This window comes from Hippocampus comes, unplaced genomic scaffold (assembly GCF_001891065.2).
Source record: "Hippocampus comes isolate QL1 unplaced genomic scaffold, H_comes_QL1_v1.1 scaffold293, whole genome shotgun sequence".
In the NCBI taxonomy this organism is placed as follows: Eukaryota; Metazoa; Chordata; class Actinopteri; order Syngnathiformes; family Syngnathidae; genus Hippocampus; species Hippocampus comes.
This window is the reverse complement of record NW_017806272.1, coordinates 1-66876: the sequence shown is the minus strand read 5'-3', so window position 1 is coordinate 66876 and position 66876 is coordinate 1. Positions and strand designations below refer to the sequence as shown.

At 41.9% G+C, this 66876-nt stretch overlaps 7 protein-coding genes and 1 long non-coding RNA gene across 25 annotated transcripts in view; 5 read left to right on the top strand and 3 right to left on the bottom strand.

Moving 5' to 3' along the window:
- The window catches only part of wwp1 (WW domain containing E3 ubiquitin protein ligase 1), a 14294-nt gene extending 4196 nt beyond the window's left edge, over positions 1-10098 (top strand). For all 6 annotated transcript variants that reach the window (XM_019857525.1, XM_019857524.1, XM_019857521.1 and 3 more), the window contains 20 exons: positions 76-228; positions 625-697; positions 1222-1403; positions 1813-2194; positions 2370-2465; positions 2753-2927; positions 3085-3139; positions 3388-3472; positions 3645-3773; positions 4080-4152; positions 4240-4311; positions 4441-4529; positions 4648-4807; positions 5568-5701; positions 5816-5956; positions 6060-6180; positions 6352-6456; positions 7159-7255; positions 7353-7425; positions 7955-10098. In XM_019857525.1, coding sequence (XP_019713084.1) covers positions 76-228; positions 625-697; positions 1222-1403; positions 1813-2194; positions 2370-2465; positions 2753-2927; positions 3085-3139; positions 3388-3472; positions 3645-3773; positions 4080-4152; positions 4240-4311; positions 4441-4529; positions 4648-4807; positions 5568-5701; positions 5816-5956; positions 6060-6180; positions 6352-6456; positions 7159-7255; positions 7353-7425; positions 7955-8054 — 2495 coding nt within the window. In that variant the 3' untranslated portion in view covers positions 8055-10098. The remainder of the gene's footprint in view (positions 1-75; positions 229-624; positions 698-1221; positions 1404-1812; positions 2195-2369; positions 2466-2752; positions 2928-3084; positions 3140-3387; positions 3473-3644; positions 3774-4079; positions 4153-4239; positions 4312-4440; positions 4530-4647; positions 4808-5567; positions 5702-5815; positions 5957-6059; positions 6181-6351; positions 6457-7158; positions 7256-7352; positions 7426-7954) is intronic.
- Positions 10099-10236: 138 nt separating this feature from the next.
- rmdn1 (regulator of microtubule dynamics 1) lies at positions 10237-13709 on the bottom strand. The gene is made up of 10 exons (XM_019857529.1): positions 13508-13709; positions 12426-12531; positions 12238-12322; positions 11989-12148; positions 11654-11743; positions 11525-11580; positions 10840-10927; positions 10738-10768; positions 10495-10628; positions 10237-10413 (listed from the first exon to the last, which is right to left on the bottom strand). The coding sequence occupies exons 1-10, from the start codon at positions 13640-13642 to the stop codon at positions 10372-10374; spliced, it is 927 nt and encodes a 308-aa protein (XP_019713088.1). The 5' UTR covers positions 13643-13709; the 3' UTR covers positions 10237-10371.
- A 4570-nt stretch (positions 13710-18279) lies between these two features.
- LOC109507809 (uncharacterized) lies at positions 18280-23676 on the bottom strand. Of its 2 annotated transcripts, XR_002166537.1 has the most exons (3): positions 21552-23676; positions 19825-20762; positions 18280-19558 (listed from the first exon to the last, which is right to left on the bottom strand). It is a non-coding gene; the product is annotated as an uncharacterized LOC109507809 (long non-coding RNA). The 2 variants fall into 2 exon arrangements; XR_002166536.1 differs by lacking the exon at positions 18280-19558 and having other exon boundaries at positions 19673-20762.
- A 572-nt stretch (positions 23677-24248) lies between these two features.
- LOC109507825 (uncharacterized) lies at positions 24249-32912 on the top strand. Of its 4 annotated transcripts, none has more exons than XM_019857508.1 (9): positions 24249-25355; positions 26262-26424; positions 26831-26890; positions 27117-27181; positions 27263-27337; positions 27685-27838; positions 30170-30277; positions 30383-30431; positions 30596-32912. In XM_019857508.1, the coding sequence occupies exons 2-9, from the start codon at positions 26284-26286 to the stop codon at positions 31621-31623; spliced, it is 1680 nt and encodes a 559-aa protein (XP_019713067.1). In that variant the 5' UTR covers positions 24249-25355; positions 26262-26283; the 3' UTR covers positions 31624-32912. The 4 variants fall into 4 exon arrangements, with proteins under 4 accessions (XP_019713067.1, XP_019713065.1, XP_019713063.1 ...); XM_019857506.1 differs by lacking the exon at positions 24249-25355 and adding an exon at positions 25362-25657 and having other exon boundaries at positions 25700-26424; positions 26834-26890; XM_019857504.1 differs by lacking the exon at positions 24249-25355 and adding an exon at positions 25362-25657 and having other exon boundaries at positions 25700-26424.
- Positions 32913-33172: 260 nt separating this feature from the next.
- On the top strand, positions 33173-43685 carry LOC109507811 (uncharacterized). Its single transcript, XM_019857473.1, has 32 exons — positions 33173-33489; positions 33857-34044; positions 34213-34392; positions 34480-34554; positions 34865-34936; positions 35018-35095; positions 35171-35260; positions 35830-35928; positions 36031-36114; positions 36198-36257; positions 36599-36732; positions 36816-36870; positions 37179-37230; positions 37321-37454; positions 37569-37802; positions 38102-38207; positions 38915-38992; positions 39582-39781; positions 39924-40106; positions 40263-40337; positions 40419-40490; positions 40686-40766; positions 40853-40942; positions 41181-41279; positions 41738-41824; positions 41961-42020; positions 42134-42267; positions 42506-42560; positions 42713-42764; positions 42954-43087; positions 43204-43440; positions 43569-43685. The coding sequence occupies exons 2-32, from the start codon at positions 33874-33876 to the stop codon at positions 43677-43679; spliced, it is 3372 nt and encodes a 1123-aa protein (XP_019713032.1). The 5' UTR covers positions 33173-33489; positions 33857-33873; the 3' UTR covers positions 43680-43685.
- Positions 43686-44815: 1130 nt separating this feature from the next.
- cpne3 (copine III) lies at positions 44816-52323 on the top strand. Of its 3 annotated transcripts, XM_019857511.1 has the most exons (17): positions 44816-44957; positions 45408-45560; positions 46135-46314; positions 46639-46713; positions 46796-46867; positions 46947-47027; positions 47163-47252; positions 48017-48115; positions 48522-48608; positions 48704-48763; positions 48851-48984; positions 49129-49183; positions 49248-49299; positions 49391-49524; positions 49879-50115; positions 50386-50498; positions 51475-51587. In XM_019857511.1, exons 2-16 carry the CDS (start codon positions 45429-45431, stop codon positions 50494-50496), a joined length of 1599 nt encoding a protein of 532 aa, XP_019713070.1. In that variant the 5' UTR covers positions 44816-44957; positions 45408-45428; the 3' UTR covers positions 50497-50498; positions 51475-51587. The 3 variants fall into 3 exon arrangements, with proteins under 3 accessions (XP_019713070.1, XP_019713069.1, XP_019713068.1); XM_019857510.1 differs by lacking the exon at positions 50386-50498 and having other exon boundaries at positions 45419-45560; positions 51475-52323; XM_019857509.1 differs by lacking the exon at positions 50386-50498 and having other exon boundaries at positions 51475-52323.
- Positions 52324-52571: 248 nt separating this feature from the next.
- idi1 (isopentenyl-diphosphate delta isomerase 1) lies at positions 52572-55720 on the bottom strand. 4 transcript variants are annotated; one of them, XM_019857517.1, is made up of 7 exons: positions 55615-55719; positions 54724-54930; positions 53946-54118; positions 53780-53872; positions 53580-53710; positions 53396-53500; positions 52572-53259 (listed from the first exon to the last, which is right to left on the bottom strand). In XM_019857517.1, exons 2-7 carry the CDS (start codon positions 54876-54878, stop codon positions 53047-53049), a joined length of 870 nt encoding a protein of 289 aa, XP_019713076.1. In that variant the 5' UTR covers positions 54879-54930; positions 55615-55719; the 3' UTR covers positions 52572-53046. The 4 variants fall into 4 exon arrangements, with proteins under 4 accessions (XP_019713076.1, XP_019713078.1, XP_019713077.1 ...); XM_019857519.1 differs by having other exon boundaries at positions 54724-54891; XM_019857518.1 differs by having other exon boundaries at positions 54724-54956; positions 55615-55718.
- LOC109507827 (WD repeat-containing protein 37-like) lies at positions 55470-66621 on the top strand. 4 transcript variants are annotated; one of them, XM_019857515.1, is made up of 15 exons: positions 55741-56050; positions 56964-57239; positions 58948-59044; positions 59260-59355; positions 59809-59873; positions 60977-61115; positions 61348-61419; positions 61619-61663; positions 61795-61871; positions 62010-62244; positions 62659-62800; positions 64568-64702; positions 65094-65208; positions 65283-65433; positions 65503-66621. In XM_019857515.1, exons 2-14 carry the CDS (start codon positions 57087-57089, stop codon positions 65412-65414), a joined length of 1503 nt encoding a protein of 500 aa, XP_019713074.1. In that variant the 5' UTR covers positions 55741-56050; positions 56964-57086; the 3' UTR covers positions 65415-65433; positions 65503-66621. The 4 variants fall into 4 exon arrangements, with proteins under 4 accessions (XP_019713072.1, XP_019713074.1, XP_019713071.1 ...); XM_019857513.1 differs by lacking the exon at positions 55741-56050 and adding an exon at positions 55470-55555 and having other exon boundaries at positions 65283-66621; XM_019857512.1 differs by having other exon boundaries at positions 65283-66621.
- Positions 66622-66876: the final 255 nt, after the last annotated feature.

Here is a 66876-nt window from a genome sequence, read left to right as displayed (position 1 = left end):
CCTTTCTTTGTACAATACAGAAATCTATTGCATGTTGGTTGGTTCTTAACCCATTCCTTTTTGTTGGCTGCACAGTGGAGAATGTGAAGGAGGTGCTGAAGCTGAGTGTGGAGCACAAGGGCATTTTGGTGCCTGCGGGGGAGCTGACGGTCTACCTGGATGGTCTTACTGTGAGCGATCATGAGGAACTGGCACCATTAACCAATGGGAATACAGCAAATGGCACGAGTAAGATCATCATTTTCTTTTGCCACTTCTGATTTCATGATCCACTTGTGAAATGTAAGCAAAAAAAAAGTACAAAAAAAAGGAAGGGTAATATACTGTAGGCCATGAACATTTTGCCTGTCACATCCATTATAGGTTGATAAAAAGTGAATTCAATTACATTCTGTTGTTGTGACAAGCATCCAGTATTTCTTGGCAGAGTCAGTGAGGAAAGCATCCTTTCCGACAAGATAAGCCCTCGGTGTGCTTACCTTTTAATGTCATTTTTTTCCCCCCACTTCTGATAAATCTAGTCCTGTGTCAGCACCCTCATTAATGTTTTCTGGGAGATCACATGCACACTCCTCCCACGCATTTGCCCTCAAATTGTCAATAACGTCCTCCACACCTCCCCAGAAGTCCAGCAGAATGGCGACGCCTTCCACGAAAATGCAGAATCCTCTTCCTCTTCATCAAGGGCTGCCAACAGGTAAAAGCTTTTCAGTAAACGGTTTCAGATTTCCATCCATAAATCACATGACCACCAAATATTTTTAAAATGACCAGAGATCAAATTTTGTCTTTATTAGGGAAAAAATGCTCAAAGTACAAATTTGTTTACAATCGTCCAGCCAGATATGCAGATGCAAGGTCACTAAACTAACTACATGAAAAATATCGTGTAGCAACAACAAAATAACTGAAGACACTTGTGCAGCTGAGCTTCATCATGTGGATGTGACAAGGCTCTGTCGTCTAATGAATATCATCACCTCCGGCAGTGAGCCTATAGCCAGTGTTGTGCAAAACATGCCGTCTTGTTGTGAGCACATTGCTTGTCGTCTTGCCCTGAACCTTATCCTAACATCCCAATTTCATTCTGTTATTTTTTTTTCCTTCCCACAATTGGTTTTCATTATCTGCATTACAAAAGTCTTAGTTTTTGAAGGGTTAATCAGATATAGTGTTTATAAATGCCCTCACCTGATGAGGTCGATTTGCTTCCACCTGCAGCACAGTGAATGGGACAGACCTGGGCCCGCGCTCAGCTTCCTGTTCAGCCTCGAATGGATTGAATAGTCAGGTGCCTTCCAGTTCCTGTAGCCCGGCCCTCGGTCACATCATCAATGGCGATGTCACTCCCAACTCCACACCGAGCCACCAACCCTCAGATAGTGATACGGAGAGTAGGACTCGTGAGTATAAGCTTTACCTTGCACTTGACAGTATCTGAACAACAGTCCCTACGCCTGTTTAGTGCATCATGGCATCATTTTGTGAATCCACTGGTGTTTCCGGTGTAACTAATGAATGCATATTGTTGTTTTGTATTCAAATGCATGCTTATTTAACGTTTGAGCTTTTTGTTCATACTGCTCGTGCTTTCAGATAATTTTATTATACTGTATCTGTTGCTGTATCATAATTTTCAAGTGACAAAATGTACAATGCTCAACACAAATGAATCCCACTTTTAAAAATATGCACTATGTCCATTTCTCAGTGATGGCTAATCACATTAGAAAATAACGATTATGAAATGAACTTTAAGGGTTTTTTTTTTGTTTGTTTTTTAACAAATCGGGTCATCATTTGATGTGACAGGTGATGCGTTGCCTCAAGCAGAAAACGATGAAGACTGTGCTCCAGATGCTCTTCTCCCAGAGTCCGATACAGCTCCAAATGAGACTGCTCAGCCGCCACCAACACAGGCTCCAACCTTGTCTTCTGCTGCCAAGCCGAATGACGGTGTTGTTGCCGCTGATGCCGCCGCTACTGCTGCCTCTTCCGCGTGCACTTCCTCAGCACACGGTGCTACCGCCATCCCGACGTCCTCATCATCAGTGTCCGCCTCCCCAACACCGGGAGAAACAAATGCGTCAGCTGAGAGTGGGAGCAGTAGCAGCGCTGCAACAGTAACTACCGATGGGGCCAAACCCAGACAACAGGCCCCTGCAGCTGGGGCCCCAGATCCTCTTCCACCGGGGTAAAACAAACAAACAAAACCATTTTTTCATATTCCAAATACCATTATCATGTCATCATTGTACTGACTCTAAGAACTCGTTGTAATTCCCATTTTATTTTATCTTCAGAATCTTTCTGAAAACATTCTTTCAAATAAGGGCCCTTGTCATCAACCACATGATTATGCCTCACAGGTGGGAGCAGAGAAAAGACCCTCATGGAAGAACATATTACGTAGACCACAACACAAGAACTACGACCTGGGAAAGACCACAACCACTTCCACCGGGGTGAGCTTGAATTTCGTTGTTTTCTAGCCTCAGCCCACTTAGGGTAATTGGAAGTGAATTCAGTGGGTCGGGAAAAGAACCTCTGATGCTCCTTTGAAAACCAGACCAAGTGTTCTATGCACCCATGTCTACTTTTGCGGTATGTATGTGGAAATTACATACAAATGTAGTTCACATTGCTCTTATTGATGGATAATGTTTGAAAATAAAAGTATCAATATCAAACCCATCTCTTAAATGGGGGACTGACAGACTGTTTCCCCCTCTCTTTCTCATTTGTCTATTAGATGGGAGCGCCGTGTCGATGACCGAGGCAGGATCTATTACGTGGACCATAACACCCGAACCACCACGTGGCAGCGTCCCACAATGGAGTCAGTACGGAATTTTGAGCAGTGGCAGAGTCAGCGCAGCCAGCTGCAGGGAGCTATGCACCAGTTTAACCAGAGATACCTCTACTCTGTAAGAATATTATCACCCCATTTCATGCATCAGCTTATCTCGTTCCTCCAGCATTAGAATTACACTTGCCTATCCCAAAGACATTTCAAAGTAAAACCTTTGGCTTCACCAAGTTCAATTTTCATAAATGGACGTGCGTCTACATTCCTCATTTTAGGCATCCATGATGTCTGCTGAGAACGATCCACTAGGCCCACTACCTCCTGGTTGGGGTGAGTTCACATTCTGTTTGACTCAAGAGGCTGGATATACTGCATGGGTTGACAGTTTGAAGCTTTTGTATATATTTACAGATGTATTTTAGAATAGCTTTACAGCGCATACTTGTTATCAGTGGGTTGTCATTGCAAACTTCACTCTTGATTCTATTATTCTATTTCTGTTGTTTACAGGCCACGGGAGATGCATTTGTGTCCCTTTTTAAGATTCTATCCGATTTTATTTTCTTAAATGTTTCTAGAGAGGCGTGTGGACTCCAATGACAGAGTATACTTTGTCAACCACAACACCAAGACAACACAGTGGGAGGACCCCCGAACCCAAGGGTGAGCTAAGACGAAATGGGATGTCTAACACATGAAATGTTGCGAAAAGAAGGTCCGAATATCAATTTGCCAACAATTGGGAAAATATTGAAAAATGTTCAGTTAAACTTGAGAGTCACACCAAAATATTGATTCAAACATGAAATCTAAACAATTTTTGTATGCGTTTCAGGCTACAGAATGAGGACCCTCTCCCTGAGGGTTGGGAGATCCGCTACACAAGGGAAGGTGTTCGATACTTTGTCGATCATAACACCAGAACGACGACATTTAGCGACCCCCGCACTGGAAAGTCCTCTGTGTAAGACTAAAAAAAAAAATACTTGCACATTTATTTTAAATGTAGTCTAAAATGTAATCTTTAATGGACAATCTTTATTAGTCAGATCTTATTTGTCAGTTCATCATGCATGTAATTGATTTGCACAATTTATTAGTGACTCTATAGAGAGGAAGACATATGGCTGAATTTCCTGGCAAAAGCCAGGAAACTGTTTGGCACATGTGTCCCATTAATGTCACAACATTGTGATAGAAGCACCTACTCATTCCATGTAAAAGTAAAATCTGCCACTCCACTTAACTTTTTGTCTTTGTGTGTGTTCAGCACCAAAGGTCCACAAATTGCATACGAGCGCAGCTTCCGGTGGAAACTTGCCCATTTTCGCTACCTGTGCCAGGTCTGTGCATGTATGCTTTTCCTTTTTCCAGCTTGCCTTTTGAAAACTATATTATGCATTTTCAATTCATATTTTATTTGTACTCAGTCAAATGCCCTCCCGAGCCATGTGAAGATCACCGTCTCCAGACAGACGTTGTTTGAAGACTCATTCCAGCAGGTAAATGGATTGTTGCTTCAGTGTTGTCATCGGTGTTAAAGCACACACACACAGTCAAAAGATATACAGCCCTTTACCAATGCTACTTGATCAGAGTGTCTTTTTGTTTTTATTTTGTATATTTTTTAGATTATGGCCCTGAAACCTTACGACTTGAGGCGGAGACTTTACGTCATTTTCCGAGGCGAGGAGGGTCTTGATTATGGCGGCTTAGCCCGGTAATACATGAAAATGAATGCTATAAGCTGCATCACTGAAACCCTCTGAAACCTGAAATTTATTCACTTGTTTTTCTTGCCATCTTGTCCTTTTCTTCATCTCCTTCTTTCTCGACAGGGAGTGGTTCTTCTTGTTGTCGCATGAGGTGCTGAACCCCATGTACTGTCTGTTTGAGTACGCCGGCAAGAGCAACTACTGCCTGCAGATCAACCCAGCTTCTGCAATCAACCCGGACCACCTCTCATATTTCTGCTTCATCGGCAGATTTATTGCAATGGTATGCTGGCAAAACCCCTCTCTCACTGCAATATTAATGGCCTACAGTGCACGATTGAAATGTGTTTTGATAGTCTACATCTTAACTTCAACAGATATAATTTGTTAGACTGTGGTGTAGAGCTGCAGTCATTCATCAACAACTAATGGATGATCAGATATTAATAATTATTTTTCAAAAAAACGATTATTGATTTAGAGACCTTCTTTAACTCATTGTCCAAATCCTCAGAATTTCTGCCTTTCAACAGTAAATATTGTCAGAGTTGTGATGTCTTCCATGAAAGCCAACTAAATATATTTGTCCTGAACATGAGGAGGAGCCTTTGAAAGTGTCGAAGGTCTTTCTAGAATTTGGAAACCACGTGCGGTGAAGTCGCGCCGGAAGTGACATAATGTGGCCGAAAATGCGGCCTGTGAATTTGGACACAGCTTGCGTTTCTTCCCAAGCCAGTACAATATGCAGAAAATAGGTTATAAAATTACCATATGCTGCTTTTGAGACTTCTGTTGAGGTGGAAATAGTCTACTTCAAATTGAAAATGTCAATTATACATGCGCAAAGCTGCTCGGAAGGTCTCAAAACAATGAAGAGGAATACGTGATAGGCCCGGTACACTTTGGACTTCTCACCAGCTAGTTGCAGGGCATCTGTAGACAAGCAACCATTCACGCTCTGTCCATAATTAAACTAAGTGGTGGAACCTAATGCAGGTTTAGTTTATTCGATGGAATCAATTTTATTTCTCTCTGCGCCACAGGCACTTTTTCATGGAAAGTTCATCGACACGGGCTTCTCCCTGCCTTTCTACAAACGAATGCTCAATAAGAAGCTCATCCTCAAAGATTTAGAATCCATCGACCCAGAGTTCTATAACTCGCTTATATGGATCAGGTGAATATTTTGCCGTCATCGATATTGTCTGTTTCCAAAGTATCAAAGGTACTGGAAACCGTGCTCTTACTCTGCATTTTTGTTGTCGTTTTTTAATGTAAAACTGTGTCTTAGGGACAACAACATTGAGGAGTGTGGTCTGGAGATGTATTTCTCAGTGGACATGGAGATCTTGGGCAAAATCACATCCCATGACCTCAAACCTGATGGCACCAATGTCCTTGTCACTGAGGAGAACAAGGAGGAGTACATCAGGTTCTGGCACTGGCTTTTTTTTTCTTTTTTTGTTGAGCAGAAATGTGCCCCCTGATATCAATTTGCATACCCGACATATCGAAATGTGCTCTGTGGCTTGCAGTTTAATGGCAGAGTGGAGGTTCTCCCGTGGAGTTGAAGGTCAAACCAAAGCTTTCCTGGATGGGTTTAATGAGGTGGTTCCACTTCAGTGGCTCCAATATTTTGATGAAAAGGAGCTGGAGGTAAGCCGCATTACTATTCACTGTTTTATCGCAACGCTGTACCCGTGGCGAAACAAACAGAAGGATCAGTTATGATTTGGGGGTGCTTTGTCAAATCTTAAACAGTGAAGTACCAACAATTATGTCCATGTGTGTTTTCTGTCATTTCTGTCCTGTGTGTGTGTGATCCAGGTGATGCTATGTGGCATGCAAGAGGTGGACTTACAGGACTGGCAGAGGAACACGGTGTATCGCCACTATACCAGGAACAGTAAACAGATCATCTGGTTCTGGCAGGTACTGTCACATAAACAACACACATGCCATCCAGATGTGGAGAAGCATATTTTTCTCGCACGCAGCTTATGAAGGAGGCATAAAAAGAAAGCTGCAAACACATGACAACACTTGAAGCAAATGTTCTCTTTTCTGTCCAGAAGTATTTTGACACCTCTCCAGACTCTGACGTATCTGTGTTCCCTAAGTAGCTGTTATTGCTTTACTTGCCTTTGTCTCGCGGGTAGCATGTACATAAAATTGGGTGGTTGGAGTTGCACTAGCTAGCCAAGTACTTTTTATTTTCTAATCAAACTATTAGAGTTGTACCAACCGCCGTCAGGTTCTGTGTTAGAGTGGATCAAAATGATTCTCTGATTTCTTGACAGAATTGAACAATTTTTTAGTTTTATAATCGTTACATCTAGTAGAAATTGAAACAGTGCATTATAACTACTGTTTTTGTTTTCAAACTTTAATATGCGCCCAACTTGACGCATAACTTAACAGGAAGCTTAACTGGCTTTGCTGTTGCTTTGTGTAACTGTTAATTCTTTATGGAACAGTCTGTCAAAACTTAGTTGTTGAAATACACAGGCAACAAATAACATAAACAAGAATAAATCACCAAAAACAAAAAAACATGCCAGGGGCCACCAACTTGGAAAATGTATAACAGTACAAATGATGGGTGTGTATTCTCCCTTCTTTCCCTGCATGCAGCTTGTGAAAGAAGTAGACAACGAAGTGCGTCTGCGCCTCATGCAGTTTGTCACTGGAACCTGCAGGCTTCCCCTGGGCGGCTTCGCTGAGCTCATGGGTGAGCTGGGCCACACAAAGACTTCTCACATATTGTTCTGTAATTACTTTTTTTTTTTTTTGCCTCCTTGTATTCTTGACCTTGCTTTTCATTGTAGGAAGTAACGGGCCTCAGAAGTTCTGCATTGAGAAGGTTGGCAAGGAAACATGGCTTCCCAGGAGCCACACATGGTGAGTGGAAGGCTCTGACATTTTTTTGTCATTAAGTCATTTGTTCCTCGGATTTCAGAACAAAACTTGAATAATCCCAACTTGAATAGTTCCCCAAATAGATGTGATTCGCTCTTTGTGAGGTCACCTATTTGTAGATATTTGGGGGTAGCATCTTGGTGCCATGGAGCTTTTTTGAAGTCAGGCAAGTAGTGCTTTATCGCCATCTAGTGACAGGTATAGCCATTTATAAATCTCAGATTTTCACAGTCCCTCACACGACTATCATGTAAATGCAGGGGGTCCGCAGTTTATGATTAAGTTCTGTTCCTGCATTGGTGAAGTAAACCAAATTAGTTTGTAAGATGCACCTTGTACGAATTCAGTTTCATCAAACAAGGACCTCTTGTAAAACTACGTCTAGCAACTAGCAAGTCAACCACCTGTAGCTACGTTTGGCATATTCAGTTTTATTAATTCCACTGGCTCGTGAGTGGATTGAGCATTATTGTTCTTAAACTAATCCTCGGGTGACATCGTGTGTCTACAGCTTCAACCGTCTGGACTTGCCCCCTTACAAAAGCTTCGAGCAGCTCAAAGAGAAACTCCTCTTTGCCATCGAGGAAACAGAAGGATTCGGACAAGAATAGACAAAGCGCACCTCCCACGGTTTCCTCCTCCGCCCTCCTCATCACTGATTGTTTGACCGAAATCAATCAAGTAATTGCACAAGATAACCACCGATGTATATAAGCTATTTTTCAGTTTTAACCAAATCTTAATTTGCAGCATTATTCTTGCCGCAGTCTTGTTTTACCAGACCTTTAATATATGGAACTCCCAACAAGAAATATGCAAGCCACCCTAGCTTTTTGATCTTGTTTAAAAATGCAGAAAACACGGATATTTTCAAGATGAAACCCCCTTAAAGCTTTCAAGAAAAGACTGCGTTTTGGGACATGATTTATTGTGAAGCTCTAGTTCTATAGAGCTTTTAAGTAGTAGTAGTAGTCTGGTGCCTGATATCACTTAAACCAACCATCACTCATAATTCATTAAACTGCAGATTTAACAAAAAATGTAAAACACCTGTAAAATGTTTGTGCTTTAAAAAATGGCCTGTACCATTCAGTGAACAAATTAAAATATAATGTTGGTGGATTCAGTTAAAAGTAATTTGGTTGCACCCTTGAAACTACGGTACATTAACAAACAGAGCAGATTAGCTGATAGTGTTCAGCACAGTGGCCTTGTGGTGGGGTTCTGGGTTTGAATCTCAACTAAGCCCCCCCTCCCATGGGGAGTTCTGTGCTTGTCTGCCATTAATTTTTCATTCAAATTGTACAGGATGTTTTATTTTGATTTGCTAACTAAATATTATTCAGGAGAGTGATGTAAGGTTTTTTGGGGGGGTTTTGGGCACTCTACCTTTGTTCCCCCCTGAATGGCTACCTCCAACTGCTGAGGCGAACTGCCATCACATCACACACACACACTTGGCCTCATGTTGAATACAATAGAAAGTACCCATGAAAAACGCTCACTTTCTGGTGACTTATTGAAAGTGTTGCAGGTCCACGATGACATGTTCCTGCCCGCCTCGGCTGCAGTGAGGCGGGATGACATGCTGAGTCATCACTGGGTTAGAACAGAGGTTTTGAAACTTTTTTTTTTCTCCAAGGTTCCGGCGACAAGGTGCTCTAAATTATTTCATTAACTAAAAAAGATGCAGCACTAAAAAAACATAACATTTCAAGTCCAAACGTGTACACATGGAGCACAGACCTTTTCATACCACAAGCATTAAGTGGGTATTTGTTAAGGTTCTCATGGGGAATCTAATCTACATGCTGTGAGTGTGCTTTTGGGCCAGGCTTCAAGCCGTAAATTCTTTTCCTGGCCTCACTTCGAACCCCTTCCCCATACGTTTTATTTTTATGCGTCATTTAGTACCCCACGATGCAAAGAAAACAGTCCAATTGGCTCAAAAGTGACATATGAACTTTGCAATTTGTCGGCAGCCGTGCCCAAAATCCATTCGCTTCCCAAAATTCCACCGCTTGTCCTCACTTCACTTTGAAAAATACAGGTGCTTTTTTTGTTGGGTGGTCTAAATTAAGACTGAAATTTATGTTGGATCAAGATGCTTTTAGTTTTTTTTTTTTTTTTTTTTTTTTAAAGTTGTTTATCCCAGCTCTAGCTTGCGCTGGAAAGGATGGATAATATTACGGAGGAAACGTATTGTATTGTAGCAAAAGGAGCCGACTTTGAAAACTGTGCTTCCTTTTTCGATCGCAGACTTGTAATCGAAGCGAATCCGAAACTGTGTATGTGAATACTCATTGTACAAAGATAATGACAGATAGCATACTTAGATATTATTATAAATCACAGGGCCGCCATTCCAGTGTTGGGAATTCTGTGATGCCTTTTGTTTCATATCAGAAATAGACCGGGAGCGTTTCAGGCGGCCTTCAAGGCAGGAAGCGCTAAGCGTGCCAGCTGCAGCGTAGGCCGTCTGAAAGGCAACCCGACTGTAACATATCGCGTGTAGATACACACTGTAAACAACTACTACACTGTACAGAATGGCCCTTTACCGGTGTATAGAGGATTCATTTTTAAATCAGCTTTCAGCCATTTGAAATGGAGAGATGGATTTATGAGATACAAATAAATACGTGACTGACTCCCTTCCCCGCCATGATTGTGCTTTTATTTTCAAGTTGTGAGGGTGGAAACAAGTGATTTCTATGTCCAAAGCCAATCATAAACTATGTTAACACAAATGGAGAGATGGATTTATGAGATACAAATAAATACGTGAATGACTCCCTTCCCCGCCATGATTGTGCTTTTATTTTCAAGTTGTGAGGACGGCACCTCGTGGAAACGAGTGATTTCTATGTCCAAGGCCAATCATAAACTATGTTAACAATTAGGGGACATTCTCAAAAGGTGCCAGGTTCATCTGAACTTCTTTAACAGGTCAGCGGCTTCTTTATGGACCTGAACAGAACGAAATAGAAAAGGCGCATCGGTACAAAGCGCTCCTCATGTGTAACACAGTAACTCCAGATCGTTTAGTACCTCTTTGTCTTCGTGTGTGCGAGGGGGGTAATCTTTAGCTTTGTTCAGCCATAGCAGAGCTTTCTGCTCATCCTTCATGGCCATGTAGGTCTTCCCCAGCATGAGGAGGTTTTTACTGTAGAAGTTTGGATCCACTTGGAAAAGACAACAACAATAAGGGGTAGCAGTGACCTATTGAAAGCCCCCACACACCCCCTTCTGTTATTCCCCTCCTTAAAGTTAGAGCAGAAAAGCATGTTTTACCTTGTTCAGCTTTCAGGAAGAACTGCAAAGCCTTGAATGAAAAGACTTTTTTTTTTAAACTAAACTTGAACGCATGTTAAAAAAAATAATACCAAGTCTTACCTCCTCATATGTGGATGTGGGAGGTGACGCAAAAATAACTGCTGCCACCTTGCGTTGATACCACGGCAGCTCAGAAAAGGTAAAACACCTGAAGAGATTTTTTTTTTTTTTTAAAAGGGAAGTGGAAGAAAAAGTGTCCTACATCAGTCTAAATATTCACTTCCAAAAATGATTCTGCCAAGCAAATATCACTGTGCTTGCAAATTGGCTTACATACATTTATTGCAAATATTTATATGTATACATAGGAAAACAGAAAAAAAACACCAAATACAAATGATAGGTTAAAGTGATATTTGAGCCTTTTATGGAAACAATAACTTATTATCGTGGGGGGAAAAAATACCATATTAAATGATTCAGCTCTGGAAAAAATAAAGAGAACATAAAAGCACTTGGCTTTTTTTGGAGGGGGCGGGGGTAATTTTGACATTTTTTTTTTTTATTTTCCGCAAATACAAATAGTCATTCATATAATGTATTTGGGAGTTTTTTTTCCTCAAACATATATGGCAACACATCAGTCTGTCAAGCGTAGATTTTATCGCTAGAACAGTCTCAACTAATCTCATAATTGACCAATATGATGAAGATAGGAATATGTTTAGCAAACCTAAAAGCACTGTTCACAATTAACTCAAGTCTTTATGGTTTACCAGGGCACAAAAAAGATCTTACGACTCACCAGTAGCCCAAAATGTGCAAGGATGTTGCATCTTTGGGATTGAGCTCGAGGGCTCTCTAGGACGAAATCAACATTCACAAAATTACATTTTATGTCGTCACAGTATGACTACAGTGGGCTAACTCTCACCTCTAGATGTTCTCGGATTGCAAAAGAATTTCCAATTTTAACCTTGACTCCCTCATACTCCCCCACATCGCTCAGGCATATTGCATACCACTGTGGGATTAAAAAAAAAAAAAAGTGTAAATTTGAGACATATGTTGAAATTGCAATGATGTGAATTATATGGAAGTAGATGCTTGTCAAAATAATGGACATCATTCACACAATTACAAAGCACAAATATCTTCTCGAGTTATCCATACGCGTCATTATCTGCAAGGTATAGATAGCGGTTGTGTAGTTTTCATAATGAAGCCACAAAAAAAAAAAAATGCATGACAAACATGCCTGTGTCTTACTTTGTGTGCTGCAAAACACTTGTCATCTTTCTCCAAGGATTTTTTTGCATATTCAAAGGCCTCATACACCAGCTGTTTCTTCCGTGCCTCCTTGGTGTCGGGCAGCTCAGAAACATCACGGGACACTCTTGCCAGCCTCCACAAGAACTCTGCATTATCGCTGGACACACACACACAAAGCGTACTGAGGGGGACAGTGATGGGTACACAAGCTGGTAAGCAGGTCAGATGTGAAATGTGGCTCCTCACCTGTCTTTGTACTCCAGTAGGAGCTGGTAGAGTTTGTGTGTCTCCGCGCAGCTGTAAAGGTAGTCGGCCTGCTCAAGAACCTCCTCTTCTCAGAACACAAAAATACATCAAACCCCAGTTCGGTATCGTCTTTCTTTATGCTGATTCAGATTCCACAATTATTCATTTCATACTGAATTGTGAACTACCTTTTTCCAAAGCGAGGACCACAACTGAATCATGTACCCTGCGATAAGCTCCATATGTCAGACACGAGAGCGTTGGGAGTCCCAGCAGGAATGCAGCCCTTCCACCCTTCACACGATGAAGACAAGGTACATTGACATGAAGACGTTTTGTTCGATGTCCCAAGGCAGTTCCCGAAATGTGCAACATGTGTGGCCGCACGCTGGTCAATATCACAATAGCCTAAAGTACGTTTGGGGCCCGGATTAGAATCACTCATGAACATTTTGCGGAATAAGGAATTTTGAGGTCTCTTAAATGGCCAGACATTTCCATATACACCAATACAATGATAAATCTCTCATTTCCTTCATTTTACACTTTTTTTCCCATTTGATGTTCATGTTGGCATGTAGTGTGCATGGACTTTGTTTTTAGGAAAGCCGTTTTGATCTTTCAAGCGATGTTCATCTTACGGTCCATGTACTATTATGGTGTTTGTCCTCACCATTGGGACAACTACGACTACATACGAGTAGTCCTTACATAGTTTACTTACATACATAGTTAAGAATACCTTGTCACGTGGCGTGTTACTACTGCACGTTTTTTTTTTTATTGTTTTAAATGTATGGCTTTGAACTTTATTAATGAATTAGCATAGGTTTGTTGGACAGAGGTTGAGCTTGATGAATATTATGATTGTTTATTTTGAAAACAAAACATTTTAAACAGGCTTTTTTGTTTGTTTGTTTGTTTGTTTGTTTTTCTGCCTAAATTGTCATACAATTCTGGGATGACTCCTTTTCTACATATACACTCCACGGACACTTCATTAGGACATTTTTTCATTAGGACCTTGCAACTTCAACTACACACTAACACACACACATTCATATGCGCTGTTTGTGCACGCGCGCGCGCGCGCGCGTGTGTGTGTGTGTAAACAAACAAACAAACATATACACTGACAGTTGAATGTTGTTGACTAAGACTAAACTCTGCCATTAGATTATGCAGGTCTCCCTATTTGAGCCGGTGAGCAACAACATAGTAACACACAGCATCAAAGAAAAATATAAAATGCAACCGGCACGGTATTTACTGTGAGAACATTGACGACCCTTCTTGTGGAGGACCAATAAAGCCGATTCGCCGTTCTGATTCGGATGCCTTTTGCCCACGTTGCATATGTGAAGGTCCTGTTGACACACCGCGTCCAAAAGAAGCCAGGCATCATCACATCAGACGTCCAAACCGGGAGTGAGAAAGTTGCTCACCTGTCAGATATTTATTTACCAACGGTCTCTCCCTAAATGAGTGACATTCAAGAACTCTCGGTGGAAACTTTTCAGAACTCAGCATCATTTATATGTTAGCTTTGAGCTATCGGGCCACTCTTAATAAGGAAACGTTTTCCTTTTTTTATTTTTTTAATTTAGTCGTGATTAATTCGCTGTTATTGAGCAAATGATACTCATTACTTATACTGCAGAGGTTCTTTAATTGTAGTGATATATTGTCCAAGTGTATGTAGTTCGTGTGCGTTGACGAAATTAAAATAGATTTTTTTTGTTTATTGTTGTCCTTTTAAATAGAATGTCACAGAAGGCAAGTTGTTGTACAAAGCAAAAGTATTTTTTTAATGGCTCGAATACCGCACACTTTTTCAGATACATTTTGGCGTTCTTGAATGCATCCCGTAAAACGATGTCCATCAATTTAAAGTAGTCGATAAGAAACTTGAGAAAGGCTTTCAATCCGGACCAACCTTTCGTACTTTCTTAACCAACAAGAGACAAACAGTACTGTACTGTATATTATGTGCGTTTATGATGATAAACTACTTCTAATCAACTTTAAATGTCGGTTACATGTCGTGAGTTTTGGTTTACGACGCAATTCTATCGCTATAGCGGCGACGTAACGAATTCGTTCGTAACTACGCCGTACGTCGGAACATCCCTTTGTCTATCAAAACGACGCTCACGCAGTCGTAAAGTTCACGCGGACACGCTGGCTTGTGTTCGTTGCTATGTGAAAGGACAAGCAGGTTCAGCCAAAACAAACAGGTTCGGCATCTGTAATAATAAAGAAAAAGAGATGTGGCAATAAGTGAGAAATAAACTATGGTACCTGCCAAAGAAAACGGAGTGACTCACTGCGGCGACCTGACTGGGCAAACTGAAAATTGCAACAATTTACAGTAAAGAAACCTTGCCATCATGACCAAGTGTTCCCATAAGATGGTACATAGTGTATTGCTGCCGTTATTTTCTCATATATATATATATATATATATATATATACATACACACATTAGCATACACTTTCTTCAGTAACATATACTAACAGACTTTCCACTTGACATCTCATCATAAACAAACACATCCAATAAGCAACGATAGATTTCCATTAAATAACTTGTGTATATTTCCCAAATATTTTTACCATTCTTATCAACACACTTATGTGAAATTTCCCTATCGGCATAAAAAAAAAAAAAAAGACCACCAATATTGTACATTTCTGTATCTTTTGAAAAATGTCCTCCTCTACATTTTCCCAGAATAACAGTCAAGGGACAATCAATTACACACCATGTTTCATGCCAGTTTATCTTTTGAGAGTTCCAGAAGCATTTTCTACAGTAATATGACTGTTGGCACAAACTTTGCTCTTTAGATGTACACCATTTTTATCCATCCATCCATTTTCTAAGCCGCATCGCCTCACAAGGGTTGCGGGCATGCCGGAACCTATCCCAGCTGTCTTCGGGTAGCAGGCGGGGTACACCCTGAACTGGGTGCCAGCCAATCGCAGAAAACCTTTTTTTTTTTTTAAAGTTGCATGTGGAACCATATTTATTTAAGCACAATCTTTGCTCTTAAGATCTATTCCATTTATACGAAAAGTTGTATTTGGACCTCTGTAGCTTTCCATCACTTGTAATATAACAGCGACTAAAAGATGGAGTAGAGCTTGGAGGGCTTATCAGGAAACCCAGCTTAGCCAAGGACGAAGACAAAGGAATGCTCTGGCGCCCTCCTGGCGTGACGGCATCTCTACTGATTGGGAGCCAATCAAAAAATCTAGTCAGTATGTTTTTCTTTTTTTAAATACTATGTTTCAGGTGCTTGGTACTATTGGTACTATTGATAATTGAGTTGGATGACTCAAATTGTATGGTTTATTGCCCATTTTTTCTTGAAAAACTGTATACAGGCACACACACACACACACACTCTTAGAGGTAAGATCGGGCCGCCCGAGCCCAACCCGAACCCGAAGCAATGATTGACATTTTTAGGCCCGATCTTACCTATAGTGTACACACACACACACACACATATATATATGTATATATATATATGTGTATATATATATATATATATATATATATATACACATTACATAACTACGAAAATCGACTGAATTGGCCCTCCGTAGTACGGTACGTACGTTCCCACCTTTCAAATAGCATGACTTCTTTGAACACAGCTGCATGATTAAATAAACGCACAACTTTTGAATGCTTCAGATTTTATTGACACGACAGATGGGCAAGGTGCCTTTTTGTTTTGTGCAGTCCTTGTATGGCTTACATTTTGTTGCAGCCACTGTTTGGTGTGTATTCTAACCCCTCTCACTCGAACCATTTCAAAAACATCCATCAGATTTCACATGTCACTACGAGTGCAAATCTCGAGAAGGAAACACTGGTAAGTCTTACAATATTTAACCTTGACAAACAAATTTGAAATGCACATGACTGGCTGACCTCGACATACAGCTGGGGAAGTGGGTTCAATGCTCAAGACTTACCTTCTTTCCCCGTGCTATTCACATTTGAAAATGTTTGTGCTCAATTTCAGAAGACTTTTCTTTCCCATTCCTGCTCTATCGTGATAACTGCATTCATCTCTGCAGTTTTGAAATCTGGCCACCATTTTTCACAACTCTGTTGAGTCATTCTATATTTTGTTATCCGGGGTCAGTTTTGTTGTACTGGATTCTAAATGTTTCATCCAAACAAATATAATAATTATTACACAAAATTAACTACGCATCAGGTGAATAGGGTTCAAATTCCACACAACAATCTTATGGACATGGACTGCAAATCCAGTTCTTATGATGGCATTTACTTGGTCAATTAAGACCACACTCATTCAGGATTCTCTTTAATTAAAGAGCATTTTTTAATCACCTCAAATCATCATCTTCATCAAACCTGGCAAATGACATCAGAAATGATAAAAAAAAAATATTTGTGACATGGGGAAGAGTACGTACTGTACGTTCCGACATATTAAAGAAAGTCTTGACCGTCCTTTCATGTCTTTGTTTTTTTTTTAAGTCATGGATGGGGAAGGTAAGTGCCCTTTGCGCAGTCCTTGTTTGGCTGACATTGTGTTATCTGACACCTTCAGTCTGACCACTCGAAAACCAGCAGAACTTGTGGAGTTTTATTTGGGCAAGTACCAATACTAAGGGTGTTTAGAAAATCTTTACATATGAAAATCTTTCCATCCTTGAATCGTATATCTCACCCGCCGTATCAGGAATCATCTTTCATCAATTATAAAGAGGTCTGATGTTGCTGATGATTTGGTGTTATATTTGAATTGAATTAACTTGAGAAGAGCTTTTACCTGTCGTTGTTTATTGCAAAATTTGACACAAGCTACCGCTGTACAATATTGATTGGTACTCCCATCAATCAAAAAAATAAATCACCCCCTAACTAGTACCACAATAAAGAGAAATAATGCAAATTTTCACAAACATTCTGTAATCTGCGTACAACTAGAAAAGAAGCATTAGGCGGCGGCATCGCACAATGGGTATGAAAATCTACGGGTTTTTGAGATACAAAAACGTGATTGATGATAAATCCACCTTTTCCATTATATGACAACTACATAGATTAAGAAAAAAAAATCCTAAATCTTGTTGAAATTCACAAATATACATCAAATTGCAAGACCAAAACAGGACAAATGCACTTCATTAGGTACACCAAAATGCAGTGGTTGGAAACCAGTTTCTCATTTTAGAAGGCCATTTTAGTTTTAAGAAAAATATAACCTATATATTTGCCTAATTTATGAGGCAAATTGCATGGTGGACTGACTAATGCTCTGCCAGGTCACTAATGACCCGTAGACCTTGAGGAAACAAAAAAAACATGAACACGTTTTGCAGTTGTGTTTGATTCAATGTCCCGAAAAGGAAATGACCTGGATGGCTGAAATATTCACAGGCGTAGTTTAACAATGCAAAATAGTTTTTATGGATAATCCCTGCTTGCTTCTGACTCAAACGTACTGTATGCATACGTAGTATCAGGACAGACCTCCATCCGTATGTGTTATACCAAGGTTAAAATCGTTTTAGATTTTTATTTGGTTTTTTTTTGTTTGTTTGTTTTGACTTGTTTTTTTTTAATTACCCGGTAAGTTATAGTTTTAGAGCATTGTGGGGTTTTTTTTGTGTTTTTTTTTAAGAAAATGATTAGTTTGTTTTTCAATTTATTTTAGTTAGCTTGTATATAAAGTATCGGTTAGATAATAATGGCGGCACGACAGTCGACAGGTTAGGACACCGGCCTCGCAGTGCAGAGGGCCAAGGTTCGATTCTGATTCCGGCCTTCCTGAGTGGAGTTTGGATATTCTCCCCGTGCCTGCGTGGGTTTTCTCGCACATTCCAAAAACATGCATGGTAGGTTGATTGATCCTAATTGTCCCTAGATGTGATTGTGAGCGCGAATGGTTATTCGTCTGTGTCCCCTGCGATTGGCTGGCAATCAATTCAGGGTGTACCCCGCCTGCTATATGATGAGAGCTGGGATAGGCTCCAGCACCCCCGCGACCGTTGTATGAGCGGAATAGAAAATGGATGGATTGATGGATGGAGAGATGAAAATAAATCAGTGACATGTAATGAAGCAAAGTAAACTACAGTTCCCAAACGATTGTTTGACCTTCATTCTGTGTAGTGCAGAAATAGATGTATTTAAAATAAGCCCCTATTTGCTCATGTTGTGTTAGAATATTGGAACACACCTCAAAATGTATTGCCACATTTAAAGGGTAAGTTTAAAAAAAAAAGTCTTTTCTAAGCACCCCCACTAATCTAAACATGGTATTCGTTAATATTGTGTATGTGGAATATGAATTAAGTATTCTTCTGTTGGAATTGTTATGCGGTTGGCAACGTACTCCAACAATTCATTACTGCCACCAACTCATGTATTTCACTTTCCTAAGAGCAAAAAAATAAGCCAATCAGCAGTCAGCTTCTCCTACCCTCTTGATCGAATTCCCTCCATGACCACCTCCACATTTAGAATATCTTTGATTGACTTTGCACATCGCAACAACCACTCCCTTCATCTGAGCTAATTTACTCCAAACCTGGTTTACTTTTCTTGGCCCCGATTAGAGGGTCTAAATCCCCTTCCCCGCTTTTCGCCTTTGCCTTTCCTATCCCATGCGGCAGTTGTGCAATCGCCACATTTGACGCCATCTTCCTGATCTACCTCTGAGCAGTCATCAGAATAGGTTTCTCTCTGTCAGCGTCTTGGGGCCAACCCCCAAAGAGGAGGCTGTGTATTAAGCAGCAAAATCTACCTGTTTTGATCCATCTCAGGGTACAGCCAGTTTGTACTGTCACTTGCTGTCGGCTGAAAATAACATCAGTGCCTAAATGCTCATCTTGCAAACAGCACATGACCATTTTCAGAAAGGTGAGCCGTCGACGGTCATTACCCGATCTTTTAGGCACTGTGATGTCATTTTCTGTCAATGAGAAAAAATGGCCACCCCGCGATAGGTGGATTTTTCTGCTGAGCTCACTTTCCACAAATTAGAATGCCCTCTTTAGACTATAGTGGGGGTGCGTAGAACACATTGTAAAGAACATTTCCGATTTGACTTCCCCTTTTGACAAGACACGCAATGTCCTGCAGGAGCTGCATGCTTGATGTCCTTGATGAGGGGCATCTTCTATTTGTCACAGATCAACTTGGGTTTGGCCTGGAGCCTTTTCCAGCTGACTTTAATGAGGCAGTGTCATCCACCCAAATCTCACGGGAACTCACCCTCGAACACCAGTTGGCACGCCTCTTCTGGAGATCCTGCGAACCCAAGGTCTTGACAATGATCACGCCGCAAGTAAATGCGCATTAGCAAAAGCGTGAGATCACCACAGCTCTTCGGTTCTGTTGCCGAAGCGTTTCGGTCACTGAACTCGACCAGTTTTAACGATCAGTGATGCCTTCACCAATGGATGTACAAACATGAGAAACTTTTCACGGAAGTGGTGACGACGGAGTCAGGCGAGCCCTTTTCTCAAGCCATCCCAACAAGGAAATACCTGTGAAACATTACAGTGAAATCGAGAAGTTCTTGGCCATACCACTTGTCTATTTGGAAGTCACTTCTGTGCGAATCATTGGCCCTTCCTCGGAGGAGTGAATTTATTCTTCCATGAAAATACAAGAGGAGCAAGTTTTTCACGCTTGCACTTCCCGAAACTCTTGGCTTGCGACTCAAGTCCTCAAGTGAAAGCAATTCATGTTGACCATGGCACCGGAACAGCGGATGAAGAGCGCCAAACCGCATTCCCGTGTGGGATGGAGCCTGAAAAGCTGGAATATCGGGGTATTACCTGCAAGATCAACTCTCCACATGCAAGGTATGCTCTTTGAACATTTGACCCGTATCCTGCATGTACATTTAGCTCGAGCAACACAAAATCAGTTGCTTTTCCTCTTTCTCCTGTGTGTGAATGCACATACAGTGTAATGCAATCGGGGGTGATGAATTAGCTGCATACACATCCGATTCAAATGGTCAACATCGTTATCAGGCTTCTTTCTGCAAAGCTTGCTGATGAGCCGATCATTTGAATCGGGTGTGCTGGAGGAGGGGGACATCAAAATCTGGGGGGTTAGGGGGTCTCTCGTATCTGACTGGGGCACCCCTGAGTTACATGTTAAAAAGGGAGTAAGTAGTAGTACGATATCACTTAACACAATATATTAACACTTTCATTTTCTATCTGGGCGTAACAAAATCACATACCATATAACAATATGCAATACTGTCATATTATAATTAACCCAATAATAACTTGCTTCTGCTTTGTCCTTGTATCAATGACCTATTATGACACAGTCGGACACAATTTGACAACATACCTCAAGCTATAGATTTTTCTTGTGACAATGGCCCAATCATAAAGCAAATATAAATAACACATCATCATACCGAACAATAATCTAGTCATACATACTGTCATGTTACATCTACATTAACCAGGTGGTCCCTCCTCTATGTTGCATCGCTTCTACACTGAAAAACAAAAGTTGGAGTTGCATTACAAAAAGACATAGGTTGATACATCCAAATCATGTGTGTGTGTGTGTGTGTGTGTGTGTGTGTGTGTGTGTGTGTGTGTGTGTGTGTGTGTGTAACTTTTTTTACACGGGGACAGTTTGGCATTTACAAACTGCATTTTGTATTTCCTTGGGTAGTCTCTGTGTGATATTAAAATTGGTTTGATGAACAGAAGTCTTTCTATGAAAGAACACAGAAATCAGGATGGAGGCAAGTATTTCATCTTGGGCACGGGCACGCGCGCGCGCACACACACACACACACACACGAACGAGCGTGCACGCACACTCCTGTTACTCTGTCCATCCTCCCTTTGAAGTATAATTTAATGTCAAACAAAATTTTTTTCAATAAAGGAGTATTCCTATTTTGACACATTCTAACCATGCAATTATCCCCATGACCTTAAAATGTAAGTTCTATGTAACAAAACAAATCTACATCATCTCCACTACATTTTTATTTTACCTTTTCTTACAAACGACTTCGGACCCATCTATTTCATAAATGAACTGTCTTTAAAGAGTTGATGTTATGCCGTTCATACCTGCAGCTCTTGAATCTCATGAAAGATGTGGTTAAGTGGAGCATGTCATTTTCTACTTGTGAATGATGGTCACTGTATTGACAAATATGTAGTTCCTGTTTATCATATTCAACAATCTTTCGTGTTAATATTTGACTAAGTCAGATTTTTGTCGTCATGCACAAGTAAATTGTATTCGTTGTTTTGTTGTACCATACCTGTTTGTGGTTTAGTTGCCATTTAGTGCTAGGGAAAGGTTAATCAGTGAGATTTTTTTTTTGTTTTGCTTTATTTTTTTTTTTTTAACCAAAAGACAAAAATACACGTGTAATTTCCCGTAACACCAGCCCTCGTAGCGGTCTTCATTAGCCACACGCAACAACAAACAACTTTGCATCGATCTGCTTACGTCGTAAGAGAGAGAACGACGCAGCTAACGACATCCTACGTAGAAACAAGCTATAGGATTTCGCATCTAACTGCTTACGCAAAATGTCAATTGAAATGTTGACGTACATGGAGCGCTTGAGACAGCAATTGTCGTCAACTGCGTTTATTTTATTATGAGGATGGGTCGGTGGGCATGGACACGACTTATACTATTATGATGGGAAATTAAATTGGAACGACGTATCCTGATTTATTTTATATAATAATGAATATTTTGACCTTTGAAGTCGCTTTTTACTGGAAAAATGAACTCGTTTGGTCTGTCGTAAACAAACTAATCAACTTTGACACATTTAAATTATTCTGGCCAAAAGACACCAACCTAAATGTAATCATTAAAGCGCTACATTAAAACCATATTAAATAAACACAAGAAAGCTTTTCAAACTATTGCTTAATGCTCTTTTTTTGTTCAAAATCTCCCTGGCTGCGCTTTCTTCTTGTCAACTGTTGGTGGGAAAGTGAAAATCCTAATTATGGCCAGCAGGTGGCAGTGTCAAGGCACGATCTGAGGCGCGCATGCTCAGCAAGTCGATCTTTGATCGGTAGCGATGGAAACAAGACTAAATCAGAATATCTAGGTTATACCTACTATGAAAAATGAAGCATTTGCACCGGTTGGATGGATGGAAGGATGGAGAGATGGCCTACTGTGGTTATTTTTGAAAGCCTGTCATCTTCAGTCTCATTATTTGAGGCCAGCTCAGTCCGTCAGTCACTCAATCCATTATTATTTTATAATGCACTGTCATTAAATTACATTTCATCACCACTATTTTAGGGCGGTCAGTAAAATGCTTCGAAACAGTGTGGACCATATAACACAAAAATATAAATACTATTTCCCCTTCTCGTCTCCACACTCAGCTGAAACCACAAATACTAATTCGCACTGTTTTCTACTCGCACAAGACTCATCAATCCCTGTCCACCTATCTTATCCATAGCTTTGGGTGTCTATCCTCCTTTCCACTGGAAGCAGAAGAAAGTATTGCATATATCTTTCAGATACTCTATGACCATCTTACATGACACAACAAATTGATGGATGAGTACTTTTGAAATCAGAAGCCAAGTACACTGTTGAACCATTTATTCAATTTAAAAGCGGGGAATTGGTGACAAAAAAAATCTTGCTAGATCTCATATCTCAAGTGTTGTTTAATGTGAAGACAATTTGCATGAGCCATGAAGTTGACACAAATGATTTGCCTTCACGGTCCAAATAAAAATGATGGGTCGGATGTGGCTCCGGGGCAACACCTGTCTTCTCCGTATTTTGTCTTTGTCTTGTTTCCATGGATAGCTGATCAAAGATGGCCGACCTGCTGCATATGCACCCACAGATAATGCAGAGGACTCAAGATCGTGCCTTGACAGGCAGCATTGGGTCGCTTTTGCCTGAGATCACCATCTATTAAAGGATTGTGGAGGCTCATGAATTTGGCGAATCTTTCCAAATTCGACCGGTACAAGCAACTTGTGATTGAACAAAGTGTCACATTAACTCTATTGGTGTCACAAATGAGGGAGATGACAGTTTATTAAGTGATGACGTACCACATGCTCACACACACTACTAAATATTACTACTAAATAGAATGCAAATATTTAGCAGCTTGTAAAAACTTCATCTAGCAACTTTATCAAAAGAATTTTTTTTTGTTGGTGGTGGTTTTATAGAAGAGAACTGTTCAGAGGTTTGAGGAGTCACTAAAGCAAAAAACAAAATAGTTGTTTACATAGGCATTAAGGAAAGGATAAATCAGAATGCTTCAAATTTCTCTAGCAGTAATAGCTTCTCTTCTTGTAAAAATGGCAGGCATTCAAAGAGTTACATTCAACAGCTGATGACAGTGACCTGAGAATGCCGGTGCCAATTGCAACTTTGCAGCAAACATTATTCTGTGGTAGCATGTGTGAAAATGATTAGCTTGTTTGCATCAAGGCTGCTCCATTTCAGCGTCTGGATTCTCCTTCGCGTGCTCAAACTATACAAATTGCAGAGGTTGTCATCAGCCAAGTGTTCAAGAAGAAGAAAATCATTATTTGTCTCACAATGGAGAAAATCACAATTTACAGCAGCAAAATTTTGAGTTGAATACCTAATATGGAACAACAAATATATTTTGTACAAAAACAAATCCCGGTATGAAAATAAATCCCTTTGTTTCCTTAGAAAAATAGGCGCTTGTAGTAAGGCATTTATTTGACAGCAACGGAATACATCTTACTCAGAATTCTTTCATGCTTAGAAATTTCCAATTGCGCCAATACAATATGACATTCTATTTGATGCAATAACTGCAGAAATTAAAATACTCTAAAAAATAAGTTCATGCGTTTACCCTATCCTGTTTCCCTCCCATGTATTTTAGAGATGGAGATTGGTAATGTTTGACTCAACATCAAATTTGGAACAAGGTCTGTGCTGTTTCAGAAAAATGCTCTCTCCTTTCATTCCATATTTTGTGTCACTTTTTTAGATTTTTTTTTTAAATCAAAGTATGTTAATGAAGATGCCGTTTTCATAACTACTTAACACCCAGGGCTATATATTTTTTAGTCGAGAATGGCAATCAGAAACCTACCTGTACATACTTTCACATTGATACGGTCTCCTTTTATGAGACTTGTGACTAACAAAAAGTCCTTTTTTGCTGTCCCGTTTGTTCCCTAGACATATTTTATATATGTCATGTTTCTATTATGTTAATTTCATGTGTTTTTTGTTTTTTTTTTTGGCTACAATAAATATTAATTGCTTAGTTTACGCTTTGTTCTACTGCGGCCGCCGAGCTTCTGGTTTGAAATGTGGACCGGACGACCGATGCCGATGGTATGGATTCGCACGCATGCGCACAAGGTACGTAGAAGTCGACATCGCGGCGTACGTGATCACCTTTCCGGCGGTACGTGCCGATACCAAGCGATAGCCGCTGAACGTGACCGACGTCGGGTTAGTGCATAGAGGCCTGTAAAACGTCGCCGACGACAACCAGCACCATAAACATGCTGAAAGCTTGCTTACGTCCAACATAGCAGCGACGTAATTGACGGCTTGCTGCGCGACAGTTACGTAACGACGTAATCAGTTTCGTAACTGACGGGTGCATTCTTTATCCACTGCGAAAAACGATTAATTGAAAGGTGAAAAACCTATGCAATCCCTGTTATAAGTCATAATGCACATATGTAGATGATAAAATGAAGTTTATTGCACGTTGCTCTTGAGAAATCTGAGGTTGTTCTTGTTTGTAAAAAGATAGTTCATTCAATATAAATATGTTCTCAATGTACTTGCATTGCCTTTCATTGATACAGTGCAACATAGATTTCACATTTACACTTGACATCCAAATTAGGCTGTATGATGCCCCTGAATTATTTTGAATTTTGACATCCATGCTCTAAATTGACCATACTGTGGGTGTGAATGTAAGTGTGAATGGTCAGCCGGCATCGGCGCCAGCTCACCAGCAACCTCTGAAGACAAGCTATGCAGAAAATTGTGGATGGGTAATAAATGGGTTTTGCATGACAAAATGGGGCGAGTGATCAGGTTTGAAGAGGTGAGTCTTTGTTTGGATTGAAATGTGTAAGTAGTGGCTTTCTGATGTCCTCTGGGAGGGGGTTTCATTGGGTTTGTGCAGGACATGGGTTTTGAGGAGGGATGGCGGAGCAGGCGAGGTTATCGTACTGCTTTTTAGGTGATGAGCAGGAGTGGATAACGCTGTGTATGTTTGATATTTTGGTCAAACGTTCGAGGGAGATGGGGGACGGCAGCACATAGGTGGTGCGGGAGATGTCCCGGGTCGAGGAGAGGACTTTGGATTTATTGCAGTTTGGTTTGTGGAAGTGTGTGATCATCCAGGTTTTAATGCAGTTTGGTTGGTGGAAGTGTGTGATCATCCAGGTTTTAACATGAAAAGGCAATTTTAGACGATAGTTTGGAGGAGTAGTGCCGAGTGAGATGCCTGGTTTGGTGGGGATGGAATATTGAGGCGGCACGGTGGTAGATGATATGTCCAAGATGCAAGGTGTACAGAATGAACAGGTTACCGGTTTAGCACGGGTTTTTAAAATAATTGATATGAACGATTGTGGTTTCCTGCGGGTAAAAGTTCAATGGCATGGCAATTGGAACAGTCTTTGGAGGCTTTGACAGATGTAATTGCTCTAAGTTGTTTGCGGTGTCCTTGAAATGTCACTACTACATCATGCTGACAAGGATTCATCACTACTGTCAGACATGATGTTACATAATCCATATCCATCCATCTTCGATACAAGCTGTGGAACGAATGGCTAACGGCTCCATAAAATTATGCAAAATACAGAAAAACAAAAATGATCCTTTTTTGCAGAATTAAATCTTGCATGACCGCCACAGTCTTTTTTCTAATTGATAAATGACAAGCGCTTCGGATCAAGATCTGTATTTCTCACTGAAACTGGATCAAAATGCACCCGATCAGGCCAGAATGCCATCCGAGGCCGATGCTGCCCACTTTCCCCGTGGGGCCTCGTTTTTCCCAGCCAGCTACAATGATGACGGGCCCGAACATGTACAATGTACCGCAGCAGATCAGACCGCCGGTGCACCTTAATAGTCATGCCGGTTTCCATAATCACAGTCAGGTAAGTCGTACAACGTCTTCCCAAATATCATCTAGGGGACGAGCATTATTACCTCATAAGTAATGGTTTTCTCGGAAAAAAACATTTTTGGATTGAAAGCGACTTGTTACCAGAAGACAAATACATGTGGCATTGAGAATAGTCTAGATGAAAGATTTCCCCCTTTTTCAATTCTACTTTGTTTTTATCGTGGCTTTTATTTTTGTGAACGTTTAGGCTGCAATAGTTCCAGCTTCGGTTTCCTTGTGCACAAACTGATCGGTCGTCTCCGCATGCATGGGCAGGTTTCTCTTCTCGCAAGAAACAACCTCGGTTACATTTCAGATCTAAGATTGCTGAGATTCGTGTGTATAGCCACCGAGATCGAACAGGGAATGTGTAATAATTTTACTTTACTTTTGAACAGCAGCAACTGCCGCATCAATGGCCTGTTCAAAACGTCCTCGGTCCGCATCCTCAACAAATGGTATGAGACCAACTTTGTATTTCTGATTGAGTGACTTGATGGAGAATTTGTTAGGTCATGGTGAAAGCGTATAATTTCCTGTCCATTTTTGGACAGGAAGTGCATAGTGTTTCAGTATGTTATAATCACCCGAATCTTCATTTTTCATCTCTTTATTATTTTTTTTTGCACTGCGTGCTTGAAAACAGTTGAGTGAATCAGTTAAATTCAAAATCTCCCGTTTCAGATAAGGGCGCCATCAGGCATGATGATGACGCCCGGGGCCCCGCAGATGGTACCTGTTGGTTTTATGTGAGTGAAACCCTTACAAAGGACTACTGAAATTAAAACCTGATTCACGTCATCACAGTCTTTCTATTCCCGTCGACGCAGGAATGGAGAAATTTTGTTTGAGCAGGTGCATCCTTTAATGTCTGCAGCTCCTCCGCAAAACCTCTTCACAACTATGTAAGCTTTGTTTGCACAAACATTTCCATACTGGCTCATGAACTGTCGATGTGTTTTTATTTGTGTGTGTGGGTGTGTGTGTGTGTGTTTAGTGGATATAAAAATGGCTACTCACCCCTAAATGCCACATTTTTGTGCCATCAAAATTGAGACCAATTTAAATGATTTCAAAATGTTTCCCCACAATGAATGTAACATCTAGCACTAAAAAGAATAAAAAGAAACCGCAACTTCATGTAATTGCATAAATGTGCACGCCCCTTTTGAGACTTTGAGATTGGTACCACGCTTCATTTGACTCCGACAACGTTCCCTAAAAGACACCCGTTTTGTGCCCTTAATTTCAGTAACACAAGGAAGACTGAGCATGTGCGGGAGCGACCCTACATCAAGAAGCCGCCGAATGCCTTTATGTTGTTTGCAAACAAGTACAGAGAAGTAGTCACCATGCAACTGGAAAAGAGAGACAGTGCATCTGTTCATGTGGCCCTCGGAAAAATGGTAGGTTATGACCTGTTGGAGGAACGCTCAGGAAACGTACGGCACTCAGTCAAATGTCACGTCCAAGTCCCCTCCAAAAGTATTGGACCGGCACGGTCAATTCATTAGTTTTTGTTGTATCTTGAAGACCTGCGGGCTTCAGATCAAAAGACGAAAATGAGTCCGGCTTTTTATTTTCAGCAAAAGTATTGACATGGACATGATTAAATTGACTAACACTTAATATTTGGTGGAATAACCCTCACTTGCAAGAACTGCATAGCGCCTGCGACCCAGTGACTTGGGCCTTGTGGCAGGCTTTGGTTGAAATGCTTTTCAAGGCCTTCACTGCAGCTTCTTTCCCTTCTGATTGAGTCCTTTGTTGTGTTGGCAATGTCTTTTGGGTCTTTGTCCTGTTGCATGACGAAGCTTCTTCCGATGAGTTTGAAAGCGTTTTTTTTTTTGGAAATTGCCTGGCAAAATGGTTTTGTAGACACCAGAATTCATTCTGCTGCTACTGTCATGAGCTCCATTGTCAATATACAGTATGGTGAACCCGTTTTGGAAGCAGCCATGCCTTACAGTACCCCCACCGCGCTTCACAGATAAGCTTGTGTGTGTTTTGAATCATAAGCACATCCTTTCTTCCTTCATACTTTGGACATTTTATCACTTTGGTAAAATCATAGGTCCATCCTATTTTGTTTAAAAAGGTGAGTGGCTGGATCTCTTGACTGATATCTGCAAAATCCAATCTGGCCTCCCGATTCATTTTGCCGGATGAGTGGTTTTCATCTTGTGGAATGGACTTGATGTTTCTTCTCTGACCTGTTTGATGTCTGTTGCTCAGTACAGCAGTATTTTTATTTAGTTATTTTTTTCGGGGCATTCCAAATTGTTGTATGGGCTCTGCCTACTGTTTGTGCAATAGCTCACTTTGATTTTCTGGTTGCCCCACCCCCGTAGACACCGCTCTGGTCTTCATCGCTGAACAACAGATGCAATTTTCACAGGTGAAAACCAAAAATGTGAATTGCATTAAATGACATTTATTTCCTATCCTACTTTTGACCTGAAACCCAAATGTCTTCGCTACACAACAAAAACAAAACTTTTGGAGGGGACTGTACATAACACTGACGGTTCTTCTAAAGACACTTGTCAAGGAGCATCTTTAGAACTGGACTCATTGGACCTTCAACAGACTCATCAAATGGCAGAACCAAGTACTTGATGAGTGTCTGACACCCCACACGCAACATGCATTATGCCCATATTGAGTACAATCAGTACATCAGTTAGTTGTGGAGGTCTTGTGTACAATGGAAAGATTCTAGGAAGTCCCAAGTAGACATAAACTCTGGAACCAGTCTGGTCGGTGCTGGTTCTCCCAAGCATTTTACACAACCTAACAAGTACCATCTTAAAGAAAAAAAAAAAAACAAACTCACTACCACTAACGACAAATATTAACATACAGTAGTGTATATTCTTAAAGTATATAGGTTTTTTTAGGCAATAAAAAAGTCTAAAGCACTGTATCATGCACTGTGTTTACGTTTAATGCAGTGATTCTTTTTACACACCACTAGAGGGAGCCAACATCACCGGTGGTACTGCTACCACATTTTGAGAATCACTGTTGTAGGGCAAAGAACGTGTTTTGCTGAGCAAGATTGTTCCATGAGTTCTGTCATTTCGGATTTTCTCTGAGGTCATGACCGAGTGCGCTTTATGGTTTTGTCGAGGGAATCGCTTAAGCAGCGGTGAGAACGGAAACGGCAGGGACTGCGTTACGCTGGGGAGATGGAGGCAGACGGTCGTGCGGGATGCAGTGGTCGTTTCGGCGCGATTACGTCCGACGGTATAATCCTGTGTTTTGAAAGCAACAGTTTGTTGATAGCTCATGCTCGTCCTGGTTCCTTTGTCCAAGCTAAAACAGCGCTAAGAGGACGAGAGCGAGCCAAGCAGTTGCTGACAGTGGCTACTGCCGGAGCCCCGTGATCACGGAGCCCCGCTTGGAGACAGTGAGGAAAAAAATGATTTCAACTATGTAAAATTGGTTTTTAATTGGAGTGGGGGAGACGCAGAGCTCAATCCGCATTGTGTGGTTTGTGACTGGATTAAGTAATTACATGTCAACATCATCATCAATCCTTTTTCGAGCCATATTTACCTTCAACTACTTTGACTTTACTTCTGCTCATTTGCAAAATGTCTATTATGACACATCACTGAATTTGTGTGCATTCCAGTCTTTTGTAAATATGTGCTGATTTGGTATTTAGCCCGAGCAGACGTCCTTTTTGAACATGTTTGTGTTTTTTGTTTGTGTTTTTTGTGCGTTCACAGTGGAAGTTGCTACCACAGGCGGACAGGGACAAATACTACGAAGAAGCAGATGCGCAGAAACGGCGGCACGCTCAGCTTTATCCTCGTTGGTCCACCTGTGAAAACTATGTTAGTTGCACATGAGCGTCTGCGACTCGCATGATGATGACGGGAATGGAAATGTTTGCTTTGATTGTGGGATATGCTGAAGGGGGTGTTTTCTTTTTTTTTCAGGGGAAACGCAGGAAGCGGCGAAAGAGTAAAGTACAAACTGGTGTTTCAAGTACGTCACCACACATCACCACAAACTAGCCCGCCACATTGTTAGAGTAAAACCGCATTTCCTTGGGCAGAATTTTGACAACATGGCAGCCATTCTTGTTTGATGCAGTGTTGCTGTAGTTTGAGCAAGTGGAAAAGATAGTTCTCCTCTTGATCTCTTTGCAGAGGATACACCAGATCCTGAAGTTGCACATACCAATAGCATGTGCCTTTCTACAGTCCAAAAGGACATCATGGCATGTGATGAATTGGACTCCTCTTCCGAAACAATGCATTACAACTCGCAGCCCCCTTCCGCCCTCGATTCAGAAGAGTCTGTGGAAGCACTGATTGAAGAAAAGAAATTCATGCAGATGCCGTGTGGCAAAAATGAACTTTCAATTGCTCCCGATGGGCAACCTCAAGGAGAAACTCTTGAGAACGACCATGCACTGAATCTCCTGGATTGCATGCTTCTTTCCCCTGCTTCTCAGATTGAGCTTCAGAGTGTCGAAGATGGGTTCCAGTTGTTACTGGAGCATTTTGAGCCTCAGGGCCTGCCGTTGCTTACCGAGGCTGAGGAGTATACCAAGCCCCTGAGCATAGGGGAATCGCAGCAGCTCATCATCAAGGTGTTCGAAGGTCCTGCGCTGACGGGAAACATAAAGGTAGAGACCCAGGTGGACCTGGCTGTGCAGGGTCACACAGTAACAGCCGGCCCCTCGAAGCCTCTCAACAAACCCATCCAATTAGCACTGGAGCATCTTGACGCAAAGGAAGAGATACAACCACGCCTCATCGCACACTGTCAGACGTTGGTGGCAGAGACCATAAAACAGGAGGCGCTCAATCAGGTACCGCTGCGACTTCTTGAGGCACCTTCCTCCGTCGCACTCGGTGTTAAGGAAAAGACCCAAATGACGACGTCCGTGCAGAGTCAGAAAACAAAACAAGTATTCAATCCCCTCACTGTTCATCATCACAAATCAGAGTCCTCCAGACTACTGAGTCAAGACACGGAGATCCAAGCGCCATTGGTGGACTTTGAGACTTCCGTTAGGAGTCAGAGTCAGAAATTAGGGTCCATCCAGTCGCTAAGTAAGGAAAAGCTCTCTGGACCACTGCCTCATGTTGAGACCCTGTCCGCTGCATCACATTCAAGAGGTGGTGACCTCCTCCAGTGTCTCAGTTTTGGTGATGAGCTACAATTCTAGTTTAGTGGTGTCCTCCAGATGGTGGATTCTAAACATCTGTCCTGTTTTCTTTTGTGATGAGACATCAAGAAGCTCCTTTTTTTGGGGAGGGGGGCGGTCTTTTCCAGTTAAACCTCTCTTCCAATATCTGTATCAACACAATCCACAGATTAAGCACAAGCAGGTCTGCATACCGGTATTCCTTTTAAAATGACATTTTAGAAGTTTTTTTCATGGACACCAGCCGAGGCAGCGTGTTGGTTGTGCCAAAGTGAGATGTACTTAACAGCTTAAGAATCATTGGCTCGGGGGTGAAAATAAATATCAGTATTGCGACGTATTATGGATATACCTTCCTGTACAGTATACAATATGCCAGTATCAATTCTATAGTGATACTGTCACCTTCCGATATAAACCCATTTTTAATATGTGAGACGACACATGAATGTCTAATCGACACAATTTGCTACTTGGAATTTGCCATATTTTGAGCGCAAAGCTACTTTTTTGAATAAAGCAAGTTAAAATACATTGGGATAAGTAACGTCATGTATTGCGCGACGAAAAGGCCGGTTTTTGCTGAGATTAATTTTCATGTCAAAATCGAGCATCTAACTCTGGATTAGTTTGATTTCTATGTAAATTGCTTCATGTTCCTCATGTATACTTCTGCTTGGAATTCATGTAACCGTTTTAAAGCTTCTTGGAATTCATGTAACCGTTTTAAAGCATATACATATGGTGATACATTATTACGGTAATATAATGACAAATATGTATTTTTGTATCAAATTATCTAATGTGTGCTTATTGTGCAAACTGATGGGACAAAATATCCACCCCAGGGATGGCTCCAGGATTTATTTTTTCCCTCTCGGGGCTGAAAGAGGGCTGAGAAAATAATTTAGAAATATATTTTAGAATATCAAATAAAGTGCTGGTGGGTCTGAACTGGGCTGAACAGATTTCTATAAAGCCTTAGCCCCGGTATAGTGCCACCCCTGATCCATCAGGGTCAACAAACACCTGAACCGCAAAACAGTTTCTTCCCTTCTAATGGACTTCTCTATATTTCATAAATTGTCTGTATGCAGTTTATTTGACCTGCTGTAATGTAACAATGAAAATGGATTTACTAGTAGAATCAACTTGTATGTTTTGCTATTTTTTGAGTTTATATTTGACCAGTTTTCTGTAAATATTTGTCTTGGTATACTATGTATATACTGTACACTCATTTATGTAACTCTGAAGATGAACGGACAGGTGGAATCAACCCTGATGAAATAAAAGTAATTCTGAGATGACATTGTGAGCCCACTACATGCTCCTTTTGAGTGACTAAAGTGACAAATACTTCAGGCCCTTGTTTCCATGATGCTATTATTTTGTTAATTTCCAAAATATCATATATCAAGGTTTTGTGAGTCCTTTGTGAAAAATGCCAGATCAATGAAATTATCTAATTATCCTTACAACTTACTGACGTCAGTGTTGGCAAATTAAAACACGCACGGACTTTATATTAGCTCCTGAACGCACCACAAAGAGTCGGTGCGCTCCCGAAATGCAACCGATATGAAACAAGCCACTATTTTTCCCGTTATTTTTTTTCTCTTCATGATGAATATTTTGTACATGTAAGTTTCTGTGGCACTGCAGAACTCAACTTGAATTAACAAGAGTACACCAGTCAACACGACATAATTTTACTCTTTTTAATGAGATGATAAAACGTCCACAGAGACTGGTGACGAGTGCTGCCCACTGGTTGCTTTCTGAGCGTGTCAGATGCAGCCCACACACGTTCTATGTCTCGTAAGTATTACCAACGGTAACAAACGAGGATATTTCAAGAACAACCAGACAAGTAATTTTAAATAAGTAAGTACATAATAGTTGAACTTGTAAGCTGTGTTTAATGTCCCCAGTGGGGGCTTGACAGCTGTATCGAGACATGGCCACACCCACTCAGCTGTCGTCGACTCGTTGAAGCGTGTTTTGAAGCTGCCATGCCATTATATGAATTTGTGTGGGGAATCATGATACTGCAACCTCCCAATGTATATACAGTATGACGGTAAAATCGAGCTTGCAGTCCCAGCAGGCACAGCCGAGCGTCACGGTTTTTTTGAGACCCCCTAGTGGCCACCGGGTCAATGTAGTGCAGCGGTTGCATTTGTTTGTTGTTTTTTTTTTTTTTCCAAATGCCAATCTCCATCGCTTACTTAATGTGTGTTGCATTCCTGAGGTCATCAACCAGTTGCCATGGCTTCGGGTGGGGTCCCGATTGGTGGGGTTCCGACTGGGACCTCCTACTGGCCCAGCAGGGTGGAGCTGACCATCTCCTGCGAGAACCTCATGGACATGGATGTCTTCTCAAAGTCTGATCCCTTGTGTGCCTTGTATATTAACTCCTCAGACTCACGTTGGCACGAGGTCTGCACAGTACTCTCGCCACCTGTTGATGACATTCTGTGAAGTTCTATATATTTTTGCGAGCATGATGTTTGATTTTGTGCATAGAGTATGCACCATGGATGCAATTAATTCCTTGTAACACATCAGATGAGTTTTTTTTCACGTTTGCTTTTCCTGGTGCATCAGTTAGGGCGCACTGAGATGATCCTGAACTGCTTGAATCCAAGGTTCGCAAAGAAGTTTGTCATCGACTATTATTTCGAGACAGTGCAGAGGGTCAAGTTTTGCGTGTATGACATAGACAACGACACCTACGACCTGGAAGATGATGATTTTCTCGGGGAGCTCGAATGCACTCTTGGCCAGGTAAGCTTCATCTCGTCAATTCAAGACGATCGTGTCATTCTTCCGACCTTTTCCCTAATTATGCGGTGCTACTCGTCATGTGCCCAGATTGTTTCTAACAAGCAGATGACTCGACCGTTAATGTTGAAGGATGGGAGGCTTGCAGGTCGTGGTACTATCACGGTAAGTATCGAACAGCGATTGACTCCAGTGGATTGCACTGCTCAGCTGTGATCAATAGAGGTGCCGTTGATTCGGTCTCAACTGGTTTGCTCACTCTCGAACAACCTTATGACGTCAGCTATGGAAACTTAAATCTTTCATGATTATAATAGTTAACCGGCATACCACAGGTAGAAATATTAAGGAAATGATGTACAGAATACACATTTTGCAGAGGATTACGACCGTGTTCTAATGATAAAAGGCGCTTATAAATCAAATTTATTATTATTATTAAAAAATGGTTGATTTATTTTTTTTCTTTTTCTAGATCTCCGCTGAGGAAATATCAGACACCAGGGTAGCAAACTTTGAGGTGTCCGCATGCAGGCTTGATAAAAAGGTAGCAAGGATCATAACACGCAAATACTCTCTGCGGTTGCCATAAAGTGACTGAGACTTTTTCTCTGATCTGGGTTCTCAGTTTTTTTGGTGGTCAGACCCCTTTCTGGAATTCTACAAGCAGACAGGCACTGGATGGCAGCTGGCTCACAGGACAGAGGTACCCATGCCTCGACGACTTCCCCACTTGTCTTCCTTTGAAACATTACACCCGCTTTGGATTTGTTTGATGTAGGTGATAAATAACAACCTCAACCCTACGTGGAGACCCTTCCGCATCTCTTTGCGATCTCTCTGTGGAGGAAATGCCGAAACAACTATAAAGGTGAAATATTTGGCTTCATTTCGAATTGCCGTGTCCCTTTCTTGCACCCACTACCCCAGAGCAATGCTGAGATGGATGAATATTTTGCTGCCATTTGAAATGTCATGCTAATTCAACCTACTAATGACACTAATATCTCCTGATTGCATTTTCTCTTCATCTTACAATGCTCCAACACTTAACGCCAGAGGGTACTTGCAGCCCAGCTGGATGAGCGATGTGTGTGTGTTTGCACAGTTCATGGCATCATCACATAAAGGTCTGCCTTTTTGATTTTTTTTCCCCCCCTCCTCACTTTGTTTGTATTGCACTTACTGAGTTTGTGTTTGACCAGATTAGGTTTAATTTACTAAAATCCGCGCCGTTGGCATTGTGCGTCGTCGACTAATACTGTGAGAGTTTACTAAAATGCTAAATAGCAGGTGCTAAACTGCTCCAAAATTGCATTACTTAATAGATGGTATCTTGTGGTTTTGTCTTTAAAAAAAAAAAAAAACATTTTGCATGACAAAAACTCTTGTGACATTTTTCTAACGACTGCATCTCAAGAAATGTGTTTTTGTGCTCAGGTTGACTGTTATGACCATCATGTTAGTGGCTCCCACAGGCTCATTGGAAGTTTTAAAACCACCCTTGCCGAGATGCAAACCGCAACGCACGTCTCCCCTGTAAGCACATTTTAGCTCCCATCAAGTCGTCGTGGTGTTCCGTGACTTGTTTTTGCATTATCGTCTTCGTTTGATAATATGACTCATGACCTCTCACGACAGGTTGAGTTCGGTTGCATTAACCCAAAGAAGCTAAAGAAGAAAGACTATCAAAACTCTGGGGTCATTTACATAAAGCGCTGTCAGGTAATTGATTCGCTGAACCCTTCTTCACGACGTCGACTGCATTATCGTGCAAAGGTTTATGTTCTTATGTTAACCTGGCCCAGGTGGAGAAAGAATACACCTTCCTGGATTATATCATGGGAGGTTGCCAACTGAACTTCACCGTGAGCTCATACGTTTACTTCCCCCCCCTCCAAACAATTTTTACCAGTGTGTTTCGATTCCATTATGTTATTTTAAAAAATATATTTTATGGAGAGATATTTTGGGCAAGTCAAATTTTTCACACTACAACCTCTTCCAGCCACGCATTTGTGGACTTTGCTTTGTGCGCTGAGGCACAATGCTGCTGCAACACAAAAATTGCAATTTGAGGCTAACTGAATGATTATTTGACTGATAAAGAGGTGTGCAGTATAGTGTACACAACAGCAAGGCAAATCTCTCACTTTGCAAATACTTTTGTCTGAACTCCTCCTTTTTTTTCTGTATGAACTTGGGCCAGATTGCCATTGATTTCACTGGTTCGAATGGTGATCCCAATTTACCCACTTCCCTCCACTATATCAACCCCGAGGGCTATAATGAATACCTGTCTGCAATCTGGGCAGTGGGCAATGTGATCCAGGACTATGACAGGTACAATCCCAGCTCTGTTCTATCCCGGATTCTCAACACGAGAATCCAAGTGAGTGTTAACACCTGTATGCATTTCTCTTTAGTCACAAGAAGTTCCCAGTTTTTGGGTTTGGAGCCCAGATCCCTTCAGCGTGGAAGGTATATATGGAGGCGGACAAAAATCATCCAGGAAGACATGTTGATTGATCCAGTTCTCAGTTCTGCATACAGCACAAACACCACATGAATTTCATGAGATATTCAAACTGGATCTCAAATTTGAGTATTGACAGATGCATGGTGTGACTTTTCTGTTAGCGGGCGTATGAGTTGGACGCCCCAGCGGCAACCTCACAGCAGTTTATAGCTCTGGTTGCATTTGAACTTATGCCTGCAGTGATAGTGACACAATTTGATGTTGGTTCTCCGAGGGAATACTTTCAATTTTGTTTTGCCAATGCACGCAGGTTTCCCATGAGTTCCCGGTCAATTTTAATCCATCAAATCCATACTGCGATGGTAAGTTCTCACGCGACAAAAACATGTTGGGTATTATGGGAATTCCTCTCCCTCGGTGCTGCTCTTAAAGCAGAATTTTTGTGATTGCAGGCATTGAGGGTGTGGTGCGTGCGTATCAGCAGTGTCTGCCCCAATTGAAGCTTTGGGGCCCAACCAACTTCTCCCCAATTATCAACCATGTCGCCCGTTTTGCCAGACAAGGTCTTTACCAGAATAAAGCTGCAGTAAGTAGCTCATTGACACGTTTGGTCCAAGTGTGTGCTTGTCCTTGATCATTTTAGCGACAATGTTTAATCACCGGAAGTCTACTCAACGTTTTCCCTCTTCTTCACTTGCAGCAATACTTTGTGCTTCTCATCATCACGGACGGCGTGATCACAGACATGGATTTGACGCGCACGGCAATCGTCGAGGCTTCTCGCCTGCCCATGTCCATCATCATAGTGGGTGTCGGAGGCGCAGACTTCCGCGAAATGGAGTTCCTTGACAGCGATGACAAACCGCTGCTTTCACCCAGTGGGGAAGCCGCTGCACGGGACATAGTCCAGTTTGTGCCTTTCAGAAGTTTCTGCGTGAGTAGCAAGCCACACATAACGTTCACCATCATCATACAAATTTTTTTTCTAGTTATGTACACAGTTGCTTATGTTAACAGTTGCTTCCGGAAAAAAAGAAACCCCAAAACCTTTTCTTCCAAGTAAACAAACTCTTTCTGAATAGTATCCCATAAGGGATTTGTGTTAGACCTTTGGGGTTTCATTGCATTTGGGGTGTGCTTCTTCTGCATAACCCACATGACACTCATAGTCCTTAAAGAGTGTAAAGAAAGACCATTCAATGTTTCTATTAATTCTCTTATTTGTCATTGCAGGGAAACAGTGTGGCACTTACACACAGTGTCCTAGCAGAACTGCCTGAACAAGTGTCGTCCTTCTTCAATTCTTACAAGTTGAAACCTCCGAACATAAACAGTGAATAAAAGTGATCTGAGATGCAGTATGTTGCTTAAAATGAATCCCGAATGCCTTGTATTTATTATTCATCTAGATCTCTTTTAACCTTTTTTCCATTTTAGCCAATTGTCACTACTTTTTTTTTTTAATGCACAACAAATTCTTTTACCCCCAAATTCTCACCGTTACTGTTGCATGTGAAGTATCCAACCCACATGTGTTTATAGTTATGGGACTTGTCACGAGCAAACAATATTATCTTGTCACGTGAATAAAATCTTAACAATGTGTGTGTGTTTTTTTTTATATTAAAATCTGACAGAATCAATCATCTTGGAATTTTTTTGCACGGGTTATTGGTCAAGTTAGTGGTGGAAAATCTTTTGAAAAAAATTCTTGGTCAGATTTTTCTCGAAAATAAACCTGGCATTTGTGCTGATTTTTTAATATGAGCTGTGACAGACCACACAGTACAGGGGAAAGCGACGGAAGAGTGAACTTAAAACGACTGTCATCTTTTTAACGACATACGCGGGCGTTGCAATGTAACAATATGACTGGATTTATGACTTGCATAAACCAAGGAAAGACTTGACTCGCCAGATTTTCTACCCGCAGTAACACGTTCAAAACCTGAAGTTACTTATTACTTAAAAAAACTTCAGTATTTCCTCGTGGGTTTGCTTATGAGGAGTAAAACGGGTGAGCCGGTGAAGAAAACGAACGCACAGGGCACCGCCCACGACACACCAGCAATAGCAGCTGGACCCTTCTCCACACCAGCCTTCCCTTCAGTGCTGCACTGCGACGTGAGTTACAGGCGAAAACAAACTTATTGTTCCGTAAAATATATTTTGTCCAGGCCTTACCGTGCCATACTGTATTGAAATTGTATCGGTTTAACATTCCTGCCAAAGTTTAAGCGGGGCTGTCGAGAATGGGTTCGCTTCAAATTCCTGGATTTTTTTTTTCATTTTTTAATTTTGCTTGCCTAAAACCGCACCCAGTTTGAATACTGCTTCTACTTAAGTTTGACACATCCATACACAGAGTTTGACATTTGAGCTCAGTCCGTTTCGAGTACATCCAGCATATTGTTCGTTGGATTAAAGCATTGAGTTTTATGTCAACTGCTCTTTTCGAGTTCAGTACTTGGTTAAAGCGTCAGCCGAATTCCCTTAACGGTATTATTATCCAAACTATCCCCATGCTTTGCCTTCGTATAACTTTACAATCTTGAATGCGGTTAAGCGTGTTATTTGCTGCAGGCTACTACAGTGACATAACACAAAACATGAATTTACAATCTCGCGAACAGCGTATACAGTACGCCCAGGCACGAACGAGCAGTTTTGTGTGTCAGTCATTAACTCGTGTTATTATTGTGTTGTTTCTAAGTGTCTCTGTCAGGTCTTGCGTATGTCAATCCTTTAGCTGGGATGGCAGCAGTTGGAACTCCCCGTCCTGGGGTCCCCGACTGTGTGACCAGGGTGGCCCTGAACCTCTCCTGTCAGAATCTGATTGACATGGATGTCCTCTCCAAGTCTGACCCACTGTGTGTGTTTTACATGAGCACATCTGGAACAAGTTGGGTGGAGGTTAGTGTAATTGTTTTTAACCTCAATTATCCCTATTAGGTGTCTGTTTTAGAACGCATCTGAAACGAGGTCAATTCCTGTTGGTTTGCCTAAAACTACACCCAGTGCAAGAAGATGACTTTGAGATATGATTTTGATTCAGGTTGGTCGGACGGAGAGAATCATGAACTGCCTCAACCCCAAATTTTCCAAGGAATTTGTCATTGACTACCACTTTGAGACAGTGCAGAACTTGAAGTTTGAGGTGTTCGACATTGACGACAATGTCGGCTGCAGTCTGCAAGACGCTGACTTCTTGGGGGAACTGGTGTGCACGTTGGGACAGGTAAAATGCTGTTTGCTTTAGAGATCGTTTTTTTTTTCTTTCTGTTAAAACAATGCACCAAAAATAACTGTGCGACATTGTACTTTTTAAGAAGTTGGTATTGACAGCGACGCTGTGGACTGATTATGTGGTGATTTTTTTTTTTTTTCTGTCCAGGTTGTGTCTTCAAGGACTCTAACAAAACCACTTGTCATGAAGGACAAGAGGCCTGCAGGAGCTGGAACAATTACTGTGATTATTCAGATTCTGAGAGCTCATATTTGCTTTTAAAAAATATTTCAGTCAAGACGATGCTTTTTCCATATATGACAGATACATGCAGAAGAAAGAACGGACAACAGAGTGATGCGATTTGAAGTTGCAGGTAGACAACTGGACAAACAGGTATTAACTTTTTGCACCCAAGGGTGAGCGTAGAATAAATCAGTGTTTTTTAGATGGCAAATACCAACAGGCTTCTGCAAAATGTCAGTGTTTGCACATTTGGGGCACCTGTGCAGCAGATCGTGCGTCACGATTGAAAAATTTTCCAAACTGCGGGTTTCAACCTCCCTTGACTTGTTTGTTCTAAAACCGCAGAGTTTTTTTGGCAAGTCTGACCCATTCTTGGAATTCTACAAGGAGACAGCAACGGGATGGCTGTTAGCTCACAGGACAGAGGTACATGCCACTGACAACGTGTTGTTTTTGGAACGTTGACTTTTTGAGCATTTACCCGATGAATGTGACGGTGTCTCATTGTGCAGGTGATAAAATACAACCTGAACCCAGTATGGAGACCGTTCCAAATCCCGATTCAGGCACTCTGTGGAGGTGATGTGGAGAAATCTATAAGGGTATTGACAATTGCAGTCCATATTTTGGGTGTAGAACGTGCAGTGTATTGCTAATTCATATTGCATATTGATTGCTGCGGTCTCATTTCTTGAGACTGTTTTCTCCACGCGTCTCTACTACTGTTTTCAACTCTGATAAAGAGAACATCTGGCTAATGTGTGCTAGTTTTTTTTTTTTCTCGTATCGGGAAACATCGTTTTTACTGGCATCTTCCTGTCTGTGACACTCTGTTTCCAGGTCGATTGCCACGACTACAGGAGCAATGGCTCACATAACTTAATCGGATCCTTTCAGACCACACTGAGCCAAATACAGCAGGCATCGCAAACTTACGCGGTAAACTCTGCCCTCATCTCAAACATGATCAACCTGAATCTGAAAACAAGGGTGTTCAAACAACGGCCAGAGGATTATTTGTGCCTTGATGCCTCGTTTTAGCCGTTTATTCTCTAATTAGGAATTGATGTTAGATGCCGATGAATAAAGGTAATTAAGTCTCAGGAGCAAATAGTCTGAATGGCGATAGTTTGCCCCACTTCCTGCTCCATCTCAAGGTCCGTTTCAGGGCTGCTCGCCACCCGATATTCTTGAAAAGTCTTTCCCTTTGTATGTAATGTCAAAGTCATTACCTTCATAATAGATTTGTTTTAGTGCATTAATCTAAATAAATCAAGGTGAAAAATGACAAAGTATCCCCCGTGTCCATTGAGTTGTCTGTAGACGGTTTAGGCAGATTACTCTCTGTTTTCGTGCAACATGAATTTCAACTTGACGTTTATATTTTCCGTGCCCAGGCTGAGTTTGAATGCATCAATAGGAAGAAGAAGCAGCGCAAGAAGAGCTACAAAAACTCTGGCATTATCGTCATCAAACAGTGCAAGGTATTCACTAATGTTGTTTGCTCTCTGACCCACGTTTAGTACTGTAATTCTCTCCTGAAATGATTTCATTTTCGACCTGTGCTTTTTTTCCCAAATACAAAATTGATTATTTTCTGTTGCAAACACGCATATGCAGATCGTCAAGGAGTACACTTTCCTTGATTACATCTTTGGCAGCTGTCAGATTAACTTCACCGTGAGTGGAGAGTTACATCTCTTATTATTATTATTATTTTTTTTTTTGGTCCAGCACGTTATTCATATCTTGGGATATATTTGTAATATTCGTTATCTATCTGCGCGGGCCAGATCGCCATTGACTTCACAGCCTCCAATGGGGATCCCAAAACTCCACAGTCCCTTCATTACATCCACCCCCACGGCTATAATGAATACCTTTCGGCGATCACGGCAGTTGGTAATGTCATCCAAGACTATGACAGGTAAGTAGGCTTTACATCCAGGCAAGTAAAAGAACATTGTATTGTCATTTCATAGTTGGACGGCCATGATATGATGGCCCCTGAATGTTCTGAACTCGAATTACAAAATCGTTTAACAAATACAGAAGGTGTTGTCTGTGTGTCATTGGATTTTGAGAAATGGGGGAATCATTGTAATCTAGCCATTTATAGTCTTTTCAAATTCAGTAATCTAATGCTTTGTTGTATTTTTGTGCAGTGACAAAATGTTCCCCGTGTTGGGCTTCGGAGCTCAGATCCCTCCGATGTGGCAGGTGATTTTTTTTTTTTTTTTTTTGTGTGTTTGTGTGTGTGTGTGTGTTTGTTTGTTTTTTTTATTTTTCCTGATTTCGTTGTTGTGATATCACATTCACTTGAACCATTTGAGATTTGTACTGGATTGGATCGGCTGAATTGAATTTTCCAGGTCAACCACGAGTTTGCTGTCAACTTCAACCCTTCGAATCCATTTTGTGAAGGTAATGAAAATCTAAAGCGAATACTTTTAACTCAGAGCCACATCAACACACACTGATAAACACACATACATAGATGCAACCACCAAAGAACCTTATTTGGCAACCTTATTGGTTGAAATGGATGCAACACCTAATGTAACGTAGCCATGATCTCCAAAGCGTTCGTCTTGATTTTGGCATGTTTTTTAGGCATTGCAGGGGTTGTGCAAGCCTACCAGCAGTGTTTGCCGCAGGTGAAGCTCTACGGCCCAACAAACTTCTCCCCGATCATCAACCACGTTGCCCATTTTGGCCAACAAGCCTTACAGCAGCATCGTGCCTCCGTGAGTTGTCAAGATGAGATGTCTCATCTGGCATTTTGTTGTCCATGTTCATTTTGGCATCTCGTGCCTTCTGCGCTAATCCAACTGAGAATTACATTTGCCGAAATGTTTTACAGCAATACTTTGTACTGCTCATCATCACTGATGGCGTGATCACGGACATGGATCAGACTCGCGACGCCATCGTCAAAGCCTCGCGTCTGCCCATGTCGGTTATTATCGTGGGAGTGGGCAGGGCCGACTTCAGCGCCATGGAGTTCTTGGATGGAGATGATGGACTTTTGCGCTCGGCTGCAGGCGAGGCTGCCATGAGAGATATTGTCCAGTTTGTTCCATTTAGACAGTTCCAAAATGTGAGTTCCGTAGAACTTTTAAAATGTGTGTTTTTTTTTTCTTTTTTGGAACTCCCATGCAATTTATCCTCTGGTTTTTTTTGTTTTTTTTTTTTACATTGACAAGTAAAATGTTTTTGTCATTTCAGGCAGGAGCTGCTGCCCTTGCCCAAAGCGTATTGGCTGAATTACCTGACCAAGTGGCCTCTTTTTTCAACTTATTAGACCTGAAGCCCCCCAGTGACCCCAGTCCTGCTTAGAATTGTGAGCAAACATAACGAATTATACCACTAATCAAGTTACTCACTCTGTTAAACCACTATTTCTTTTATTTAAAAAGGAAAAAAAACACCTTTCCTGCCTTTATCCTATTAAGTGCCAGTTGATACTTTCTTGATATGCAAATTGTCCAAACAGCCACGTGCCTACAGAAATGTTTACAAACCCACTTCAAAAATCTACCTCCTATATTTTGTAAAGTGTGGGTTATTATTATGTCAGTGTTGGCTTCCATTCTAGCTTGCTGACCCCACCTCTCACAACAACTTGGACGCTGACATGCTGTTTACGCAACAATATTGCAGGATTACCAAACTGAAATTTTTTTTATGCCCCATGTTGTACTGAAGTAATTTTACATTTCAGAGTTGGCATTTCTCATATCAATAACACTCAGCTTATGAAGGCAAAGAGTTATTTGTGAATGTTACTATAACAAAACTGTAACATTATATTCATTTGTTCAGTTGTAACTCTTGTCATTTTTATTGTCTTATCTCAGAGAATTGTATTTGTATTCATATTGATTTTATTTGTATGTTTTGTCTGTTCGAGTATACATCATTGTATGCAGTATGACGTTAAAAACAAATACTGGAACAAGCTACTTTGATGCCTTTTTGAAACCACCAATACTGAATTGGATTGCAATGCAACCTCTCCCCTCGAAATTAACATACATTTGTGTTTTCCCCCATGCAAAGTGAGGTGCCCAACACTGCAAATAGCATTCCTCTGTACCCTGAGTGCGACACAAAATAATATCATGAAGCAAAATAATATGTTTTCTGTGTTTGGTATTGCGGCGGGATTCACTGGATGGTTGTCAGCCTTTTTATTCTCAACAGTGTTTTTGCAGGTCACAAGGTGACAAAAAGTAACGGGCTCCTGTACTACTTTGTGGCAGCATTTTGAGTTAGCCTCTAGCGCCCTCTATCAACATAAAGAGGGACTACATTTTTTAACACTCCTGTATTTCCGGAACCGAAATTGCATTCCACATTGTTTGTTTTGTGACAAAAATACACTACATATTATTATTATTAATATTATTACTATTATCACCCATACATTTTTATTTGTATTTTATTTTACCAAAGAGGCGTGGTCATGTTGTTGGAAGGCGTCACCGTTCACCACAAACGTTGAGGTAGTTGACGGGGCGAGGGCGAAAAGCTTCACGTCCATCGAAGCCACGCCTAACGAAACAAACAAACATATTTCATTGGATTTTGGAGACGTGTGTCACTTTTCTAACGGTAAGTGTCATGCGAAACATTCCCCAAAGCGCCTTTGTATGTAAATCGTAGTGGCTAGCTTAGCTTGACGCCCTGGTGTTGGCGCAACGAAGCGATTGTAATGTTCTAAATTAATATTCATAAGCCTCAGTAACGTGTTGAACACGCGAACCCGAAGCAACATTGTGTGAAGTTTCAATCGCTTATGCCCCAAAAAAATGTACGTTATGTAAACCTGAAGACTACGGTGTTGAAACAACGGCGATTCAAGTTCCGCCAAATAAAGATACTTCGAGCTTATCTGTCATAAACGCCCACCAGTATTTTTCACTAACTGAACTATGCCGCCGTTAGTGAAGCAGTCTGCATTCTAATGTTTGTGCATTTCCAATAGAAGCCCATGTTTTGGTCATTTATGCTTCCGTATTTTGAAAATGAAATCAAAATGTTCTCTCGGTTCTTTGATCCCAGCCTGTGAACAGTCTGTCCGACATGGCTGCTCAGTGTGTGACCAAGGTGGAGTTGACAGTTTCCTGTGATAATCTCCTGGACAAAGACATCGGCTCCAAATCAGACCCTCTGTGCGTCCTGTTCATGAGCACGGCGAACTCCCAGTGGTATGAGGTCAGTCGAGAGAATCTGTATTCGTTCCTTTAATTCATTGTCTGGTAGTTAATGTTGATTTGTGCGCCCTTTTTGTTTCTGTGTGCGAAACAAGCTCACTCTTGACCTGAAGGTGGTTTGTTCAAGACCAACAAGAGCCAAAAAGGACTGTTGGAATATGCATTCATTTTTTGCAGAAAGCGAAAAATGATCTCTCTCAAAATTATCCCAACACAATTGCGCCACTGATTTCAAATAAGATTTGTCAATGCGCACAGAAATGATTTCAGTAAAACTTATGTTCCCCGAGAAATGGTTTCAAAGCCGATTCCTTCTTAAAGGGGTGTACTAATTTATGTTGTCCACTGTGCATCGCGGTTGTTTCAGAGCACAAGTAATCATTAACCTACAGATGGAAATACACGCTTTGCTAATCAGTAATAAGAACTTTTTTTCATTACTGTGTGTGTTTCAGGCAGTTTTATTTAAGATTACAACACTCGATGTTCAACTCTAATCATCTGAATGAAAACGCAAACAAAAAAACCCAAAATCTACTTTGCACATAGTAACAATGCATTAACTTTCTCAACAGTTGGAACGCACAGAAAAGGTCCAGAATTGCCTCTGCCCAAAGTTTGCCAAAAAGTTTGTCATCGACTACTACTTTGAGATGGTGCAGAAATTGAAATTTGGCATTTATGACATTGACAACAAGACCGTTGATCTTAGTGATGATGACTTCCTCGGAGAACTGGAGTGTACCTTGGGCCAGGTAAGGTTTTCCCGACTTGGGCTTCCACTTAGGGCAAAGACATCAGAGTTATTTTTTTTCTACTGATAAATGTTAATAATCACAGTTATTATTGATGTCAAGCATCCCCCTGGGACGCAAAGCTCAATACTTTTACGTCTCCAGTAGGTTCAAATGTTTTTTTTTTTTTTTTGAAAGATTTTTTTCCCTACAAAATCAAACAACTGAAATAATCACAGTTATTATTGATGTCAAGCATCCCCCTGGGACGCAAAGCTCAATACTTTTACGTCTCCAGTAGGTTCAAATGTTTTTTTTTTTTTTTTTTTTTTAAATTATAACCAGGTCGTGTCCAGTAAAAAACTGACCAGGCCGCTGGTCTTGAAGAACAAGTCACCCGCAGGAAAAGGGACCATCACAGTGAGCAATTGAGTGTTGCTTCATTGTACGCTGTGCCCCCCGCCCCACCCTGTTGTTCAATTCCTTGTCCATTCTGCTGTAGATCAGTGCTGAAGAAATCAAAGATAACCGGGTGGTAAATTTTGAGGTGGAGGCAAGAAAACTGGACAACAAGGTATTTAGAAGATCAGAAAGGAATTTGAAAATGTTGTCATGTTATGAATTTAAAAGTGCTTCTTTTAAAAACCCGACAGGATTTCTTTGGGAAGTCTGACCCCTATCTGGAATTCTACAAGATGACAGAAACTGGCTGGCAACTGGCTCACAGGACCGAGGTAGATGAACTCAAGAAGTGACACTGACGTTAATGTGCTCTTTTGAAACGGATGCAATGGATGCAATGGATGCAATGCTCATTTCCTCTTTTTCCGGCGAGATGAAGATAAAGTAAGCAGTTGTTCTGTCCTTAGGTGGTGAAGAACAATTTGAATCCTACATGGAGACCCTTCCGAATCCCCCTGCAATCTCTCTGTGGCGGAGACATGGAGAAATCTATAAAAGTACCTATATGTATTTGATTAATTATTTTTTTACAACAACAAACCAACAAACACCTCAGTTCAATGTTTCATCTTCGGGATAGGTTTGGTCACATTCAGGGTGGCATCATCCAGTACAGTCTCATTCTTTCATAAATAAGCATTTCATTTGCTGGTCATACAAGTTACACGCCAGACACGGTGACCTGATGAGTGTATTTAGCGCAGGCCTGATGGATGACACGTCTTCTCTTAACTTCTAAGCAAACTTGTCAGGAAGGAAGCTGTTTTCAAGCGTACAGGACAAGTGAGTTATCCAGATCGTCGTTTTTGTTTTCAGTTCATCTTAACATGACTTAGCTGGAATGGGTGAAGTGTGACTAGATTAGATGGGAAATGTACTCTTTTCATCTACATTTCTTTTTCATCCAGCACATATGACATTTGTCCGCTGCCGGGTATATTGATGTGAGTTCAACTTGGCAATTTGCGTATTGCAGTCGCTCATGTTTGCATGTCTTTTGGGACTTGGGCATCTTTCAAGTTTTGTTCCACTTAATTAAGTGACATTAGAAGAGCACAAATATTCTGGTGTTAACTAGCATAATTATCACTAGCTGTCACAAAGTATACTTAAAATGAAAACTGTAGAAATGTACATCATTATTTTAATCGTCATTTTGAGTGGAGCAATCCTTTAAAGTGCTGTACTTGTTACCCTTTGTGTATCCTTGACATTTGTTGAGTTTGCCACATCATTGGGTTTCCTCTTCTTTCTACTGTAGGTTGACTGCTTTGATTACGACAGTGATGGCTCGCATGATCTCATCGGTACTTTCGAGACCACAATGAAGCGCCTTCAAGAAGCATCGCGTACCTCACCGGTATGAGCATATTAGGCAGTGTTTGTTCCCTCCAAAACAACAACCACAATCTCAAAGTAGTGAGCATGTTTTGGACAGTGGGCCCAGTGGTCAGCCGTTTGAGATGATGATGCGAGAAATGACATGACTAAACACACGTGCTATGTAAACTTAACCTATTGCTGTGCCTTAGCTCTGGATGCTGCTCCACTGTGTGCTTCATTCCATGCTGTCCTCGTTAGAAAATGGTTGTGAAAGACATCAATTTCCATTAACAACAACAACAACAACAACAACAACAAAAATATTTGTATAGTTGTAACAGTAGCACAGCATGCCAAACAATAGCAATGGAGTATCGCTAAAGTCACTATTGCTCGTCAAGTATGTGTGGTCTGAAGTGCTAAAGAGCCTATTTTCCCCTCAGGCAGAATTTGAATGCATCAACAGTAAAAAGAAACAAAAGAAGAAAAGCTACAAGAACTCTGGTGTTGTGAGTGTGAAACATTGTCAGGTACAAATATTGCTGTGCTTATGCTGTTTGGTTATGTATGATAATGTCAATCAGTGTAAAAAAAACAACAACACAATTTTCATTTCACTTGAAAGGTGGTCAAAGAATACACATTCCTGGATTATGTTATGGGGGGCTGTCAACTCAACTTCACCGTGAGTCCCCCTACCAACCCCCCAAAAATTAAAATACGGTGTGTCTGTTATCTTTTTTCCTCTGCTCACCTTGTCATGTCCTGGCAGGTGGCAATCGACTTCACAGGTTCCAATGGGGATCCGAAGTCCCCTCATTCTTTGCATTACATCAGTCCACAGGGCATAAACGAATACCTCTCTGCTATTTGGTCAGTGGGCAACGTCATCCAGGACTACGATAGGTATGTGTGATATGTGAAATGCAGTATTATAGTATGTACAATGATGTCTGTATTCCTTCCTCACACCCAAGGCTGGTTTGATTTAAATGGCAACGCTTTGTTTGACACAAGTAGCATGTCTTATTGTCTGTCACTCCTTTGTAGCGACAAGATGTTTCCTGCGTTTGGCTTCGGGGCCCAGATCCCGCCAACATGGCAGGTAAGACCATTTTTTTCATGACTATTTCTGAGTGAGCTGTGTAAACATGACATTTCTTGAGCAGGTGTCCCACGAGTTTCCACTCAATTTCAACCCAACAAATCCATTCTGCGCAGGTGTGTTAAAAAGGAGAGGTGGCACGTCTTGATATTAGACTAGTCTGTCATGAGTTGATCCCGTTGTTGTCATTGTGTTTGTGGTGTGCAGGTGTTGAAGGGATAGTGGAGGCCTACAGGGTTTGCCTTCCCCAGGTCAAACTTTATGGTCCCACAAACTTCTCACCAATCATCAACCATGTAGCGAGCTTTGCACAGCAAGCCCTGCAGCAGAACACTGCCTCAGTGAGTGCCTGTCGCTTTTGCTTCCCGACACTCCACATAATTACTTTTTTGGTTTTTTTAAACACAATGCTCTTCTGTTCCCTACAGGCAGAATGTAGACATTACTAATGTACATTTTATTTTATTTTTTTAAGTTTGCAGTTGTGCAGCTTGCTGCCTATTAGGGACAAAATTTCATACGGCAACATTCATGCCAAATGTATTGATATGATTGTTTAATTGAAAATAAAACATGTAAATACAAAAGGATGTGGAAAGTGCAGCTGAACTGCTAAGAACTCACTCTGTCTGTCTGACTTGTTTGTCGGCATTTCAGTGATTTAACGGTTGCTTTTTTTTTTGTTGCGCCCAAAGCAATACTTTGTGCTGCTCATCATCACCGATGGAGTGATCACTGACATGGATCACACACGTAATGCAATCGTCAACGCCTCGCGTCTGCCCATGTCCATCATAATCGTGGGGGTGGGCGGCGCAGACTTCACCGCTATGGAGTTCCTGGATGGAGACGACGGGCGTCTTCGCTCTCTGACTGGCGAGCCTGCCATGCGTGACATCGTCCAATTTGTACCATTCAGGCAGTTTCAAAATGTAAGTCAATTGAATTTACCGGATCATGTAAATTCAGTTTGCCTTGCGGTTACGTTGATTCCTCCCGCACCCCCTTGCTCCCCATTTTAAGCTGTTAACATCACTAATTCGTTGCTTCAAGGGAGACCTATATGACATTTATGTCAAAATTGAAAACAGTTCACAGGTGTCCTCTGAGCATGTTTGTGCGGGCTTTCCTCAAAATATCCCGAGGAGCAAAAAATATCGCAGAAAAATCCACTTTCGTCTGTGTGCCTTATTTCTCTGCAGGCACCCAGCCAGGCTCTTTCACAAAGCGTATTGGCAGAGTTACCTCAACAAGTGGCGTCCTTCTTTGGGTTACTCAAACTGAAGCCTCCCCACGAGCCCAGTTCTTCATAGGGGTATCCCATATATTTGGTCTTAAGCCCCATATAACTCTCCCATGCTGTTTCCTCCCTGACAAATACTGTAGTGTAACCCCTTGCTCAACTGAACCATGGCATGCATCTCATGAGCATTTATTCGCTCTCCAACTGGAGGACCTTGTACTAGCACGCTCTTTGTCCTCACGGTCAGAGCACTCATAGAATGTCTGTCTCCACCCACTACTGCATGCCATTTCTACATACCAATAGGACACCTTTGCCATACTGGAAGCACAAATACATGTCACGTTACTAACGAGGCAAGACCTGTGGATATTTTGGTGTAACTGGAGTCAAGGAGGCTACTAATGCGTGATTCATATTCACACTAGTTGGGGCTACTAGAGTGACTGGTGCAGCACAGTAGCTTACTGGTATGGTCTAATCGTGTAATAGAAGGCCAAATGTGAAAGAAGTAGGAAAAACATTACATGTTGTTCTACTAGTGTACTCAATTGTCTTACTCGTGAGGACAAGCGTACTAATACATGGACTTGAAGCTGGATGGAAAGGATATTGAATAAATGCTGCAATGCCTTTCCACAGCCTCTTCCTTTATCTTCGTAAACCAATCATGAGTTTCATCATTTGGCCTGTTTATATATATTGAAAATAATAACCTAGACTGTTGTTGTGGTAGATGATAATTTAAGTAAGATTATACTCTCAGAAGCCTTGGCAGTATTTTAACCACTTGAGTTTCGTACCAGTGGGTTGAACACACAAAACCGCGCAAGATGTATCGTCTCCTTCCCGAGCGCTGCTGAAATGCCCTCGATTGTGCACATCGCTTTTATTGTTCGATATTTGTTATTTTCACAAGTGCTAACTGTTGTGTGGCCAATTAAAATTTCGTCTGTCTTTGTCCACATTAGTTCTTGTCCGTCGTTTCATAATTGTTGACTCGTTTAATGTTTCTGTCAATGCCAAATCTGTTCTCTCATTACCACAGGCTCCAAAAGAAGCATTGGCGAAGAGTGTGTTGGCTGAGGTTCCTGGTCAACTCGTGGAGTTTTGCAACACCATGAAGCTGAGTCCACCCAACACCAATCCTGTTGCAAAGCCTGCAGAGGCCATCTGATGTTGCTGCACAAATCAACTGGAACCCAGACCACGTTACAGTACCCCCTTTCTACCTGACTTAATCTGCTAAAACCCAGACTAGGAAATGCAAAGGAAACACTCCAAATTATTCCCCAATCATACTCTTTATAAAAAGCATGTTGTTCTCCCCCGCAAATTTAAAACATTAATATTCCAGGCAGCTCACTAAAGATGGACCTTCGCTGACCAATTTCATCCTTGATGATAGGGCAGGCACTCGAATTATTTGTATACAAATGTCAGTCGACAGTACGTTCCCTTCAAGTCCATAGCCGTTCATTCTAACAATTACTCCTACGTACATTGCTGCTGTTTTTAAAATCTGTAGTACAGGTGCTTTATTTTTTTAAGAAAAAAAGTTTAATAAGCCAGTCTTGTGTTTAACTTGTGCCACGAAGAGTTAGTAGCGAATGAATAATTTTAGGCATCAACAATCCTGTCATTAGTACGAGCAAGTTTACAGCCTCATGTAATCAAATAGCTTTTTATATGCTATTTTGCGAAACAGTTATTGTTGCTTTTACAATATGTTATTTACTGAAATGGCAAAACCCTACACGTACCATATAGTATGCTATAGTTTTAGAGCACTTATTTGAGATGTACAAATGCCATCGTCATTTAATTCTTTTACTTGATTGATTAGAAGCACTTCTAAGAGAACCAATGCCACAAAACTAGGATCTTTTTGCTAACAGAAGAAACAAAAATAATATGCATCAGTGTTAATACAGTATACAGTAGTCATGTTTATCGTAAATAAAAACAGACATTGCAATTCTATACTTTTTCGTGTTTCATGGTCATCTATGTGCATATGTTAAATATCAAGGTTTTTATCCATCCTTTATGTATACTACTTATCCTCTGAACAATAGGTGGCGTACACCCTGGACTGTCACCAGCCAATCACAGGGCACATATAGACAATTATTCACAACGAAGGACAATTTAGTATTTATTTATTAGTCAGACCAAAGGAAAAAAAAAAAGTCTCTTCTGCAAGAAGTCACACCACTTTAATGTGAAAGTCCACAAAAGAAACTCACGTGCAGTGTAAGGTTCAGTTCTTTGCAAAAATATGTACGTAGTGTACTATATTTAATTACGTGTAGTCAAACAGATCCTTGATTTTATTTACCATATAAAAATAAGATCTTCTCATTTTTGTTAGCCATAATGTTGCAAGTTATTACATCATGAATCTTATTAGAGTTCATTACTTTGCCTTTCTACACTTGTAGACGAGTCAACTGTTCAATTTCTACAGGTTCACCTCTCCACCACTGTGCATACAAAGCATCTTTGAGCGACAAACTTCCAGTGAACCTTACATGACAACTAACACATGAGCTGGTTCGGGCTAGACCAAAACAACCAAAAGTCTGAAATGGCGATACCAATCCGATGGTAGTAGTGATTACATGCGGTGAATGTTGGTGTGATCCATGAACTGTTTTAGATTCTGCAAATTGTCCCACCATTTGAAGAGGAAGGTCTCTGCGATAAGCTGAAACCAGGGAGTGATCTCCAGTTCTTTACGCTTGGCCTTCTCCAGCATTTGCCGTAGCTCTTCTTTGCTCACATAACAGTGGCTTTTAATTTCGTTTGGGTCCGGGCTCAACTCCACATCCTTCAGAGACATTTAAAAAAAAAAAAAAAAAAAAAAAAAAGTCAGCGCAATTCTGATAATTTTTTTTTTTTTTAATATAATATGTCAGAGTACTTGAAGTCTTTCTGGTAGTTAACCCAGCATGACTGATAGCTACCTTCTGCATAAAGAGGATGTAGTCAATCTCATGCTCTCCCCAATCGCCATCTGACTGCGCCTTATAATGGATCCTTGTTAGATAGGCCATTTCATCTGGAGTCACCTGCATATCGAAAGCAAAGGGAGCGCATATGCACCATGTTACACCTTCATCTTTTACCTTTCCTTTCATCACATTTTACCTGTTCTATGGGGATACCCAGTTCTGCTTCGAGTCTCCTCTGCGCAGCTCTTCTCACTCCAATGGCATCTTTCTCCTCGAGCTCACTGTCGGTGTATAATGGGTGACTGCAGCATGTGTTGGTGAAACAGCCTGAAAGACAGACCGAGTATTACACTTTACGAACTGCAGACACGAACCTTGTGTGGATGTGCCACTCACCGGGAAAAGTGATTTTGGCATCGGAGCGCTGCTGTAACAGCAGTTTCTCTTCACTGTTAAAAATGAAGACGCTAAAGGCTCTGTGTAATAAACCTGGCCAGAAAGAGTATGAGATGAAAAATACACGCCAAAAGGCAGGACGAGTGTAAAAGTAGGGAAAGTTCACCTTTCTCGATGTTGATGTTTAGGTGGCAGTTTTTCTTTGTGTCGGCACCAATCCGTTGGTCATTTTCATCGATGAGGATGCACATCTCGGCCAGCAACTGCACCTGCTTCTCATCCAGGTGGTCTGTGGTTATGTTAGGCATTTTGGCCGAACACTGTTGGCGCCTCACGTCACTGCAGCAAACAAACAATCAATTTTGTGTACTTTACACCACAAGTCTCAAAGTCCGGTCCTCGAGAGCCGGTGTCCTGTATGTTTTCAATGTCTTCCTGCTGCAACACACATGATTCAAGTGATGAGGATCATTATAAGGCTCCTGGACCTTCACACCTATGGTTTATGCACACCTTGAAGCAAGACTGCTTGGCCGCCTAGTCTTTGTTTCCTCAAAGTGATGTTTTAGTAAGTTTAAACGTGTTTAAAGCATATGTGAGGGGAACACTTAAGTTTTTTTGAAAGCTACGTACCCCCGTCTCCGTTATTCCCTATATCGCGCATGTTCCCATATGGTGGGGAGATCTAGAATTCATCCTCGCGATTAACGGAGGTTCACTGCACATTTAAAAACAAATTGTGACACTAGTCTTTAGCGCGCATAAATACTAAACTACCCTCTTATCAACTAGTTCTCCCAGAACTACCATGTAGACCAGTTCACTGTTATGTCAGATATCATGGCCACGCAATCCGACATGAGGACGTCTCTTGATTTCAGTTTGCAGTACAGTATAAGCTTTGTTGTAACTTAAAGCGACATATTGTTGGCCCGAAAGCTTACCTGGATAAAGATCGGGAGCACGCAGCGACCAGTCGGCGGAACGCCCCGGTCTGAGGTTGATAAGCGCGTGCGAAGCCAGCAGGTGCGTTTGTTTTCAACACGGCTGCTCCTTGGAAAGTCACCGCCCGTAACACCGCCCACAAGGCCCGCACCATCGTGTGACCAAAACTGCAAACCAATCACGTGGCACTTGGACGTTGGGTGCAGCTAAAATATGGATCAAAACTTTTGGCCTGGATCATACATTGACTTCACAGTGCCCCCCTGCTATTTCACGGGTTAGTAGTGCTATTGTAAGTGTACTGGGGACCAAAGTACAAATATAGAAGATTCTACTATTGTAATTAAGTATTTTTCAAGTTTCTGTACTTTACCTGTGCAAATAATTTTGCTGATGACTTTTATTCCGTTTGAAAATTAGCTGTACCCACTACTAATTGCTTTTGTCAAAATAGGCATGAGAGGTCAACTCACCTACAGTTTACATTTTTGATTGATTGAGTTCTTGGGAACTTATAAGGTCTAATGTCAACCAGGGAGATTTACCAACTACAGTATACCAACCAAGATTGGGAGAAGCAAGACATGACCCATTCATTGATTATTTTGGACGTCGCATGAATCTGTTGCCAGCCTAAAAATAACAATCTTCTGGTGTTAAAAAAATCCCGTCTAATGTTTCCAAGACATTTTCGAGACTTGCAGATATCAGCGAGAATTTAGTCCATTCTTCTGATCCTGTTCTTGTTTTACCGTCAACACTGCTCATCACACACGCCATCGGACCACAAGTGCGGCCCAGGCCCAGCTCCACCCAGGCCTGATCACGCAAGTACGTGCATTGTATGCGCTACATAGAACGTTAGAGAAAAAGAGCATAAGAAGACTTACTGTTATAACAATCTCTTGCGTTGGAAAAGCAATCCGTTACGTCTATTTTCCCTTTCGCCTTCGCTTACGACGACATTTAAGGCGCAATGCTGGCTGTGAATCGCCCGACTACTAGCATTGCGTCACACCTCACTGCGTTTCTATTGGGCGGAATATCGGCGTGACAGCTCATTGGTGGGGCTAGAACAAAACGCAAACTGCGTAACACGGAAGTGTTTGCACCCGAGCAGTCTGTGATGTGTCAAAAAATTGAAAGCATTTTCCGACCGTTGTACCGTCCACTGACCCACCGTGTTTTTGCACTTGAGAAGGAATATCATGCGTGATTAGTGTACACCGAGTGACGTTTCACGCTGCGGCGAGAGTTTGTGGTATGTAGGCAATGCCATCTGACAGAAAGTGCTAGATGCGCTCATCTGGGTGAACCCTGACAGCGGTGAGTCTTTTTTTGTCTTTTGCCGTATATTCCTGGTTTCCAAACGTCAACCTTGACATCAGTCAAGTGGTTCGCGGATTTGTCAATATGCTAATTGAATTAAATTTCACGTTTTAAACCCGTTACAATATTACAAACGAATGATGTGCGAGTTCCCTCGGGTGATCTGCAAAACAATCACTGCCAAAGTACAGTTACGTTTTTTTTCTTCAAGTCCATACTTATATTGGTGCAGTTTTTATTCACAGGTAATGTACATTAAGTCTTGATGTAATGATTATGTAAGTGTAAGTTTGGATTTCCCTGTACAGGGCACTGCCATATACGCTGTATAATGCACGATTACACACACACACACACACACACACACACACACACACACACACACACTATATATATATATATATATAATGTGTGTGTATGTATGTATGTATTAGCAATAAAACTGTTTGTAAAACATAGTGAGTTCTTGAATTGCCTCTCTACATGACACGCCTGTTTGAAACCTGTTAGTTTTGTTTGTCCCTTCAAACATTCGTGTTATTGTTTTGTAATCTTAGCATTTCCCTGTTGTTCGAGGTGACAAAAGTACTCACACTTGGCTTTTGTCAAATATCCCTAGTATCACGAATACCAGTCCACATTCCACCCGCTATTTGCGTCGTGGTGAAATTGGCTCAGTTTGCAATATATGCAAGTCATGGTGCATCTTCCCTATATATGATCACACATAGACACAGAGCCAGATATGGATAGTCCCGTCCCAACAACAAAAACTGTTAATGACTTTTGGGACAGCCTGTCTCTAAATATTATGTAAAAAGTATGAATGTAGTTAGATTTTGATTAATCTGTCTTTTTCAGGGCATATCCTTGCAATTTTTTTGAACTGGAATTTGCCTTTGACCCGCAGGCAGATGGTGCTAACTGAACAGCGCTGCCCAACCATCAGCCACCCAGCCCTGTCGGGTTTCGTTTGCCTGCTCTTCAGGTAGGAGGTAAACCGGGGGCGGGGCCATCCGGCAAAGTAGGCGGAATGCCCGTTGAGGGTGGGAGCAGCGGCAGCTCTGCCTCAACTGCTCGTCACCCCAAACAAAAGCGCAAGGCTCACAGCCTTTCTATTCGGCGCACGAACAGTACAGAGGAGAGGCCGCCTGGCAGCCACAGAGGAGAGATGCTGGAGGGACAGGTGAGAAGCATACCTCGAGCGCCGTGCAAACGTACTTTTTTTCAGGCCGGTACTGTGTTTCCTCAACATACGCAGGACTTCGGGAAAGGACATTGGCGCCCAGTGCTCTACTCCATATCATTTGCTTATTAGGTGCTGCTTTCCTCTCAAGAAAGTACAGAACCGGCTGGTTGAGCAACAGTGCTTTTTTTTTCCAGCTCTTGCAAATCTACGATTTCCATGTTGTTACAAAACGTTAAATGGACTCATTTCAAATTAACATCACTCTTGTCATCTAAAGTTTACTTGAATAATATAGGAGGATAATATAAAATCCCAAATGACCGGAGGTTTAGTGCTTGTTTTTAAAGCATTACATTTATAGACCACTCTTCAACTTAGTGAATCCTCTCCACTGGTGGTTACATTCGAAGTTGCTACTCCAGATTTATTACCTTCAGAAAGGGAAGCTCATAAATATTAGGTGGGCCGGTATTTACTTATCAAGACAAGGACACCTGATCACATAGATCCCGGTCGTTAATGTTGGAGCCCAGTCTCGTTGTTTTTCCATCTCTATGATAAAGTGAGGAAAGGTTGTGCGGATTATTTATTTATTTTTTGGGTGCATTTTCTCATGTTTCTGCTGTTATTTTGGTTAGTGGTAGACTTTAGTCACGTCTTTTGGTATTTGTGATGGGACCAACTGAGCCCCAATGATAATCAGTTCGCGTTTTAGATTTCTTTGGAGTCGAAGCGCTGCTTATGCATTCTCCGCTAGTTTACTCTGCAGGAGAGCAACAAGATAGCAGCCATGGCAAACGGAGCTACAGTTTCATTCATACGCAAAGCATTTGTGCAGCGTTATCTCCAAAATGTATTTGATCTTCAAAGTATTCAATACTAGATCGCTTTATTCTTGTCAACTGGTGTTAGCAGGGTTGCAAGTTGTTTAACCTTCACTTTGCTCCGGTTGATTTATCAGCCACTCAAACTATCAGCCGCGGACCCGTTGTCTCATCGAGTTTTGCTGACTCGGTTAATGTTTCCTGCCTCACCTACAGTACCCACCTAACTTTAAAACTGACATATAACCTGCAGAATGCACTTTTCCCACGCTGACATTATTAGCCTGAATTATGCCGCGGGGTTTTTCGTGGCACAACTAAGCGGCTTTGTGTACATAATGGCTGCCTGTTGTTTTCTAATTCGTCTTTTTCTGCAAGCGTGTGGCGCCGACACAATGGTCAGGAGACGAACGTCGCAGTGACAAGCTGTTGGTTTTGAACTTGTGCCAGAAGAGAGAGTGACAGTGGAGTATTTGGTTTCCTGGTCCTCGTAATAGTTGGCCGCAGAGAGGAAATAAGAGTCAGGCCTTCGTTTGAGCTGTCAAATGCAGACGTTTGCCATCGCACAAGCTTGTACTTCTCTCGGGGGGTAGGTGGGGCGTAGACTTGTGATCATCTTGGAACTGTGTGCTTGCAATGGAGGTAGGTGAACTGGCTAGTTTCTCTGGATCGAATTGTTTCTTGGTTTCACACTCACCAGACACAACGTTGTCAGTATATCTACTGTATTTGAAATTCTTTTCGAAAAATAATAACGCTCCGTTTCGATTGACCCTCTCGACCAGCTGCTGTTGTAACGTATGCGTTTGAGCAAGGTGACTGTTGAGTGGGCAACAATCCCATCTGGCTTAAGTTTGCTCCGTTTTGACGTTTCTTTGTAGGACTCCAAGCTGCCGCAGTCTCTACGAAACAATCTTGTCGACCTATTTGGCCAGATTGAACGGGAGTTTGAAAATCTCTACATCGAAAACCTTGAACGTGAGTACATCGGTTCGTCCAGACCTTGAGATGTGCTTTATAAAATGTAACCAGGACAATAAATATCAACAATTTAATGCTCAGTGACACTAACATTCTTGTCAACTTATATTTTTGGAGCGCACTTTGTTGACCTTTTGCTATTGATTGTCTAATAAACCAGGATGTAGACCGTGTTTGTCTACTAAGGCCTTGTCTCTGTGCTAACATTACAGTACGACGGGAAATTGATTCCCTGAATGAACGTCTGACTGGCGACGGACAGAATCTTGAGGGAGGAGATCCCTCCAAGGGAGCCCTGAAAACAAAAGGTCTTGTATTTCCTGTGGGATTTGCCGGAGTAATGTTATTGTTATTGCTCGTGTGGTCGCCCTAATGCAGATTATGTGGCTTCACTGGAAGATTTGGAAATGCTGGCCTTAGGTTCCTAAGCACATTGGCCGGCAATGAGATTATAAGGAGTAAAAATATGAGTATTTTATCTGTAGGTCAAAATGAAAAGTAGACAATCCCCGCCACTGCGGACCAGTGTGTCTCAGAAACATTCACTTGAATTCAACATCCTTAGCTCAAGTTGCCCGTGCATGATACGCATCAATGTCTGGTAGTAGTGTTCAAGCATCATTCATCACGACTCGTGGCTACCGCAAAGTCAATCTTTGGCCGTGGAGATTTGACATGCCAGCAGCAGTGAAACCAACCACGAGGTTTGTCAGCATCTGTTTCCAGTTGTAATGTTGACTATGTCTTTGTCGCACATGCAGCCAGCCACAGCACCAGCCAACTGTCACAGAAGCTGAAGACGACCTACAAAGCCTCAACCAGTAAGGTATTGAACTTGTTTGCCTTTTTGTACAGCTAATAAATGTGTTACTTGTGTCAATATTTGGAACGGCTTACATGATGTCGCTATCAAACGGCGCTTTGTTTCCAAGTGAGGAAAAGGAGGCGCATCTTGTCCCACCCTCGAAAGGTCATGTGCGATTTCATGTGCTGAAGTGTAATTCATTGACAGAGTTGCCTGCTTTCAGACACTCGCACCTCCCTTGAGTTCTTCCTTTGTAATTTCTTTGCTATATATAAAACGATTGTACGCTTTCACTGGCAAAATAGGTGGACCGTGCCAGAGTCAAAAGTGTGGCCACTTGAGAGTTATGAGGAGGCGAATCAGGGGTAATGTCCCGTGTATACTGTTAATCACATGCTCCGATTCTCTTTTTAAACTGCAGCCTGACCTTGACTCTGCATCTCATCCCCCGACTTATTTTTAGCAACAGCGGCATCGACAGACATATAAAACCTAATATTTCCTCACGCAGCGGCTGGGGACAATTTTACTCACCTGCAGCAAGTAGCGGGAATCCATTTGGGTGAAAAAAAAAAGAAAATCACGATTAGATTTGTACGTCTGGACTTTAAGGTTGGGTATAGTCAAGGAACAAAAGGCAGAACATAAGTGTGATCCTAACCACACCCGACAGAATAAGAGCGGACATGAACGCAGTCTGACACGTGCGAGCCGGATGCTTTGCTGCGACGCTGTTTGCTTTGGTCAGTCGTCGGCTTGCTGCTTGCGTATGTAGCACAGCTTGAGAATTTTTTTGCCGTGTTTAGTTAAACCACCGGTGACCCGAGTCATGTCATGCGACTCCAGGCCCCCCACCTCTCGCACGAGGCTCATGCTTCTACACTCACCCCTCTGCTTTTCACTTGGCTTTCGTCTTCATGATGCCTTAACTGGAAAGTAGCAGCGCAGTGGTGTTTGGAGTGTTCTAATTGATGGTCCAATGAAATAGAGATGTCGTCATGTAATTGTCGGCCCCTGCCTTTTTTGGCATCTTGATGATCTTAGAATCCATTTTGCAGCAGTTGAAACCTTGTTTTTTTTTTTTTTTTTTAATTCTCTGTATGACTGCATTTACTCCCATTCAGATTGTATCCAGCTTCAAAGCCACAACAGGCTCCCGAGCTTTATGCCATCTGCAAAAGGAGTATGTTGGCCATCGGGACGGAATTTGGGACCTCAGTGTGACCAAAACTCAGCCAGTCGTCCTTGGAACCGCTTCAGCAGGTACATCGCCCTGCAGTGTGCATCTCAGGAAGCCACTTGTACCTTCTGTCTCATCAGTTTCAATCAAAAATTGTGCTCCAAGTGCAGTTTCTACATTTCGATTTATATGACCTTACACCATTTTGCCCGGTTGTACACGCTGCTTTCATACGCGCTTTAGATTTCCGAGGTTGAGTTCTCACGCGTGCTTTGGCAAAACTGTTCATGACGACATGACCCGCTTTGTTCACAGACCACTCAGCCCTGCTTTGGAGTATCGAGACTGGGAAATGTCTGCTCAAGTACGGTGGCCATGCAGGATCAGGTAATCACAAAGTGACTCATTTATGTGAGGCAAGCCAGAAACAGCAGCGATATCATCTCTGCCCGGTGAGGCTTTCATGCTGTCGAGTGTGAAGGCCTCTTGTTGAAAAATATTCACTCGCACCGACATTTCTGTTGTTACAAGTATTTAAAAAGTCTGTTGGTGCTCTGAGTCATTTGTATTGATCTCTCTTCCACAGTCAACTCGATCAAGTTCCACCCCACAGAGCAGATGGCCCTCACAGGTAAAAAATGAATATCGGTGTCAATATGTTATTTTGCCTCGTTGCTTTTTGAGCACGCTGTCCCGATTCTCTCTTGTCGAGCCGATACTGTTGATCTTCATGTTTGTTCCCGTGTCCTTGCATCGCCCCAGCCTCCGGGGACCAGACGGCTCACATCTGGCGCTACATGGTGCAACTACCTGCCCCCCAGCCAGCACCAGATGTCAATGTAAGTCACTTTCTTCTGCTCAATTTGAAAGAGTTGAATAGGCTGGAATGCCCCGGAAATTGACATTCCCGATTGACTTTGTCATCTGTTCCCCAGAAGGCGCCCGCGACTGAACATTTGTTTTTTTTGCAATTTTAGGCACCGTGTGACGATGACCAGGATTCTTCAGACCGCGAAGAAGGCGAGGTGGACGGCGAAGGCCCTTGCGAGGTGCCCACTGTCCGGGTTGCTACGGCAACCCTGAAAAGTCACCAGGGTGTCGTTATCACAGCTGATTGGCTGGTGGGGGGCCGACAAGTGGTGACAGCTTCTTGGGATCGTGCTGCCAACCTTTATGAGGTGGAGACCTCTGAACTGGTGCACACTCTCACTGGTACGTCAGCAGACAACGCAAGGTTTGCCTCCACCTTTCAAGTATTTATGTTCTAATAGCTTTTTCTATCCATGTCTGCTGATGAATAATTGACACTCCCTCAACAGGGATGTGTAATTTCCCATGGATGCCACAAGATAGCAGCAAAGTGCTTTAAGCTCAGACGCTTAGGTTCCTCAAACGGTTGCAAAATGAAACTGTGAATATGTGGGGGTTCACTTTATTCATATTGGGCCATGTGCAACTTTCATGTGAATGAAATGTTTCATAGCAGTTTGCCTACAACCTTACTTTCATGCTTCATGAGACGTATCAAAATGGAGGCTAGTTTGATGGCAGGATGTATGTTCCCACAGTAGTACCTTATGCTCCCCATAACCTGAGATAAAGGCTGATTTCTCGCTGTGTGCGCAGGCCATGACCAAGAGTTGACCCACTGTTGCACCCACCCAACCCAGCGGTTGGTCGTCACCTCATCCAGGGACACCACCTTCAGATTGTGGGACTTCAGAGATCCATCCATCCACTCCGTCAATGTCTTCCAGGGCCACACCGAGTGAGTTTCGCACTCAGACACACCCACATAATTGAATGGGTGCTTGAAAAGGCCGCACTTCTCCGCAGTGTTTATATGAACCACAGAGTGGCGCTCTATTCTCTCTCTGGTGTCTGCTCCTCGGAGGACTCCCTCACCCACAAGTTTGCTAAGCCAAATCCTCCACTTGCATCTCATTCGTTACTAAGTGCCTCTCAGCGTCTCTCGGCATCTCTCTGTGTCTTGTGTACAGTATTTATCTGGCTGCTTCCCCATTAATCCTCCACTCTGTGTAGTTTTTCCTCCGTGAGCACTCAATTGCTGTCACTCATTTTAGCTCCGCGGCAACACCTTGTCTGTTCTTTAAAAGGGGTGTGTGTGTGTGTGTGTGTGTGTGTGTGTGTGTGTGTGTGTGTGTGTGTGTGTGGTTATTTTTGCAATTTATTAATTCAGTTTCCAGTGTGTTTTAATTGTCAGTTTTCTTTAATTTTGACAGCCATGGTTGTGTGGTCCCAAGAATGTGTGCACGTGCGTCAGTAGGACGGGTCTATTACCTGTTTTCCCCCCCACACCAAAGTCGGATTACTATCCATACGAACCGAACTGCCCACACACACACCAATGAGTGTCACAAAGGAAAGGTGCCATTTCTGCTGCTAATTTGTTCATTATGCCACACAGATAAATGTGAATGCGTCCCAGCTTCAGGGTCCAGCGCTTCACATTTCTTCTGTCTTCTCCAGCAATTAGCGCTAATGCTTACTGACAACAATGCACAGCAGCTAAAAGTGCAGCATACACCCTGCATCCCACTACACTGCCATAATTGCAATGTAATGACAACTGTGTGTGAGCTAACAAAACGGCCAGTGGCAAAAAAGAGGAGTCGGTGGACTTGGTCCACAAATTCAATGTCATGTCACATTTGTCTCTTCTGATACCAACAGCTTTAGGATAGACCGTGATTGAAATGCTGTGTAAAGCGCTTGTGTGTGTGTGTGTGTGTGTGTGTGTGTGTGTGTGTGTGTGCGCGCGCGCGCATGTTTGTCCTGTTTCTGTTACCTTGTTGTAAGTTGTAAGCATATACCTTTATTTGATCAAATGCTGTATATTCCTGTCCATACAAAAACATTCTCTTTGTTGCAGACTTTTTCCACTGTCTTCTCCTAAAAAAAAAAAAAATCTTGACCTTAGCTGTCAGCGATGCAGCAGAGAGGCTATTAAGTAGCGCTGAGCACTTCCCCTCCCTCCTCACGCACCCTTTCTGAAAACGCTTTAACCTTAATCAACCTTTTAATAAATTACCTTGTCTGACAATGCACCCCTCAGCTCCCCCCACCGAGTAGACCCTCCTAGACGTCTCTCCCTCCCCAGCTGACACCTTCTCAGTTGGGTTATGAGACACTGCAAAGGCACAGGGCGCCTACAAAGATACAGCCATTGCTGTGAGCATCTGCCTCACTTAGAGCGGTTTGGTCCTCGCTAATTAGCCCTTAATTTCATGTCAGTTTGAATTAAACGTGCAGCAAAAACTCGCTGTGTGTGCGTGCGTGCGTGCGTACGTGCGTGCGTGTGCATGTGTGTTTCACCGTGCTACAGTGCGATTCTGAAATTCTAAAGCGATTGAAACGTGTTCTTTTGTTGTTGTGGGCCAAACAGCTTTTGGAATTATGCCCTAAAAAGTACAACCTTTGAACCATAACAAAATCTGTGTGTGTGTGTGTGTGTGTGTGTGTGTGTGTGTGTGTGTGTGTGTGTGTGTGTGTGTGTCCGTATATTTCTTTGTAGCACGGTGACATCAGCAGTGTTCACGGCTGGGGACAACGTGGTGTCAGGGAGTGACGACCGCACGGTTAAAGTGTGGGATCTGAAGAACATGAGGTCGCCAATAGCAACCATCCGCACCGACTCGGCTGTCAACAGGTAGGCAAACGGAAGCAAAAAGTGTTTGTGGTTACACCTTTTGCAAACATTAGAAGAGGACTGGGCGGCCCAGTAGTCGACTGGTTAGTGTGTCGGTCTCACAGTGCAGAGGTGCAGGGATCGATTCCGGCCTTCCTCTCCCCGTGTCTGCGTGGGTTTTCTCCGGTTCGCTCCCTCCATTTTTTTGTCTCTGCTATTTGGAAGTACAGTCAAACCTCTTTTCAAAGAACCCCGTTTACGTTTCCACCCCTGTGACGCTCACATTTCAAAGTCTTTGAAAGTCTGACAAAAATGTTAAAAAATAGTGAATTTAACTAAAGTACTTACCAATAGAACCGATGAAGAAAATGCTTCACACAACAGTCACAAAGTGTTAACTTAAATATTGCAGGATAAGCGTCTCTGCCAACCAGAGGATCATCGCCCTGCCGCATGACAATCGACAAGTGCGGCTGTTTGACATGAGCGGCGTGCGACTGGCCCGACTGCCTCGCAGCAACAGAATGGTACGAAGGGAACGGAAGCTTTGAGTCAGTGAGTGTCGCGAGAACGCAAACAACAAATATGTGTGTCGATGCAGGGCCACAGGCGCATGGTGTGTTGCACGGCATGGAACGAGGAGAACCAAACATGCAACCTGTTCACCTGCGGCTTCGACCGGCAGGCCATCGGCTGGAACATCAACATCCCCGCCTTGCTGCAGGAGAAATGAAGCCCGGTCGAGCGTTAACGCGCAAATCCCTCCGCATAAACTGCTGTCTTAGAAATAAAGTAAGCCATGTTCACATCTGGTGAGTTGGAAGCTGTCTACGGGCGTGAGGCCGAAAAATATTGAGATGTTGGGCTTAAGCGTGAAATTTCAGGATGACCCTAAAAGGCACTTTAAGCTGTTCAGCTGAATTGCAATTCCATCTGTGAACTTTTGAATAAACTTTTGAAACCCCCGTTGTGAATGTTGCCGTGGAGCTTCGCGTTCGTGAACAGCCTGTCGTGCAAATAACTGAAAAAAACAGTTGGAAGTGCATTCCAAGGTTTGGATAAGGTCGAATTCAGTTCATCTGTGAAGGTGGTCTTGCATCCTGAAATTTCAGCCCAAAAGCCCACATCCCCAACTTTTTGTGAGTCGCGTATGTTCATGTGTATTCACATCACTGCTGTAAAGTTACTGCTGAGTGGTTGCATGAAGAGAAATCGAGCCGCTTCTATTAAATTTTAAAGACAATTTGTTAAGTATGATAAAATGTACGTACGTCTTGTGCCGTTGCCTGAACAAGTGGCCTCCATCAGATTCTTGCAAATGAATGGATTATACTGTTGTATAGTACAGATCCTTTTTGTTCAGAAAGACACCAATGAAGACGTTGTGATCATTTAAGCCTTTTTGTCAAGCTGTAGTAGTGCCTCATGAGAAATCCAAATGATTTGCTTCCTGAACGTTTCACAGCTACACCATTCCAAAAAGAAAAATGATTGTCCACAGTGCTTCGATGTCAACAGTTCAAACTTATGTTGCCTGGTTCCGTGTTTTGCATTGGGACTATTTCCTTTCGCTGTTTGCTTTATTCTGCCTTTCTGAAAAGATGCAAAGTGTTGTAATAATGTGTCAGGACAGTGCATCTTTACGCTCGTTCATGTGAAGAATTTTTTCGAGTAATTATACACCAGTGTTGTTATTTTAGGAGTGACTGCATCCAAATAATGACCCTGTAATTCCGAGGCTTAGTGCATCATCACCTGCCTGTTGCCAACTCAAATGTCTTTTTGTTTTTTTCTGCCTGTCATGTTACATACACAAGTTGTTGGTTACTGCTTATGTTTCACGAATGTGACGTTTACAATTTGTTTTCAAAAATCCCTATGTGACCTCTTGCATCTTTTTTAAGTCGAACACTCTTCATCTGAATATATCATATCAATATAACCGTCTGAAGATTTATTTGCATGGGCGGGTGACAAATACCTTGAAGCACGCTTTTCAAACTCGAGGCCCTTGGGCAAGATCCTTTTATGTGGCCTGCATGAAAGCTTGCCACCGTTTTCCCTTGACTTCTGTTCAAAACTGTCCTTCCTAAAAACGATGAGAAACACATGCAGAGAAACTTGAAATATGATTGGTGCGATTATTATTGTTGTTAATGGTTAAAAACGACATAGTATAGTAAGGCGTTTTTGGC

Excerpts from the sequence above, each read along its gene's own strand:
- LOC109507811 (XM_019857473.1), top strand. The coding sequence starts at position 33,874 with ATGGCTTCGGGTGGGGTCCCGATTGGTGGGGTTCCGACTGGGACCTCC. Across the intron at positions 42,765-42,953 it reads TTCGAATCCATTTTGTGAAG|GCATTGCAGGGGTTGTGCAA; the intron begins GTAATGAAAATC and ends CATGTTTTTTAG. Across the intron at positions 43,441-43,568 it reads CATTTAGACAGTTCCAAAAT|GCAGGAGCTGCTGCCCTTGC; the intron begins GTGAGTTCCGTA and ends TTGTCATTTCAG.
- idi1 (XM_019857517.1), bottom strand. The coding sequence starts at position 54,878 with ATGGTGCGGGCCTTGTGGGCGGTGTTACGGGCGGTGACTTTCCAAGGA. Across the intron at positions 54,119-54,723 it reads TGCTCCCGATCTTTATCCAG|TGACGTGAGGCGCCAACAGT; the intron begins GTAAGCTTTCGG and ends TGTTTGCTGCAG. Across the intron at positions 53,873-53,945 it reads AAACATCAACATCGAGAAAG|GTTTATTACACAGAGCCTTT; the intron begins GTGAACTTTCCC and ends CTTTCTGGCCAG.
- LOC109507827 (XM_019857513.1), top strand. The coding sequence starts at position 57,087 with ATGCCCGTTGAGGGTGGGAGCAGCGGCAGCTCTGCCTCAACTGCTCGT. Across the intron at positions 59,356-59,808 it reads GGGAGCCCTGAAAACAAAAG|CCAGCCACAGCACCAGCCAA; the intron begins GTCTTGTATTTC and ends TCGCACATGCAG. Across the intron at positions 64,703-65,093 it reads ACCGACTCGGCTGTCAACAG|GATAAGCGTCTCTGCCAACC; the intron begins GTAGGCAAACGG and ends TAAATATTGCAG.
- rmdn1 (XM_019857529.1), bottom strand. The coding sequence starts at position 13,642 with ATGATGCCTGGCTTCTTTTGGACGCGGTGTGTCAACAGGACCTTCACA. Across the intron at positions 12,532-13,507 it reads GGGTCGTCAATGTTCTCACA|GGTGGAAGGGCTGCATTCCT; the intron begins GTAAATACCGTG and ends CATCGTGTGAAG. Across the intron at positions 10,769-10,839 it reads CCACATCCACATATGAGGAG|GCTTTGCAGTTCTTCCTGAA; the intron begins GTAAGACTTGGT and ends TTTTCATTCAAG.
- cpne3 (XM_019857510.1), top strand. The coding sequence starts at position 45,429 with ATGGCTGCTCAGTGTGTGACCAAGGTGGAGTTGACAGTTTCCTGTGAT. Across the intron at positions 48,985-49,128 it reads GTCATCCAGGACTACGATAG|CGACAAGATGTTTCCTGCGT; the intron begins GTATGTGTGATA and ends ACTCCTTTGTAG. Across the intron at positions 49,525-49,878 it reads TGCAGCAGAACACTGCCTCA|CAATACTTTGTGCTGCTCAT; the intron begins GTGAGTGCCTGT and ends TTGCGCCCAAAG.
- LOC109507825 (XM_019857504.1), top strand. The coding sequence starts at position 26,248 with ATGCACCCGATCAGGCCAGAATGCCATCCGAGGCCGATGCTGCCCACT. Across the intron at positions 27,182-27,262 it reads ATGGTACCTGTTGGTTTTAT|GAATGGAGAAATTTTGTTTG; the intron begins GTGAGTGAAACC and ends CCGTCGACGCAG. Across the intron at positions 27,839-30,169 it reads ATGTGGCCCTCGGAAAAATG|TGGAAGTTGCTACCACAGGC; the intron begins GTAGGTTATGAC and ends GTGCGTTCACAG.